Raw genomic sequence first — 70,858 nt, 5'->3', positions numbered from 1 at the left:
TTGGGTGATTATCATCTACACAGAACAATAAGAATAAGAGCACCTTCAGATCTGACACTGCTCATCCCTCCTCCAGCCTCTCCTCACTACAGATAAGAACAAGATCAGCATTAACTCAGAGTAGTAAAATTAGATAAGTATGGTTTAAGTGATTTTCTTATTGTTTTGTGATTTTTATTATTTGATTTTGATTTTGCTTTGGAAAATTAAAATTTCCTGCAATTAAATTCTAAATTGTGGACTTTGGCCTTTTAACCTTTTTTCCAAATTGTAAAGAAAAAAGTCTGAGTGTTATTCTTTAAATTTGATTACAATTTTTTTTCCTTGGAGTCTGCTGTCCAGGCTATTAAAATCATCCCAGAAATAACAGAATCAATAGGAGCGCACTTCCGTCATCAGGTGGGACTGATAGGATTCGACCTGCAGGCTTAGCAGGTTACCTGGACCATACTGAGATAGTAGTGGGCGAGTCCCCTCACCCACATCAGCTCCAGCTGAACCCTACATGATCTACTGGGTAAGACTCACAAGATCAGAGATTAGGACTTTTCAATCAGAGAGCCAAAATCAACTTCCTGCATCAGGGATTCTTTGGGCCTAAAGATCAACAGCTTAAAAGATGACTTTTAGCACTGAAATATTCCCTCCACACATCTGCATCAGAACCACAGCTGTCTTCTGCCTGTATCCAAGATGCAGATCTAATGATACTATCATAAAGTTGTAATTGACAAAGGGTTAGGGTGTCCTGGTGCCAAATGCTCAAATGTGAAGCTGAGACACTCAATGGACAAGTGGAGAAAAGAAGATGCCTTTTATTTGTTAGTCTCACAAACAGAACAAAAACATCAGAAGGAAATCACATAACAGGGGCTGTCAGCTCTGTAAGCTCACAGCAAAGGACTGAGACACAAGTTAGAAAGAGAAAGAGACAAAAAGAGGACAGTAAACTGTTTAAATAAGTCCATGTTTACATTCTACATTAGAAAGCAGCTGAACAATTCAAAGGTTTATTTTAAGTATTAGACTCTAGAATCAGAGCTTTGCTGAAGCCTGTGATTTTCTGTGTGTCAGCTCGTCCTTTAAAAACAGTTTTATGTCTTGCAGGTTTTTGCATGTTTCTATGTTGCATATGTTGCACCACACCAGCTACTTCCTTTGGCTTTTTCCACTGAACTGGTGAGTGACGCTGTCATTTCTCAACACAGGTCTGGTTAAAACTTACGCATACTGTGAGAAATCAGAGCTGCTGAAACCTGCTGAGGAAATCCTTTCTTAATGCTGCTCCACAGTGAGAACAGTCAGACCCCACAGGCCCAGAGGTACAGCTGCAGGTGGTGTCAAGGGAGCTTGTAGTGCCACTATTCATTCACACACTGGTGGAGGCAAGCTACAGTTGTTGTAACAGCTGCCCTGGGGCAGACTGACAGAGGCGAGGCTGCCATATCGCGCCATCGGCCCCTCTGGCCAACACCAGTAGGCGGGAGGTGAAGTGTCTTGCCTAAGGATACAACGACCAGGACAGAGAGCCCAAGGATCGAACCGGCAACCTTCCGGATACTGATGCGCTTCCCAACCCCCTGAGCCACGGTCGCCCGATTAACAGCAAAGACAAAGAGGAAATATGGTAGTGGGCAGGGCAGTGTGATCCCACTGTGTATTTCCTGATCTACATCGTACCGTCACACTCAGAACAGCTGAAGCAACTTTTCCTCCTCTCAGAAAGCTGCAGAACCAGAGTGAGTCCTGATATTTCTCATTCTCACATCTTTCATACTTCTGATAGAACATAAAAGCCATTTTAAACCAGTCCTGACTAAAGGAAAAAAGTAGGTAAGGCTTCTGCTAGTGTTCAGGAAGGTAATCTGAATATATGAATACAAATCTTCTTTTGACTAAGGCTCAGCATTTCCTGGTGCCAAGTGCACTGACAAACTACCTCACACTTAAATATGCTGAAAATGTTTGAGAACACTAATTTTGCTGGTTTCATCTCTCAAGAGAAAAAAAAGCACCTGTATAGTCGACATTTACTGTTTCAAGCAAAAAATGATAAGGAAACCAAATACAAACAAACCAGAGATCAGTCAGGAGGGAAACACAGAGAGAAACGGTCTGTGACCACCTGCTAAATTGTTACACTGCAAATAAGCTCTACTTGAAATAAGCCAGATATTCTTACATCTGACAAAATTGTCTTGTTTTGAGATAAAAATCTGCTAATTGGGGTAAGCAAAGGTTTCTTGGCTAACAACAACACAATTTTGGCGATGAGTGCAGATTCTGCCTACAGTTCACCACTTCAGCTTGTGCTTAATGGATTGTTATAAGATTCATGAGACGGTTGACTCATCTTCACTCATGAATGCTTCCTTCTACAACTACAGAGTGTACATAACATGTAGCACAATATTTAAAATTGGTCCAACATTGGTTTAACACAACAAACCAAGAGACCGTGGAGGTGAATCATTTCAAAGATGAACCTAGGATTTTTACACAGTTTAACTGAGTAAAGTGGATTTATTTTTCAGCACAAGAACCATGGTTGTCCAAAAAAATTTGACTTCATCTTTGAACCAGACCTATGACGATGACGATACATCCATGAACCCTTACTTTATGGTGGTCTACAGTCTGGTGTTCCTCGTAAGTTTCAAATTATCCAATTGTGCTCTGTTAGAAATTGGTTTATGTGCCGGTGTATGCACCAATCCTTTTCTTTTCCTTCCACTCTGTCTATTTTCAGGTGGGTTTACTCCTCAATGGCTTTACATTGAAGGTCTATCTTTGTCGAGATTGGCCTGAGGTATCCAACAGCTTGATGGTCTACTTGAAGAACCTGACAGCTGCTGACTTCCTGCTCTGCCTCTGTCTGCCACTCCGCATTACCTACTATGCCAGCAGCTCTCCCATCATTCGTAGGCTTTACTGCAGCTTTGGAGCTTCTGCCTTCTTCATCAACATGTGTGCCAGTATATTATTCATGGGGTACATCGCTGCCAACAGGTAAGGAACCTTTATTATTTAAGGCTGTAGTTACCGATAATGTAAAAACTAGATTAAGTGGTTAACCACTACCCTGTGCTCCTGACAAAAGCATGAATGTATCCTTTTGACTTAACTGACTTCTTCAGATTAGGCACCTTTAGTGAAGTTGTATTCTGCCTATTTCTCGTCTCTCTCCAGGTATCTAAGGATCATCCATCCTTCAGGAACTCACATGCTGCAGACACTGCAGACTGCACGAATCATCTCTGTCATCACCTGGGTTTTTCTCCTGGCTCCAACAATTGTATATATCATAATTTTTTTCAGTTCCCAGAAACCTCTGACCTTTAATCCTAGCCGCTGCGTTCACCTGTTTAGTCCATCAGTCAGCCTGTTGTTCAGAATTATCAACACCTTCTCTGCCTTCATCTTCCTCTTAGTCTTCATATCCATGGTCTTCTTCTACTACAGCATCTCCCGCAGGTTGCTGGAGGCACAGCAGAGGCAGCTGGCCTCCTCTGGCTCTGAGAAGCTGGTGAAGTCTCGCAGAAACATGTTGGTGCTGGTCAGCATCTTCTGTGTTTGCTTTGTCCCATTTTACCTGGTTCGTCTTCCCTTTACGTTTCTGTGGAGCGATGACTCAGTAGGTCCAGTATTGTTCTACCTGAAGGAGGTGACCACCATGGTGTCAGTTTTCAACGTCTGCCTTGACCCTCTTGTTTACTTTTTCCTCAGTAAGACTTTTGGGGAGAAGGTGAGAAAGGCAACCTGGAGAGCCAAACATCCGACTACAAACGAGGAGAATAAGAGCAGGAGGGACAAGCTGGACATCATTACATGAGAACCAGTGACTTCAACCAGTTAGTTGTGAAAATGTACATTTTAGATTTCAATTTTGTTTTACAAGTTGATAAAACCAGTGTCATGGACCTTTATCCTCGCAAACCACAAGTCAGAAATCAAAACAGAGCTAGAATCAACACAGAAACATTTCCACAGAGACGCATCAGTGTTTATGTTTCTAGTTTTCAGGAATGAGCTCAAAGGCTGATTTAGTATGAACTGAACCATTCTGTGGTCAAATTCAAATGTTGTTCATATGGTTCTGGCTCTTTGGCTCACATGATTTAATGATTTAGTTTTATACAATTTAGTATTGCATTTTACATTGCTTAGTATGTTTGCTAATTTCTAGTTTATGTGCTTTTGTTTATTAGGTTACCTTTGTGCCTTTGTCTTCATCTATGTGTCCTTCGCTCCCTCTCTATCTGTGTGTCTTTTTTGCCCTTCAGCTCTTAGTCGTGTCCCATCTTTCTGTCTCCCTCTTTTGTTACCATGCTTCCCCTCCTTGTGTTTCATTCCTCTTCTCCCCTCTATGTCATGTGAATCCATGTCTGTTTCTTCAACGAACCCAGTGTCAAGCTGTGTGTCTTAGTCTGCGGCTCAGTGTGTTTCCTGTTTTATTTTGCACCCTGTGCTCAGCGGGTTCAGTTTTGCTTCCCTCTGTCTAGTCTACTGCTTGTGTTCCCCATCTGTTTCCATTTCCCTCCCTTCCCCCAATTTCAATGTAAAGAGGAACTTTTATCCTGTTCAGCAATTTGTACAGTTCATAATGAAAATTAAACAAAAGACAATGACTGAATTCCTTTTGCTTATAAATAAATAAAACAAAAAAAAACATTTATAACCCATTTTCCTACTTTAGAGTTTTTCCACAAATATGTCAAAGTTGTGTTATGTAATGTAAAAATAAGTGTGTGCTTCATGTTTTTGGCTTAAATAAAGACAAATGTTTTGAGGTTGGTGTGGTCAAGTCAAGCTGAGTTTTATTGTCAATATATACTCAAGTATGCAGTGGGATAAAATATTGTCCTCCTGGATCAAAAGTGCAAACTGTAAAACTAAAATTGAAAAATTAAAAATTAAATTATACATATATACAACTTTACAGAATACAGAATAGATAAACTAAATACAAGTATAAAGGCATTGTACTTGAATAGAGATAGAGTAAGAATAGAAAAGAGTGAGAATAAATACATTAGTACCCTACATCCTGCACCTTTTTCACTTCTGTTTAGCTGAAGACTTTTCAGGGAGTTTTTTGGACATCCTGATAATAATGGATTACAGTCGTCCAGCCTGGAAGTAATGAATGCATGAACTAGTTTTTCAGCGTCAGCAAGAGACATTCTAATTTTAGAGATGTTGCACAAATAGAACAAAGCAATCTTACATATTTGTTTAATATGTGCGTTGAAGGACATATCCTGGTCAAAAATGACTCCAAGGTTCCTCACAGCGTTACTGGAGGCCAAGGTAATGCCATCCAGAGTAAGAATCTGCTTAGACACCATATTTCTAAGCAGCATAATGAGAGGCTGCGTTCTCTCACACATTATGTTCACTTATTATCAGCACATGTTGTTGTTCTGTGGAAGCTAACATCTTGTAGTTTCTGACACTTTGCATGTTTAGCATGAGGCTAAAATTCCCCCTCAGTGGGTCACTGGTGACCTGCTGGATGTTCAGAGGTTCATTAAATCCAACATGACTAAAAACTCAAATGTCAAAGGAAATAAACAAAATATTTAAAGTCAATCATTCTGATCATAATTGTACTTTGACCTTTAACCTCTCTGCTCTGTGTGGTTTCCTCTTTCAGAGCAGAAAAACATAACAGCTGAGTCTCGACAGAACGTCACTCTGACATATCGAGCTCCACACAACAAGACCAGAGTTGTAGAGTGGAGTAGAGCTGAAATGAAGTCAGAATATGTGCTTTATTATCAGGATAGTCACTTTTATCCAGCCAACCAGCATCCATCTTTTAAGAACCGGGTGGATCTGCAAGACAGACAGATGAAGGATGGAGACGTGTCTTTGACTCTGAAGGATGTGACGGCTAATGATGCTGGAACATACGAGTGTGGTGTCTTCATGGATGGAGCACACTCATTGGAGTTAAGCATCATCTACCTGGTTGTTCCTCCAGGTGAGTGAGTAGAGTTGAGTGTGTGTGTGATCAGAGGTGAAGCTGCTTCCTGGTTGTTGATGTTTGTTTCTAAAGATGTTGTTGATGAGACTTTGTAGAAAGCAGCTGGTCTGAGTGATGTGATCAGAGTGCAGTAGATAATGTCTGACAGCAGTTTGAAGAGGAAATGGATTCTGTTCTGTTCTTCACTCATCACTGTTGTACCTGACAGCTGACACCTCACACCTGTTTCTCACCTGCAGGTCAGACAGAAGGGCAAGAGAAGGATGAAGACAAGATGGAAGAAAGGAAGATGACGGAGTGGGTGGATCTGTTGGAATTATTGTTGGTCTGTCAGTTTCTGCTCTGCTTCTTGTTGCTCTTGTTATTGTTTTTCTGATCTGCAGAAAATATTAACTACAGAATCTGGATTTTATCTAGCATCCTGTTGAACTGCAGCAGGTTGAAATGTCTCAGAGCTTTTTACAGCTTTGAGTCTGCTGCTGCTGTTCAGAGTTCTGGGTATTGTCAGTGTTTTAAAGTCATGCAGAAACAGATGTAATGAGCACAGATAGCAGGCCTACAGTACTGTATGTCTATTTCATTTTTACTCAAAGGTTTTGTCTTGAGATTTGAGTGTCTTACTGATCAACAGATCAAACGGCCACTTTAGACTTCAGTATCACATCCCTGCTGAATGTCAACAGTGAACGTTGCATAATTTGCATCTTTTAATAAATCTAGTTTGTCAGATCTTCCAGCTACATCATGTGTTATGACCCAGGTCATTGTTGCCGTGTGGTGCTGTTACTCGCCACACCATGCGGGGGCATTGCTTGTACTCTGTGATGTCTGTGTTATGTAAGTTTCCAGGTGGAGGCTGACCATTGGTGGAAGAGAGAATGAGGCCAGCTACAAATTGGGATCTGATTGGGCCGGCAGCCCCTCGTCCTACTTCCTGTTTCCAGAGCCATTGCGGGGGGCGTGGTATGAAAAGGGAAAAAAAAAAACCCCAAAACACTTGGACACTGCTAGCACGGTGCACCCACAGAAACGCAAAGCAGGAAATGAAGCATAGCTGAATATGTTTCCAAACCAACTTCCTTCCAAGCCAAAGACTAGAAAATATGGTGAAGCATATCTTCCCTTTGGCTTCACCTGCACAAGTGCCAAGATAGGTTTCCCCTATCACACGCTGGGCTCTCCAAATCACGGACAAACAGTATCCCACATTCTTCATTTTTAGTTCACAAACACTTGTTGTAATGACTAACTACTCCTGACATTTTGGAGATGTTAGCTCTTTATACAGTAAAGTTACAGCGGGATACAAATAATATCAGGCTGATCCTGCCATGATTTGTTCCCCCGGTTCAAATCAAAGACAAACAGTATCCCACAGTTGTTTATGTTTTTGAACCCATTTTACACAGAGAGGCATTTTTTCTTGTAAAACAAAGGAGGGGGGGGCAGAGCAAAGAAAAAGTTTGGGAACCATTAACTGGAGATGTAAGAAGAGGAGTCAAGAGAGGAATCAAGGAAACGAGGATTTAAGCGCTACAGCTACGGCTGTGTTTACAGTGTTCTTCACGTTTGATTTTTAGTGACAGACTTTGAAAGACAGACAGTTTGACACGCTGTTTAAAGAGTCTTCCTCCCTCCTTTCTCCCTCCATGGTTGTATGCTGTACCTGTGTGAAAGGATCACATGTGCAGCCTCCTCTCTCCTCTGTCCTGCACATGTTTTTCTAATACATCCTACAAGATGTACAACAACATGGCCTACTGACCCTGATTTTTGGGTCACAGTGAGAGAAATGAGAGAACACTGATGATCTATTTGTATCCATGTTAGTGTTTAAAGCACAACATTTCCCTCTAGTGGCCATATGTAAACCATGAGGGTGGATGGTGTTAATGTAAAATGTGATATATTTTCTCTTCCTTTTCCTCTTATGAGGTTAGAATGAAGGTGAACATCAAAGTTACAACATTAAATTGTATTTTTGCTTCTTTATCTAAAACTTGAAATCTTTCTCTGTTGTAACTTGGAAATGGAAATTAGCCCTTGGCTATAATCTGGTATGTTTACATTCATGTAATTTTTTTTTTACATTTATGTTCATTAACATGCACTGTCCTAAATAAATAAATAAATAAATAAATAAATAAATAACTTGTGTGTTTAATTGCCTTGGACGCCTGCCACAGAAACAGCGTTCATTTCACTGAAACAAGATTTGTCAAGAGCCACAGACCTGGCAACACCAAATTATGATGAACCATTCTACCTGGATGTTTCTGAAACACACGGAATCGTGAACGGTGTGTTGTTTCAGAAAAAGGGGGCGGCAGAGATGTGCTTGTGTATGTCAGCATAAGACTGAACTCAACAGAAGCAAGGCATCCTAAATGCACACAACACGCAGCTGGGGTAGCTAAAATAATTCAGAAAACAGCACACGTAGTGAGAGAACATCCACTAAAAGTACAGTGTAGTGGCATATGTCAACTCACAAGCATTCACCATGACACCACTAACACAACAGAGATTGAGTAAAGTTCCAAATCTGACATTTACACATGAGGGGATCAATATGGCAGATTTAATGGGGTCAGGGGAACCACATGACAGAAAAAGCAGAAGCTGAAGAAAAAGTGACAGAAGACTTAAAAGCAGAACCTATTCCTGGAGCTGAGGACTGGTTCACAGACGGCTGCTGCCATCATGATGAAGAAGGACTGAAAGCAGGCTATGCTGTGGTTTGCAGAAAGGGAAAGCAATATGAGGTTAAAGAGGCAGGAAGAGTTGAGGGGCAGCAGTCAGCCCAGAGAGCAGAAGCAATAGCCCCGATTAGAGCTTTGAGATTGGCCAAGAATATGAGAGTGAACATTTATACTGACTCAGCTTATGCTTTTGGGGCAGCTCACATGGAGCTTGCTCAATGGAAGAGGGCAGGCTTCAGAACGGCAACAAATACTCCCATTTGCCATAAGAAAGAAATGGAGGAACTGGAAAAGGCTCTGGACGACCCAGACGAGGTAAGTATCATAAAATGCAAAGGACACTCGCAAGAAATCACAATGGTGGCAAAGGGAAATAGGAAAGCGGATGAAGCCGCAAAACAAGCAGCAGGTTACAAAGGACGCAGGCAAATTGGTCAGGTAACTGCTGAAGAGGAACCTTTCTCGTTTGGCTCTTGGCGAAGGCGGTCGCACTTTTCTCCTCTCCTCCTTCCCCTTATCTTCCCTGCTTAGCCTCTTGTGTCCTTGTCTTGTCTCGTGTGTATTACTTTCCCTCGAACAGTCTCTCACTGTCGTTCTCTAAAACCCAAAAGAGAATTATGGATTTGATCAACTGGTCTCTGAATGCTATTGACACCCTTTTCTCAACGAGAAGTCTGGGTTCGGGAGAGCCCGAGTGCCCTGGAGGGACTTTCCCTGCCGGATACACGATGGACGGGTGGCAGAACTGGAAGATCGTGTGCCTGGCGGGACTGTCGATCGAGGACGCTGAACATATCTACCTATTCGGAACCATGATAACAGGGTTCTTGCTGATCAGAGCTGGCTTGGCCCAGGCTTATCGGAGAATTAAGAGCAGAACCGGCTGTTCAAACCCCCCCAAGGCTGCCCGCTGGAATCAAAGCGATGGGACGAGGCACGACCTCTCACAACGAACGCAGCATGGTTAACACCTTGGAGACGCTTACAGCTGCCGTGAAGACTCAAACTAACACCATTGAGCGTATGATGGGATACATCAGAGAGGGGCCTGCTCAAAATGAAACCCTTGAGCGAAAGTTGGATCACATCGCAGAACGGATCACTGCAGTTGTGGGGTCTCAGAATCAAAAGAATGACAACACCACGGAACAGAAGTTTGATACCATCATGGGGAGGCTCGCGGTTCTCCAACGGGAGATTGAGAGACCAGTGTCGGAGTGTTAAAGAACAGCTTTGAAATTCTCCTGAGCTGCTCGCATAAAAGAAGAATCAACAACATCAACATGCGGACACCACGGCGCCAGCTGCACAGGCCCAAGGCTGGAGCCGAACAAAAACTCCCTGATAACGACTGTGTGATGACTATTCTTTCCATCCCATGCAAGACCACCTGGGTTGGCTAGCAGACTGTTTACTTAGCCTGATAGGGCGAAGGACGCTGTCTCAGCTGAACTATGGACACGCACACACATACACTTACACTAATGAGCACTCACTCATCCCCCCTCCCCTTCCAATGCCTTCGATGCTTGTTGCCTTCTGGGAACACGGCGGGTCTGGGCCCGCGCTGGAGAGTCGGCGCAGTGGCAGGATGGCTGCTGTGTTGCCTGGAATTACTCCTTATCCCCTACCCAACCCTGTTGCTGGTCACGTGCTCTATAATGTTGTACTGTGGACATTTATATGCTTTCTGTGCAGAGGAGTTTTTTTGTTTCCTGTTCTCATGCTGTCCTCCTGTAGCCCAGCATGAGTAGGGGTCTCTTTTTTTCCTCTTGTACTTTTCCCATTGTAGTGTACATTTCAGTGGTTTTCTGTAATGCAACCGTTCTCTGACTTGTATCCCCATGTGATGTCTGTGTTGTATGTGTAAGGTCAGGGGGCGGGTTCATTTCACTGCAGGGCAACCTGCATGTGGCGAATAAAATTTGAACTTGAACTTGAACCAAGCACCAATGTGTTGGAAGAAGCCAGACAGGCTCAAGAAGAAGCAGCCCCAGAGGAAAAAGGGGTGTGGCAGAGCCGAGGAGCCCGGAGAGAAGGAGGTCTGTGGGGAGCAGTCCAACTGAAAGGAAAAGACGACACCTGGTTCCACTAGACGCAGTGCGCCACAGCAGACGACAGCCTGGTGGAGGAAAAACCAACCACATGATGAAGGGAAACTGATAAAAATGCTTCTTACAGGCTTAGGTTTGCTATATCAAATAATATTGGTTATGGCTGTGCGTTACCTTGTTTATATGTTGCAGACCGCTGTTAAGGGTTCAAGATTGAGGAGGAGAGTAAAAACAACCATGGTCCAGAAGAGCTTGGTCAAACAACTGATTTAATGACCACACGCAGTGTGGTGAGATGTACACTGCAAAACATCAGCTGTAGATCTCCACCCAAAAAGACACTTCAGATTGCTTTTGATTCATCAGGGTTAACGCCCCCTCATGTGTCATCAGATACAATACATGCATACGTCAAATCAAAACCAGGGCTGGACTGGGACAAAAAATCGGCCCGGGCATTTTGACTAGAGACTGGCCCACCAAAATGTGACGTCATTCAGGGGTAAAACCGCAAAGGATTCTGTGAACTTGTGGCAAGAGGTACTAGCGCACACAGGCTTTCAATTGAACTGAGTTACACAGCGATAAAAAGAAACACAAAAAAAGAGAGGGATATTCCTATGGGTAACTCCAAATAAGAATGTTGATTGTATAAATTATGTCCACTATAATTTGCTGAGACTCTCTAACCTAACCAGAGACGACATGGAGGTGTTTGCGGAACAATTGGGTACGACCTCGCTGATGGGAGTGCAAAATCGAATGGCCCTTGACTAGGGATGGGTATTGATAAAATTTTCACGATTCCAATTCCATTTTCGATTCTGTTTAACGATTTGATTCTTTATCAATTCTCTTATCGATTCTTTTTAAAAAAGGAGAACACTAAGGTCGATTAGCTTAGAACTTTGTTTTATGTCTTCTTTTTGAACAAGATAGAAATTTAGGAGTAACATGGCCTTACAAACCCAACAGTGTGATCTTAAGAGAACCACAGCCTACGGCTCTTCAATGGGGTGTCACAGGGTCCCCTGGGAAAAAAAAAAAGTAAATGTAAAACAATAAAATAAATATTCATCTGTAGCCATAACAAAGTATACGTCAGGGTCCTGGGTCTCCTGACCCAGCGTTTTAGTTCTTTGTGATTTTTGTATTATTGTACTTGGTGTGAGTTTCTATGGTTTCTAGTTTCGATCCCTTGCCCTTCATGTTTCTCTGTGTCCCCTCTGTTCTGTGTAAGTCTGTGTCTGCATGTTTGGGTTCCCCGCTGTGTCTCTCGGTTCTTAGAGTCCTCTGCCTTATGGTTTATGTCGCTGTGTTTCTTAGTTGCTGTCTCCACTGTGTCAAGTTCGCGTCTCTGTGTGATCCTTCCTGTTTTACTTTGAAGGTCCGTGTCTTATGTGAATGTGTCCTGCTTTGCTTGTCTCGTCAGTTCTAATTTCCCCCAGCTGTGCTCTCCTTCTGTGTCTCATTCTCCTCGTTACTTCCCAGTGTATTTAGTCCCTGTGTTTCTTTGAGTCGGTGTTGCGTCGTACCCTCAACAAGCTGTGTGTGTTTTGCCTCCGTGTTACCAGTGTTTTTGTTTCCAGCTCTAGTTTCAGTTCAGTATTTCTGCTTCAGTGTTTTAGTCCACCAGCGTTTTTGTTTGTCTTTTGGTGAGTTTAGTTAGTAAGAGGTTTTACAGCAATAAAGCTGCGCTTTAAGTTGAACTTCTGTGTCTGAGTCCTGCATTTTGGATCCACCACTCCTGCTTGCCCACCTGCCACACAGCCAACCATGACAGTATAACATAAATTATTCTGTAGCAATTACACAAGAATATCCAGTAATGTCCCTGCCCACAATTAAACACATTCACTTACCAAAAATCGGGGCATCTGCTGTGGCAAATGGGTGCAAGCCTTTTACCACAAACTTAGTCACTGCTCGGTGACATTCATCTGTCCTGGCCTGAAAGGAGACGCTACCGGTAGACTGCAGCGAGAACTGCCAGCATCTGAGCCAGCCAGACTCTGTCTGTCTCTCTCATCATGGTCACCTAAATGCACAGTAATGGCAGGTTTTGTAATAAGGCAGATCGCGCTAACATAATATGCACTGTTAGTTGATTATTTACCTGCCGCATTAACGGGAGAGGACGTGCAAACGTTACCGCTGCTGCTGGGTTGAGATTCACGAGTCCGGAGCAGAATTAAAAACACGACATTCATTTAAGGTCATCGTGTGTTTTGTGAGCAAATGCTTTTGCATATTCGTAGTGTTTCCTCCCTTAAATGAAATATCTACTTTGCAAGTATTGCAAGATGCCCTGTTGTCATCTGTTCTCGTAAAGTATAACCAAACTTTTGAGTGTTTGAGCCGCTTACGCGCCATGTTTCCTGCCAGGTAAATGATACTCCGCAACGTGGTGACGTCATTCGGGGCGACTGGAATCGATAAGGGAATCGTTTGCAAAAATGCCAAACAATTCCAAGGAATTGAAACTGTGAGAACCGGTTCTCAACAAGAACCGGGTTTTGATACCCATCCCTACCCTTGACATGTTGTTGGCGGAAAAAGGGGGCATTTGCGCCATGTTTGGTGACTTATGCTGTACCTTCATCCCCAACAACACTGCTCCAGATGGCTCAGTAACTCGAGCTCTGGAAGGGCTGAAAACTCTGTCATAAACCATGCATGAACACTCACGAATTGACAACCCGCTGGAGAGCTGGATGACCTCTGTGTTCGGAGAGTGGAAAGGGTTGGTGATGTGTGTAATGCTGTCTGCTGCATCATTTCTAAGGATATTGGTGACTTGTGGTTGTTGTCTCATTCCTTGTGCTGGAGGATTGTTGGAAAAGGCGATCACGAGGGCAGTGGCCCCAATGGCCATGATGCCATTGATGGAGCTGGAAGTAACTGAGTGGGCCGAGGAGTGACACAACAAACGGTGTGGTGACGTCTCTGAGGGAGACGTCAAGAGAGGGAATGTGGAATTAAAGAAATAATTTTATGGCTACAATATATTCAGCATCATTAATGATATAATCTATAGTATTGATACTGCATTAAGATGTTTATTAAAACCTGCTGACTTTACATTAACCTTTTTATTACAGGTACAGCTAAGACCATTTTATAAGCTCAGTCAATTAGAGATCCGGCTCTTTCGGTTCGGCTCACTAAAAAGAGCCGGCTCTTTTGGCTCCGACCGGCTCTTCGGGTTGTTTTATTGCTTTAATTTATTTATTATTAACAATAATATGAAATTATGCACAAAAGGAATTACTAATGTAAAAAAAAGTGGTTTTATTTATATGTTTATATATAAATATATACGGTGGCCCCTAGAGACAAAACACGTACAAACTACAAAACACATTTCTAGCATGAACTGAACTTCCAAAGCAGAGCTACTAGATCACTTAAATTACACAATTGAAAGCATGTGTGTATTGTTTGTGTATTTATACACAGGCACTCGTATATAGTCAAATAATTTAAAAAAAAGTTCATTTACCTGTTACTACCACACACCAAATCCGGTCGTTGGTACTTGCTGGCTTGTGTAGCCACTAGGTAACAAAAGCTCAACACTGCGCCCAGCATCCTGGAGCACTTCTGTTGTGTTTGTACGTGTTTTGAGTTTTTATGTGCTTCTGAGTTTTTACGTGTTTTGGAGTTTTTACGTGTTTTGGAGTTTTTACGTGCTTTGTCTCTAGGGGCCACCGTAAATATACTTTTATTTATTCACTCCACATAAAATGTAATAAAGAAATCATATAATACAAAAATCAACTATTCACATTTCACCTTTTAACTATTTAAATTTTCAGCTTTTTCTTTTTAAACAAATTTAAAATGAAACAACACAAAACACTGCAAACCACAACACAATTAAATATAAATTAAAATATGAAAACAAAAAGAAGATGCATATTCTCTGTCATATGGACCTGCATGAATAAACTTTCTGAGTCCTTTATCATCTGCAACTGAAATTAGTTGTGGATGATTACTATACCTTTCTAATGTGACGTTGTTGTCCCTGGCTCTCTCTCTCTCTCTCCCTCCCGCTCTGTTCCTGTGCTACTCAGTGTAACTACCGCCCCTCCCCCCTCTGCTCAGCGTAAAGCACAAGGCTCGCGTGCTGAGTGAAGCAGGAAAAAAAGTGCGAGAGAGAGGGTGAGAGAAAGAAAAAAACAAACACGTGACGGCTCGCGATAAGGAGCCGGCTCGCGTCGTTCACTTCAAGGAGTCGACTCTAAGAGCCATTTCGTTCGCGAACGACCATCACTATAGCAGAGCCCGGGAAGGGGGCGGAGCAAGGTGTGTGCGCGTGGTAGATGAGGCGAGCATAGAGAGAGCTGCTTTTAATGAAACGGGAGTAAAGCAGTAAACTTACAGGAACATATACCACTACCAACGTTTGGATCGATATCTGCATACCCTTGTCTCCTGGATCCTAGCTGAGATCAGCGTGAACCACGTGGGTCTCTGCTCCCTGATCTGTTTCCTGTGTTTAGAAGACTTCCAGCTTTGTCACGGAGTTTCTGTCGGTTTGTGGGCTCATCTAAAGGTAAGCACCGAGCTAACTTTAATGCGGGTTCAGTTTATGTTGAGTTTATCTCTGTTGCGAACAATAGACTGTTTGGTATACACTGGAGTTAGGCAGACTGTAGAGTTTGTGATTGCTTGCAACATTATAATCTGGCGGTTGCTAACTGCGGTCAAGTGAGCCTTCACTTACGAAGTCACAGTCAAGCCAGCCTCACCGCAAATGCTGTTGTGCAATTCTTAGGCATATTTACACATAGGTTTGCAAGCAAGAAAGTCTTCTCTATGGTTGTGTCCCAATTCAGGGTCTGCACGCTTGAAGTACGCATTTTAAGTGCGGTTACGTCACCGCCACTTGACGACGGCTGTCCCAATTCAAAGAGTACTTCAAATGCATACTCCAAATGCGCCGTCGATTACCCCAAATATCAAGCGTGGTCCGGTGCACGCTTCGTGGTCCCATATATCCCACAATCCATAGCGCAGCGGTGGGTGTGGAGAATTTTGCCGCAAAATACGGCAGAAGGGAGCAGAAGAGTTTTTTTTTTTTATTCCAAACTTTATTGAAATTATAAAGCGAACAGTCAGTCATTCCAGTTCAGTTTGTACAGTAGACATACAAGGCAAATAAGAGTAACAATATACAGTACAATGAAATAAGAAGGACAAATAAAGGAAAAGAAAAAAAAGGGGGGGGGGATGTGACAGACTTCATAACAACTTTGTACTTGAAAGTTGTGACAGCTCATTCGTTAAACATTTCTGAATGAATTTCAATCAATAATAAATCTTTTTTATTGGAAGTTAATTTAAGAGAGTTTAAGTAATATTCAATTTCAATCAAAAACAAATTAAATGATGGGGTTGAGTTTTGAAATTTACATTTATGTATATGGAATTTCCCTAATAAGATGGAGCGGCCGAAGAGTGAACTGTCAAAAGTACTGAATATGACGTCACTTATTTATGTGCGAATGTTTAATAATTAAAGTCAGTCATATATCCACAAACACAACAAGCTGAAAGTCAGTGATGTATGTGTGTGTGTATTTTATATATATATATATATATATATATATATATATATATATATATATATATATATATATATATATATATATATATATGGCTGTGTCCCAATTCAGGGTCTGCACACTTGAAGTACGCGTACTACGTACGGTGCGTACTATTAGTACGAGAAGTGCGGAAGTAAGAGGCTTATGAAATGGGACGGTCTAGCCTCTGTCACGCTGGTCAGGTTGCCCAGCAACCATGATACTAACCGTGAGACATCAGTTACACAGCGATAAAAAGAAACACAAAAACTGGCAAGAAGCGGTTGTATTATTATCTGCAATAGCCGGTGCAATAGACAGCCACGGGAAGCCGACAGGTAAAGGGATCGTTTTTCCCTTTATTCTAAGCTCAAAGATGAGACTATTCAAAGTATAGTACTGTAAATTGGGTATAGTTTGGTATTTTCTCTGGAGCTGTTTTCTTGGTTATTTATCCCTAATATTGTCTCAGTATGTCTGATACAAAAAAGATAGTGGAAAGTTTCAGGACAGAGTTTTGGAATGATTGTAAAACTGTGTAATCATCAGTGTTGGGTAAGTTACTTTAAATTAGTTAACCCTCCCTCTCCTGTTTCTACTTCAATCATGAAACTGATCAATGATCAGCTGATTGGCTTTTCTCTCTTGTTTGTTTATCGCCCACTTTGCGCCAGAAAGAGGAAACCAGCGGAGGTCGCGCTAAACAACAGCAGCATGTTTAAGCTTGATCAGCTATTGTTAGAATTTATTTAATATTAATTTCTAGTATCAGCTGATGTTTGCTGGAGCCACAGCTGCAAAAAAAGCTGCTGGTCATGATATGGTTTGGTTATCTGGTGAGAGGGAAACATGAAGATGAAACCAGGAGATGTCCTTACTGGATCATCAGAGCTGAACAGGTGATGGAGAAATAGGTTTACCTTTTAGGTGACATGAATGAGTTGAAGGGAAGTTATGAACTGTTTCTGAGAGACAAATAACACCAGGATCCTTTTTTTTAATGTAGCTGACAGCTGGTAACTGTGCAGGGGCGGGTCTAGCAAAGTGTTGCCAGGGGGCCAGGTAGGGCATTAACAGGGAGAGGGGGGCACAAAGAAATACTTTTCTTTCTTTTTCTCATTTAAAATATCTATTTATGCATATATACCATCAGAACAGTGTACATCAGCGTTTCTTTTCATTCAAAGGCTTTATGACGGTCTCTAGTCAAAATGCCCGGGTCTGTCCCAGTGTCCCAGCCCAGCCCTGTATGCAGCTCCTCTGGAGTCTGGTGTTACCTACATCTTCGTATTCGGAAGGCAGAATTTCTGGTTTTATACAATCGAAAGCACCACGACTGCAGTTTTTGTGTTGGATGTAAAAACATGACGCTGTGACGTAGGCTAGAATCATGGCGGCGGTCAACAACGGTCCAGGCGTGGGATTTCTATCATAGAAAAATGCACAGAATTTTTTCCTTTCTATTGGTAGGTGGCACAGTGCACTTGTGGCAAGTAAGCAAGCTAGAAGACTGGTAATCTTGCTGGGTATCCAGTTACAGAAGCAACACATTAACAAGAGAATTCTGAGTAAAACCAAAGTTACTTTCCCTAGTAACTAGTTACTTTGAAAGTAATGAGTAACTTGAAGTAACTGAGTTACTTTTGATAGAAGTAACTGGTAATCTAACTAAGTTACTAATTTAAAGTAACTTACCCAACACTGCACATGAGTGTATACTTACAACCTAAAAAATCTTACCAGGGGCCCGTTCTTCGTACCTCGCTCACTACACCCAAGATCAAATCATCGCGCTAACTTTGAGCTTGCTATTCCGGTTCTCCGAACACACCTGTTGTTGACGATTAGTATAGCTGGATGAAGTAATGTGAGATCGCCGGGTGGCTTAAAAGGGGCTACACATCGAGAGTAGAAACATTGATCGGCAACCCTTTGATTGGTCGGCGAAAATGTCGAAGGAGCGCGCTCAGTATTTTTCGTCAGCAGAGCAAGAACTCTTGATTGAGGGATTTCAGGAGTTTCAGTGTTTAATTAAAACGCAAGGGAAGGCTGAAAAGGCTGCAAAAGCAAGGAGAGAGGGCTGGCAGGAAGTTGCTGACAAATTAAACTTGTAAGTAATTTAATAATAATAATAATGGATTGGATTTATATAGCGCTTTTCAAGGCACCCAAAGCGCTTTACAATGCCACTATTCATTCACTCTCACATTCACACACTGGTGGAGGCAGCTGCAGTAGCCACAGCTGCCCTGGGGCAGACTGACAGAAGCCAGGCTGCCATATTGCGCCATCGGCCCCTCTGGCCAACACCAGTAGGCGGTAGGGTAAATTTATTATATTATATTACGTTATACCCTCTGCAGCACGGTGGCACGGTGGTTAGCACTGTTGCCGCACAGCAAGAAGGTCCTGAGTTCAATTCCAACATCAGGCCGGGGTCTTTCTGTGTGGAGTTTGCATGTTCTCCCCGTGTTTGCGTGGGTTCTCTCCGGGTACTCCAGCTTCCTCCCACCGTCCAAAGACATGCAGCTTGTGGGGATAGGTTAATTGGATAATCCAAATTGTCACTAGGTGTGAATGTGCGAATGAATGTGAGTGCGAATGGTTGTCTGTCCCTGTGTGTTGGCCCTGCGACAGACTGGCGACCTGTCCAGGGTGTACCCCGCCTCTCGCCCTATGACAGCTGGGATAGGCTCCAGCGCCCCCCGCGACCCTGAAAAGGACAAGCGGAAGCGAATGGATGGATGGATGGATGGATATTACGTTATACCCTCTTTCACATTAGAGCCACAACAGGACCAACTAGAACATGGGAACAGGTAAAAGTGAAATATAAGAATATTCTACAGAATGGTAATATTTATCACTTATATTGCTTTTAGCCTCTTGAAAAGAGACCCTGAAATAATTTGTTTGTTTATAACAGCAACCAAGAAAAGGGCAGAGCAAAAACAGACAGGTGGTGGTCCTGCACCCCCTCGTCAACAAGTTGGTTAAGTAAATAATATCCTCACGGGAAAATCGATATCTCTCTATGAGCACACTGTCGCGCTGAGCTAAAGGATCCTGTCTATCCCGCAATATACGCTGAATTCTGGAAACTCTCCTTATCAATCTTGCACCTTCCGCAATGGGTGGCTCGCGTATACGGACAGGACATGGCTGCGACAGACTTCTCAAATCCACCTTCGCTTTTATAGCCGTGGTCTCTCATCTTGATTACACGAAGTGATTTACTATTACTACTCTAAAATATGAATTACATCTGAAATAATCAAATACATGACATAGAATGATTAATAGTACATTTCCCTTTTTTAGGAAATGACCTGTATGTATCTGTATGAAATCAATAAAAGAATCAAATACTGCATTATCTTTAGTTACATTGATAATATTTATGTATGGTAAAACAGTGGAGAAATATCGCTGTTGCTTTTGTATAAATGAAGCGGACATACCTGAGTGGCCGCAATCTAATCTTGTTTACATAAAGTAAGCCTGCTCCCGAGCAGGCTTACTTTATATATATATATATATATATATATATATATATGGGGTGCAACGATATTCGTATCGATATTGAACCGTTCGATACAGTGCTTTCGGTTCGGTACGCATATGTATCGAACAATACAACATTTGTAATTTATTTTATCAACTTTCCTTCTGACGATGCTGTCTGTGTGGAGCGCTCAGTGAATCTGCGTTCGACTACTCCGCCTAGGCTGCACTGTCGAGCGCAGATCCACTGAGCGCTCAACACAGACAGCATAGACAGAAGGAAGAGCGCAGGGCACCTCCCCCACCCTCATTCAGATCTGGCGTTTGGAATTATTTTGGTTTTCATGTGACGTATGACCCTGAAGGTAAGCGAGTCATGGACTAAAGTAAAACAGTATGTTGGATGTGCCACGCAATGCTCAATTACATGGGTGGGAACTAGTGTGTTAGCGCAGTTAGCTCGTTAACGTGTTGGCCGTCTAGCCCCATGCACGGGGCGATCGGCGGTAGCTCGTTAACGGAGATTTGCCGTGTTGTGGCGTTAAGGTCATTTCAACGAGATTAACCTGAAAGCACTAGTGGGAACACAACGAATATGACTGCACATTTACATCATCCTAGTGCAAAGACAAAAACAACAAGCATGCTACTAACTTTAGCCGAGTCATTTAGACAGCTGTTAGCACATGATTCTCCTTATGCTGCTGAGAATATAGCCCAGAAGAAGCGGATAGTATAGCTTTTGTTTTGGAAAGAGACATTTCTCTGTAATAAACTCTCTTTTCCAAAGATGAGTGATTCCTCAATCAGATACAGGGCTTGCAATATCGCTAGCCCGACGTCCTGGAGCTAGCGATTTTTTCAGTCGGGCTACCAAAATCTATCTCTGCCCTGCCCGTCGGGCTATTGTAGGAAGGAAAAATATATGTCAATGCTTTTGCATTCTTTCAGAAATGTAGCTGGGTAATTATGTCATTGGCATCGGTGAGCCACTGTCAATATGTGACATATTGAAATCGCGTTTGAATTTGCGCTTGTTTTTTTGCTTTCACTTTGCAATCGTGCGAACTGTATATAGAGAGCGACAGCACTGATCTGTGAGTGATGATAATTTGTGCACCAATTCCTCTAACATCGTCTTATTAATCGTTAGCTTACTATGCAAACATGACAAGTGAAATCTCCCGCAGCAAGCTTAAACATGTGAGAGGTTGATCGCGCAGAGAATCGCTGAGCTTATGTGAGTGCGTGTGTAAAAGCAGCAGGATTTATATTTGACTACGATGACCTGGTTGACTGAGAACCTTCACAGACAGATATATATTTTAGTTCTGCTGAGCCAAATAAGACAGGTCAGGTTGAAGAAGTGACAGCCAAAGAAAAGCTTACCACAAAACGGAGAAGTTATGACAAATCAGACTATAAGGCAAAAAGAAAGTGCAGCTTTATGGTTTCATGGACAAAAGAATTTCTGTGGCTGCAATATGACGAGCTAAATAACCAGGGCTGCACATAAGTGGTCCGCAGGTGCGCATTCGCTGTCAAAATAAAAAACACGCACAAGGGTTAGGGTTAAATTTAAAAACTGTACTTTTGAGTTAAAATATATATTTATAATTTTAATAAATGACAAATTAAAAAGGCATGAACATTTTTTTGTATCGACAAAATATCGAACCGTGACACCAAAGAACCGAACCGTGAATTTTGTGTATCGTTGCACCCCTTATATATATATATATATATATATATATATACACACATACACACACACACACACACACACACACACACTGGGTGAATGTGCAGTAGTAGCAGCAGCACATTATTGTCACATCACATGTGCAGGTACATTGGTACAGTACATGCGAGTGAAATTCTTGTGTGCGAGCTTCACAAGCAGCAGAGTTGTGCAAAAATACAATAACATATAAAACAAGCAAAATACAAGACTGGCTACATCTGAGACTAATAAATATATGTACAATATATAATAGTATATGCATTACTGGATGTGTATACTAAGTATGTTTTTCTACGTGTGTGTGTGTATACATATTTTACAAATTAAATAGAGTAAGCAATAAAGTTAAATATATAAAATATACAGAGGTTTGTAGTTGGATATTGTGCAAAACAGTGGCATTACTGTACAGTACGGAGTGCATAATGTTGAAGTTCCAGTAGTGAAGCTGAGGTGTCTATGACGTGTTCAGCAGTCTGATGGCCTGGTGGAAGAAGCTGTCTCTCAGTCTGCTGGTACGGGACCGGATGCTGCAGAACCTCCTTCCTGAGGGAAGTAGTCTGAACAGTTTACGGCTGCGGTGCCTGGAGTCCTTGATGATCCTCCCCTCCTTCCTCAGGCACCGCTTCCTGTAGATGTCCTGGAGGGAGGGAAGCTCACCTCCAATTATCCGTTCAGAGCACCGCACTACTCGCTGGAGAGCTTTGCGGTTGTAAGCGGTGCTGTTGCCATACCAGGTGGTGATGCATCCAGTGAGGATGCTCTCAATGGTACAGTGATAGACGGTTCTGAGGATGCGGGGGCTCATGCCAAATCTTTTCAGTCTCCTGAGAAAGAAGAGGCGCTGCTGCGCCTTCTTCACTGTCTTGTTTGTGTGTACTGACCACGTAAGATCCTCAGCCAGATGTACACCAAGGAACCGGAAGCTGCTCACTCTCTCCACAGCAGCGCCGTTGATGGTGATGGGGGTGTGTACTTCTCTGCACCTCCGGAAGTCCACTATCAACTCCTTTGTCTTTGCGACGTTGAGGGTGAGATGGTTGTCTTGACACCAGTGGGTCAGGGCGCTGACCTCCTCCCTGTAGGCCGTCTCATCACCATTGGTGATAAGACCCACCACTGTAGTGTCATTCGCAAACTTCACAATAATGTTCGAGTTGTTAGTGGCTCTGCAGTCGTAGGTGTAGAGTGAGTACAGGAGAGGGCTCAGTACACACCCCTGTGGAGCACCAGTGTTCAGTGTGATGGGGGATGAGGTGATGCTGCCCAGCCTGACCACTTGGCGTCTGTCAGACAGGAAGCTAAGGATCCAGCTGCAGAGGGAGCTGCTCAGTCCTAGATCCTGCAGTTTCCTGTCCAGCTTCGAGGGAACGATGGTATTGAATGCTGAGCTGTAATCTACAAACAGCATTCTCACATACGTGTCGTCAAAGGAGCTTGCAAAGAAAAGCGTCTGGACTTCTTTAAGTTGCTTGAAGACGTTTCACCTCTCATCCGAGAAGCTTCTTCAGTTCTAAGGTCAAATGGTGGAGAGTCCCAGATATAAACCTAGTGGGAGTGACCCCCCACAGAGGGACAAAAGGACCCCCTGATGATCCTCTAATCGCCTGAGCCAAGGTGGGAAACTGGGCGTGGGTCCCAATCAGCCAGAGTTTCGGGTGTGTTCATTGTGAAACCTGGCCCCACCTTATCATGCGAATTCCTGAGGTCAGATGGCCCAGGATGTGAGTTGGCGTTAAGGCGTCTGGGAAGGGATCTCAAAACTGGATTATAGATGGCAGAGAGTTGGTGTCGTAAACCCCCGCCTCTGTTCAAAGATGGTCGCTCACAGTGGACATAGATGGCTTCTTTCACTCCTCTTTCAAACCATCTGTCCTCTGTCCAAAATGTGAACATTGGCATCCTCGAAAGAGTGTCCTTTATCCTTAAGATGCAGATGGACTGCTGAGTCTTGTCCTGTGGAGGTGGCTCTTCTGTGTTGTGCCATGCGCTTGTGAAGTGGCTGTTTGGTCTCTCCAATGTAGAGGTCTGAGCATTCCTCGCTGCACTGTACAGCATACACCACATTGTTAAGTTTGTGTTTTGGCGTTTTGTCTTTCGGGTGAACCAGTTTCTGTCTGAGCGTGTTGCTGGGTCTGAAATACACTGGGATGTCATGCTTGGAGAAAACTCTCCTGAGTTTCTCTGATACACCGGCTACATAGGGGATGACAATGTTGTTGCGTCTGTCCTTCTTATCCTCCCTCGCTGGTGTCTGGTCTTCTTTTCTGTGCCTCTTTGCTGACTTTAAGAACGCCCATTTAGGATAGCCGCACGTTTTGAGTGCTTCCTTTACATGTGTGTGTTCCTTCTTTTTCCCTTCAGGCTTAGAGGGAACACGTTCTGCCCGGTGGTGTTGGGTCCTGATTAGGGCTGGGCGATATGACCCAAAATTCATATCTCGATATTTTTTAGCTGGATGGCGATATAAGATATATATCTCGATTTTTTTTTTTAAAGCCATAAGTTAAGAACAAAAAGAGAGTTCTTAGTCACACTGTGTCCCAGATGTCACTCGGGCACTTTTATTTACATACAGCGTAGATGTACATGAAGAAATTACTCAAAAATAAATTATCAGCATTTATTAAATAATCATGGTCCATAAATAAAAGAAAACAATGTTGTTTTTGTGCATAACAAAAAGCTCACAATTGTGCAGTCAAAATGTAAACTAATAGACGCTGAGCATAATAACAAAGAGACAGATTTCACAGCTGCACCACGTCTCTGAACAGGTGCCATTTGTGGTCCTTATACACACACAGTACGTATCACTCCGCGAGGCTCCTCCTCGGTAGCCGTAATCCTCTGACAATCCATCAAGCGGTGCAGCTCCGTAGCTTAGCAAAGTCATATTAAAACATTTTTTGACAGATTGCTGAGCGCTGTGTACCACATAAATTCGGTTCGCGGTCAGTAAGCACATCCAGAATTCATACATAAGGCGCACTGTCGATTTTTGAGAAAATGAAAGGATTTTAGGCCGTGCAGCCCCTCCTGGCTGCATGTCGTTAGCGCGGTTAGCACGCTAACCCGTTGACGCCATCCAGCCCCACGCACGGTAACTCGCTAACGGAGATTTTCCGCTTTCATCTTGTCATTGCCTGCAGGTGAAACTATGGGGGAGGCGGAGTTGTGTTCAGTGAAGGAGAGGCGAGGCCGAGTAACGTTGCGTAGAGACAAAAGTGGACGAAAGAGAGGCAAACCTGCGGCTCCACAAGTATAATCATAACGTAACATAGACTATATCGATATAAACGATATTGTCACATCTTATATCTCGTATGAAAATATATCGATATTTTTAAAAAACTCGATATATCGCCCAGCCCTAGTCCTGATTACTCCAAGTTTGTGTTCCAAAGGGTGATGGGAGTCAAAGAGGAGGTACTGGTCCGTGTGTGTGGGCTTCCGGTAAACTTCGATGTTGAGTTTGCCGTTCTCTTCAATGTGCACAGCGCAGCCCAGGAAAGGCAGACAGTTGTCCTTTGTGTCTTCCCTGGTGAACTTGATGTTTTTATCCACAGCGTTGATGTGCGCAGTGAAGGATTCCACTTCTTGTGTCTTGATTTTGACCCAGGTGTCGTCCACATATCTGTACCAGTGGCTGGGTACTCTTCCTTTGAAAGAGCCAAGAGCCTTTCTTTCCACTTCCTCCATGTAAAGGTTGGCTACAATAGGTGACACGGGGGAGCCCATGGCACAGCCATGTTTTTGTCTGTAAAAGCCTTCGTTGTACTTGAAATATGTAGTGGTGTGGCAGAGGTCTAACAGTGTGCAGATCTGATCGGGTGTGGAGCTGTCTTCTTGTAGTCGTTTTCTGACAGTCTCCACGGCCTCCGTGGTGGATATGCAAGTGAAGAGAGAGACTACATCAAAGGACACCATGGTTTCATCTGGATCCAGGGTAAGTTTCTGGACCTTGTCGGTGAAGTCGGTGGAGTTCTTGATGTGGTGGGGTGTTCCCCACGAGAGGAGCAAGGATGGTAGCAAGGTGTTTAGCAATGTTATAAGTGGCTGAGTTTATGCTACTGACTAGTAGGCACCATGTTAACTGTGACATGGCATGGATGACACATACCAAGATGGCGCCTGTGTGTTTGGCATGCCGTCTATCGCTCTCTTCTATTTGTTTTATTTTATTGTTTTTAGTCAATTTTGTGCAACATGTCAGCCCTGCATTGTTTTATGATCGCCAGACATTATTGGAAATAGGCTTATCTACCCAAGCTTTAGCTCGGTTTGGAAATGACAACCAAGGCTTTCTGCCTCCCGATTTGGAAGTAACACCACCTCACTGGCGCTCCTTACCATTGCCACTGGATGTGCGGAAGTGACGCAGGAGACGAGGTAACCGTGGAGGTCTCCTTGTCAAACTGAGACTCAGGATCTCTTGTTTTCCTCATGAGCTTCGCTCAATTTGTCGATCCTGCCCGCGACTCTTGGTGCGGTTGCGTGCTTTGGACCCGGTGGACTCCTGCTTGGTTCCTGTTGTGGGATCTCTCGAGAAGGGTTCTGCAAAACCCTCTCCTCTCCGACATCTGCGTTGGCGTGGAGTGGACCAAACAAACCTCCGACCTGTGAATCTGGTTGTTGCTGCCTCGGAAGCTCCCGAGCCAATTCCTCTCAGGTTGGGATTAATTAACGCCAGATCGGTGGCAAATAAGACATTCATTTTGAAGGAATTTTTCGCTTCCCATGCACTGGATTTTCTTTGCTTGACTGAAACTTGGATTCCACCCGGTGAGTTAAGTGCCTTTTCTGAATTACTGCCGGCTGGCTGTGCCTTTTTTAGTGTTCCGAGAGTTTCTGGTCGCGGAGGAGGGCTAGCTGTTGTTTTTAAGGCACATCTTGACTTTAAGCAGCTATCCCCATCAACACGCCACACCAGTTTTGAACTCTGTTTGTGTGAACTGGGCCACTCGTCTTCGCTGTTATGTGCGATTGTTTATCGGCCCCCAAAATATAACAAGGAGTTTTTATCCGAGTTCTCAGAGTTTCTTGCTGACTGTGCATCACGGTATGACCAGATCCTTTTACTTGGTGATTTTAATATACACGTCTGCTGCCCGGGGAAGCCCCTGGCTAAGAACTTTCTGGACTTAGTGAACTCTTTTAACTTTATTCAGTCTGTTAAAGGTGCCACTCAAGAACGTGGTCACACACTGGACTTGGTTTTATCACATGGTTTATCTGTCCAAAACGTACTTGTCGAGGATGCGGTGTTCTCTGACCATATGCCTATTTTATGTGATATTGTTCTTTTTAATCCTGTTCTTAAGCGTGCTGTACCTGCTCGATGTTATCGTGCTTTTGGCTCAGATACTGCCGAGCGGTTTTCCATATTGTTTGACCAATTTATTTCTTATCCTCCTGAGTTGTCCATCTCAGATGGATTAGTTTCTTGTTTGGATTCTGCTTGTAAATCTGTCCTCGACGCTGTCGCTCCTTTTATATTCAGACAATGCAAGCCAAAGGCTAGTCCTTGGCTAACTGATTTTACCAGAGCCGCTAGAAAAGAATGTAGAAGATGTGAAAGACTGTGGAAAAAAGATAGGCTGTGCGTCTCTATGGAAGCTCTTAAGACTAGCTGGAAAGTCTATCAGAGAGCAGTAAAGGCTGCCAAGCACTCCTATTTTTCTCAACTTATTGCTGCCAGCTCGCATAACCCTCGTGTTCTATATAACACTATAAATTCTGTACTTAATCCGGAAGGCTATATTCTTTTGCACTCTTCTGCGGTTATGTGCAATAAGTTTCTTAATTATTTTGTGGAAAAGGTTGCTAGTTTGAGACCTCCGACTCTACCTATTGCTGACCCAGCCATGCATGGTTCTTGCTCAAGTCTGTTCTCTGCTTTTCTACCAATTGTTTTATCTGATTTAGAGAAACTTGTGTTGAATGCTAAACCGTGTGGCTCTCCAAATGACGTTGTTCCTCCCCATTTTCTTAAAAAGGTATTTCCTATCATCGGACCACATATTCTGAACATTATTAATACTAGTCTTTTGTCTGGTCAAGTACCTAGGGAATTTAAGCATGCAGTCATACATCCTTTACTTAAGAAACCAGGCTTAGACAGTTCAGTCATATCAAATTTTAGACCCATCTCTAAGCTTCCCTTTCTTAGTAAGATTCTGGAAAGGATTGTTTATACTCAGTTGATGGACTACTTGAATGACTCTAAATTGTCAGAAATCTTTCAGTCCGGCTTTAAGCCATTCCACAGCACGGAGACAGCCCTCGTAAAAGTTATGAATGACATCCTGATAGCGACAGACCGTGGTAAATATGCAGTGCTGGTCTTGTTGGACATGACAGCTGCATTTGACACTGTGGATCACGATTTGCTGATCTCCCGCTTACAGCACTGTGTGGGAATTACTGGTTCGGCACTTTTGTGGTTAAAGTCCTATCTTTTAAATGGGACATTTTGTGTTAAGTTGGGGTCGGCTTCATCCTCTGTGGCCCCTCTGCTTTGGGGTGTTCCACAGGGATCTATTCTTGGGCCGTTATTGTTTTCATTGTACCTCTTGCCTCTTGGCGCGATTTTCCGAAAGCATAAAGTGCCATTCCATCTATACGCAGATGACTGCCAGCTCTACTTACCTTTTAGTCATTCTGATAGTCTCCCAACTGGACCTCTGCTTGACTGCCTTACTGATGTCAAAGCATGGATGGCAAAAAACTTTTTAAATTTTAATGATCGGAAGACAGAAGCAATTTTATTTGGCCCAAATCGCTCTTCTCATACTCTGGATGTTGATCTTGCAGCTTTGACTTCCCAACTAAAGAGTTCGATCACAAATCTCGGAGTTAAAATTGATTCTGCACTCACCTTTGATGACCATGTAAACGGGGTGGTAAAATCAGCATTTTATCACCTCAGACGTTTATCCAAAGGTTAAGCCCTTTCTTTCCAAGCGTGACTTGGAAAGCGTTATTCATGCCTTTATTACCTCACGTTTAGATTATTGTAATTCTCTTTTAACAGGGGTTGGGCAGGGCACTTTGTCACGCCTGCAATTAGTGCAAAATGCTGCGGCGCGATTTTTAACTGGTAGAAGAAAATTTGATCACATCACTCCGATTTTGGCCTCTTTACACTGGCTTCCAATTGAATTCAGGATCCGTTTTAAAGTCCTTTTATTGGCTTTTAAATCTCTAAATGGTCTGGCACCTGTTTATTTGTCTGATTTGTTGAAGCCCCACGTCCCCACTCGTTCCCTTCGGTCAGCTGAGCAGTTGCTGCTTTCGGTCCCAAAGTCACGGCTGAAACTTAGAGGAGACCGAGCGTTCTCTGTTGCCGCGCCGATGCTTTGGAATAACCTTCCTCTCCATATTAGACAGGCTGCATCAAGTGCCAGTTTTTAAGTCTTTATTAAAAACCTATTTTTATTCCCTGGCTTTTAACTCTGTGGGTAACTGACATTTTTATTTTATTTTATTTTATTTTTTTATTGTTTTTTAACTTTATTGCTATGTCTGGTTTTATTACTATGTGCATATTAGTATTGTACAGCACTTTGGTCTACCAGGTGTGTTTTTAAAGTGCTATATAAATAAATAAATGATGATGATGACTATGGGTCTGAGTGGGACAGCTTCCTTGTGGATCTTAGGAAGTCCATAGATGCAGGGTATGGCATCCCCTGGGTAAAGGCGGTGATATGTAAGGCGGTCAATAATTTTGTCCTTTTCAAAGTCTTTAAGGCAAGCTATAACTTTCTTTTTGTAGCTGCTTGTGGGGTCTCGCTTTAGGGCTTCGTAGGTATTGTTGTCACTGAGGAGAGTAGTGATCTTTGTATGGTAATCTGTAGTGTTTAGGACCACGGTGCATCTTCCCTTATCAGCTGGTAAAACAGTGATGTTGTGGTCTTTGCTCAGGGAAGCGACGGCCTTCTTTTCCTGTATTGTGAGGTTGGATGGAGGGACTTTGGCACTGGAGAGCGTGGCTGAGACTTTCATCCTGATTTGCTCTGCTTCTGTCTGTGATAATTTATTAATCCGTATGGCAGATTCTGTGGCTGTGATGAGGTTCACTATGGGCAACTGTTGTGGAGAAATGGCAAAATTGAGTCCTTTGGCTAATACTCTCTTTTGAGTTTCAGTGAGAATCCTGTCTGAAAAGTTCTTAACCCATTTCTCCTGACTGGCATCAGGTGTGTTTTCTTCTCTGGGTTGTGTAGGTTCAGGATGAGGAGTGTGTGTTTTTGAAAGCAAGGTGTGAAATTTCCTGCGTTGTCTTTCTTTTCCTTTAGAGTGTTGGGCCCGCTGAGGTGGGGCCAGGTTTCACAATGAACACACCCAAAACTCTGGCTGATTGGGACCCACGCCCAGTTTCCCACCTTGGCTCAGGCGATTAGAGGATCATCAGGGGGTCCTTTTGTCCCTCTGTGGGGGGTCACTCCCACTAGGTTTATATCTGGGACTCTCCACCATTTGACCTTAGAACTGAAGAAGCTTCTCGGATGAGAGGTGAAACGTCTTCAAGCAACTTAAAGAAGTCCAGACGCTTTTCTTTGCAAGCTCCTTTGACTACGATGACCTGGATGACTGAGAACCTTCACAGACTCACATACGTGTCTCTCTTCTCCAGGTGTGACAGGGCAGTATGTAGTGTCAGGGCTATGGCATCACCGGTGGACCTGTTGTGGCGGTATGCGAATTGTAGAGGGTCCAGTTACAAGTAACGCGTTACTGCCCATCTCTGCTCGCGAGTAAAGACAACTGCAGTGTTTGTGTTTTCTAACTCAGGTGTCTCAGCTGAAGAACTGTGGTGCTGGTGAGTCCATTTCACCTGCAACAGCATTACAGACCAGCCACACTAATAAAGCAATTTCTTTTTAATTATACACTTTGTCCTTATTATGTCCTGGGTTTTCACTAGTGGTGCAACGGATCAAAAATCTCACTGTTCAGATCCGATCACGGTTTTAAGTCATGGATCGGATCAATTTTCGGATCAGCAAAAAAAGAAAAAAACGACAAATCTGACTCACCATTTACTTATTTAGGTATTTATTTGCCTATTAAAAAGCATTCAACTCAAGACTCATTCCACGCACTTATATAAAAACAAATTAAGGTGCAATATAGGGAAGTACAGGGCTTTATGTCTACTACTCTGCTGTGATATAATGAGCGGTCACGTAGTGTTCCGTTGCCCTGGCGGTCCACCCATTTGTAGTTTGGGCAACAGAAGAAGCCTGGGACAGTTCAGCCTTAATGTTAAACTTGTGCTCTTACATGCTTGGAACAATTTTATCACTGAAGTGGATGCGCAATGGGATATCATAGCGTGGCTCAAGCACGTTCATCTTAGTTTAAACCCCTTGTTTTGCAGAATGGATTACGGCCTCATGTCTGCAGCTAAACACCCCAATATCTTTTGTAATAGCTTTAGCCCGGTCGAATTGGGCCGCAAAGGGCTGAAAAAATACCGCAAACTCCTCTGCTCCTCACTTGGACCACTAGCGCTGGCCATAACTACCACTTGACAGACTGACTACCATACACATACTTTTTTTTCGAATCTTCAGATCACGTGCATGCTGAACCGTGGAGTGAGCTCGGTTCGGGTTATGGATCAACCGTGATCCGTTGCACCACTAGTTTTCACTATTTAATAATAAAAAAAGGAAACATCACAAAAAACACTTAAGGTCATGAAAATTAATTGAGATTTAGCAATTAAATGGCGCATCCACCTTATTTATTGAAAAGTATTGGTATCAATATTTGCAATACTGGCCTGTATTTACTTGGTATCGGGTCTATACCAAAATATGCAGTATCACACACCACTAGATTCGAGTCAACTAGCACCCCCTCTGGCCAAGTGCCATAGCCTATAGCCAGATTAACTTGTGACACACATCTGCACCACGTCTGAATTAATTTTCATGCACAATCAGTGTTGGGGAGTAACGGAATACATGTGCCGCCATTACGTATTTAAAATACAAAATATGAGTAACTGTATTCTGTTACAGTTACCGTTTAAAAAGGTGGTATTCAGAATACAGTTACTTTGTTGAAATAAATGGATTACACTGCGGTACTTTCCTGTTTCATATTGTGGCGGGTCAGGACTGTTTGGGTTTTGTTTGACAGCTGTTCTGTTGTTCCAGGCTGCAGCGTTACGGTTGCCATGGTTACAGGGCGACGCTCTTTCTCTCTGCGACTGTGTGCTTCCTGGGTGAGAGAGCGCCTTTTCGTTGTTGTTGTTGTTGTGCTAAGCTAACAGGCAGAATGCTACAGGTATAGCTCTAAAGAATGTAGCATCATGGGCAGTGTAGTCCGTGTTGCAGGGAGAATGGACTGCCATACACGTTATGGGTCTGTGAGCGCGAGGAGGGAGAAAAAGGGGAGTGGAAAGGTACGAGTTGTCATCGAGCAAAAACGGGAGCTGGAAGCATGTAAATATAATAATAACCACTGCAGCCAAGAAGAGTGCCTGACGAGCCCAGTTGTAAGTAAGCTATTAAGACTCGACTGTACTAGGGCTGGGCGATATATCGAGTTTTTAAAAAATATCGATATATTTTCATACAAGATATAAGATGTGACAATATCGTTTATATCGATGTAGTCTATGTTACGTTATAATTATACTTGTGGAGCCGCAGGTTTGCCTCTCTTTCGTCCACTTTTGTCTCTACGCAACGTTACTCGGCCTCGCCTCTCCTTCACTGAACACAACTCCGCCTCCCCCATAGCTTCACCTGCAGGCAATGACAAGATGAAAGCGGAAAATCTCCGTTAGCGAGTTACCGTGCGTGGGGCTGGACGGCGTCAACGGGTTAGCGAGCTAACCGCGCTAACGACATGCAGCCTTTCATGGCTGCATGTCGTTAGGCCTAAAATCCTTTCATTTTCTCAAAAATCGACAGTGCGCCTTATGAATGAATTCTGGTTGTGCTTACTGACCGTGAACCGATTTTATGTGGTACACAGCGCTCAGCAATCTGTCAAAAAATGTTTTAATATGACTTTGCTAAGCTACGGAGCTGCACCGCTTGATGGATTGTCAGAGGATTACAGCTACCGAGGAGGAGCCTCGCGGAGTGATATGTACTGTGTGTGTGTATAAGGACCACAAATGGCACCTGTTCAGAGACGTGGTGCAGCTTTGAAATCTGTCTCTTTGTTATTATGCTCAGCGTCTATTAGTTTACATTTTGACTGCACAATTGTGAGCTTTTTGTTATGCACAAAAACAACATTGTTTTCTTTTATTTATGGACCATGATTATTTAATAAATGCTGATAATTTATTTTTGAGTAATTTCTTCATGTACATCTACGCTGTATGTAAATAAAAGTGCCCGTGTGACATCTGGGACACAGTGTGACTAAGAACTCTCTTTTTGTTCTTAACTTATGGCTTTAAAAAAAAAAATCGAGATGTATATCTTATATCGCCATCCAGCTAAAAAATATCGAGATATGAATTTTGGGTCATATCGCCCAGCCCTAGACTGTACACCGTGTTCGTGTTTTCCTCCGAAAACAATAAGTTCCGTTGGAGCAGCCTTTCAACGCCTCTCTCTGTCTCTCGCAAGAAAAGTTGACCCACACAACAAAGTAAAGCTATTTTTCGGCTACGAGCCGACAGGGACCTCGCCGTATTAGTCAGAGGTCCCTTTACTACAGTTCGGAGCCGCAGACCTTCAGTAATAGTAATAAATCACACAGCAATAGTACATTCACGTTGTTGTAAAAAGCATGATAATATATTAAGTAATCCAAAGTATTCAGAATACGTTACTGTCATTGAGTAAGGTAACGGAATACGTTACAGAATACATTTTGGAGCATGTATTCTGTATTCTGTAATGGAATACATTTTAAAAGTAACCTTCCCAACACTGTGCACAATACATTTGTAACTTTCTATTGTGTCTGTTTGTGCGTCTTGCAAATAAACCTTTGAACTGAATGAAATTATATCATGTATTCATTTTTTGCCTACATCAGTAAAAAATGCCAAATTATATACACAAAGTTATAGAAATCACCACTCCAAATGTTCATCATGATTTTAATATTTTTGTTTTCTTTAACCCTTTAAAGCCGATCGGAGCGGGCACGCTCCATTTTGTGTAACTATATTTAAATCCCTGTAGAACTGCAACCACGTAAGCTAGCGCAATAATCTTTTTTTCCATATGAAACTGGAGGAGTTGTACTTACATCTTAAGCCATCAGCTTGTCCTAGGTCACGGTTTACTTCCACATATAGCTTTGCAAAAATTGCATAAATACCACTTGCAGCAACAAAAACACAATATTCCAGAAACACACTTTGCCGATCATTAAGAACGCTGATCATTTTATTACGGATGAAAGACTTTATATAGTTTTTCAACTCTCAGTGATGCCACAGTGATCGTGTGATTCATGGACCTGCAGCGGAGTTTGAACCCGGCTAGTGACGTCAGACTTAAAGACCGGATAAAGAGTGATATGAACATATCTATAACTTACCGGAATGAAAATGTCTGGAGCACACCAACAGATATTTGGAGATGGAAGAGAACTGGATATTAGCTCGTCTCACACCTGCTATCCAGACTAGACGCCTTTTGGTAACATCCGATACATGAGCTGCCTTATGTTGCGTCCAAGTGGGGAAAGAATGAAAAGATAAACCTTTTTTAACCTTATTCCCTTTCCGGCTGTGCGATCTAACATTACAACCGACCGCACAGCAACTACGAACCATAGCGGGTGTTATTCGCATGTTTTCAGTCCTCTTTCGCTTGCGCTTTGTTTGGCCCAGAAACATGGCACCTCAACCGAAAATCCTGGCCACGCCCCCTCTCGTGATGCATTTTGAGTGCGATTACGTCACCGCCACGCGACGACGGCTGTCCCAATCCAAAGTGTACTCCAAATGCGTACTCCAAATGCGTACTCCAAATGCGCCGTCGATTTCCCCAAATATCAAGCATGGTCCGGTGCACGCTTCGTGATCCCATATATCCCACAATTATGGGCTCAAATTGTGGTCATACATATTTTGTACTTGTTAATCAGTTTTGTACTTCTAAATCAGGATTTATATGTGTAAAGAATTTGTGTGTTTTTGACCCTATTTTTCTTCCTTTCATCTGATTGGCCAATGTCATGTCAATCACAAATTTTATATATATATATATATATATATACACACTCACTCTTTGTGTCCTAGCTGAGTAACAGGAGGAGAAGAGTCTGGTGGAGCAGCAGAGGACTCAGCTCAGCCACTACAGAGGAAACAATGTCTTCAACACAAAAGGTGAGAAAAATATCAGTTACTCTATTATTGAAATTGTTTGCACAGCTAGTTGGTTTTTAAAAACCTGTTAACAGCATCATTATCTTTTCCATCCTGGGCTCCTCCATACATTCACAATCTACATTCACAAACAAAAAACTCAGAGGTTATAAGATAATACAAAGATCATTTATGAGTAAAAGATTTTCTCAGCTGATCAATATTTCTTCAATATGTATTTTTCATTACAACTCTCATTGTAGCACAGAAGGTGGTGGTAACACACCAACAATGTATTTGTTTACATGTTTGATTCCACCAATGGAGGGAGTTTCAGTTTGTTCCACGACTGCATTTCACTCACTGCCTCTGTTTGTATCTCTGTCACTGCAGGACCAACATGGAGCAAGAAGTCAGCGCTCTCAGGAGGCTGACAAACCTCACAGAAGAAAGGGAGAGAAAACCTACAGCTGTGATGAGTGTGGAAAGTCTTTTACCCAGGCTGGGGGCTTAAAAACACACCAACTAGTCCACAGTGGATTTAAAGCTTACAGCTGTGACTTGTGTGGAAAGTCTTTTACCCAGGCTGGGGGCTTAAAAGCACACCAACTAGTCCACAGTGGATTTAAAGCTTACAGCTGTGACTTGTGTGGAAAGTCTTTTACCCAGGCTGGGGGCTTAAAAGCACACCAACTCATCCACAGTGGAGTTAAACCTTACAGCTGTGACTTGTGTGGAAAGTCTTTTACCCGGGCTGAAAACTTAAAAAGACACCAACTCGTCCACAGTGGATTTAAAGCACACAGCTGTGAGTTGTGTGGTAAAGCTTTTTCTCAAAATGAACATTTACAGAGGCATCTAGTTACCCACTCTGGAATTAAGGCGTACAGCTGCGACGTTTGTGGAAAAAGTTTCAGCGACAAGGAGTACCGAAATATTCACCTACGGATTCACACTGGAAATGATGTTTTCTACTGTGATCAGTGTGGGAAACTGTTTGCAACAGATTCACAGTTACAACGACACATGTTTAGCCACTCTGAGGAGAGACCTTATAAATGTGACCTGTGTGAGAAGACTTTTAAATCTCCACATTACCTGAAAAAACACCAACAGATCCACACCAGAAAGTAACTCTACAAGTGCAGTTACTGTGAGGATGTATTTAGTTTTTTATCTTGTAATTTTAACCTGATTGTTTGGAACAAGTCTGATCAGTAAACTTATGGAGTTATACTGAATGAACTGTTTGGAAAAATGAAGACTCATTTTCACTCAGTAAGCTGAGTGTTGTAATGTAAACAGTAAAATATAATTGGACGTTGGCAGAGATGCTCTTTATTTCAGGCGACGTTCAGGATAAAAATGTTGAAGGAATTCCCCGACTTACAATGTCTTTGTTTAGAAGCGGAGCAAAGCACATGGATCCATTTCTCAACCCTGTCGTCACTGTGGTGGTGGGAAAGAGTTTCTCTGTGATCTTTGTGGAAAAACTTCCAATCATCAACGGGACCTAAAACCACATCAACGTAGTCACACTGGAGACAAAATGAACTACTGCAAAGAATGTGGGAGAGGCTTCCACACACCAAGTACATTAAAAATACATGAACTCTTCCACAGTGGGGTCAAAAAGCACATCTGTGACCAGTGTGGGTCATCCTTCACCACTGGACGTGAGCTCAATGAAAAAGCATAAGGGAATCCACACAGGAGGGACACCATACAAGTGCAGACACTGTGACAAAAGCTTCTCACAATCAGGTCATCGTAACAAACATGAACGTACGCACATGGAAGTGAACTTCAGCTGTGACCAGTGTGACAAGAGCTTCAGGAATCTCAGTTCATACTCCGAACACAAACGATCCCACGCTGTACATAAACTGTTTCACTGTTACCAATGTGCAAAAACCTTCACGTCATTATCAAACATCAGCCTGATCATGCAGGACTGAAATCACTGGATCACAATGAATCTGAAGAGAGAGAAAGATCCTCTTCTGGTTTCAGGGTCAGACTTAAAAACCTTGAGATCAGGCTCCACAGAGTTCAGATGGAATCTCCTGTAAAGAGTGTCAGCTGATGTTACACTTGGATCTGATGAGGTAGCTCTGATTTCTGGACCTGCAGTGAATAATCCTGAATGTTACATTTAGGAAGCTGCATGTATAGATATGCATATCAAGTTTATTATTTTTCCTTTTAGGGATTTTAATTCTCTAAAATGTTATCCCTGTTACATTTTATTCTTTGTTCCCTTAGGACACAGTAGTGTTTAGTAGTTGTATTTGTTACTGTATTATTAAAGTTATAGAAATATCTTTTTTTACCAAACTTTTACCATATCAATGTTGGGTCTGTGTTTCCACATGCCCCGCTAGTTTAGAGACTTATTCCTCATGAAGAACGCAAGACATAACAGATCATCTTCATCCGGTTTTTTAACTCGCTAATGAGGGAAGCTTTGGTCAAGAACCAGCTCTTGAAGCCTAAATCCTTCAAAGAGCAGCTGTCCTTGTAGCCTTTTTATTGGCATGACAGTTACAGTTTACACAATACAACACAACACAAGCACCTCCCACCGTAAAACCACCCCCAATGGTTCTAAGACAAGGCACTATTGACTATGTGCACAAGACAATGCTAACTTCCTGGTTTGAGACCGGATGTGGGGTTGTGCATTTCCGGTAGCTTTACTTTGTGGTCAATCGCTACTGCGAAGATATACTCCAAAATCATGTCCAAAACTCAAAAACGGAAAGATTGCGTTAAGTTAAGGTGGGAACACTCACCGCTGTTGTGTCATAAAAAATCTAATGATCAACTTTGACCTTTAAAGAGTTTAGATCGATCAGTTGTTTACATCACTCAACACAAGCAGAACTGCATCACTGCAGCAGAAGACACATCGTCCACATTCAGAAGCACATCTCTGTATAGTGACTGGTCTTATGATTTAAACAGGCAAATGTTCAGCATTCAAACTAAAGGTGAAGAGTAGTCAAGCCAGATGTTTTCCCCATTATGTCGATATCAGCTAGTCAAGTACACACCTTCACAGCATGTTAACAAACCATGAAAAAAGCCACACAAAAAATGAATGATTGCTGGTAAGAGTTTTTATACATTAGTATTTACGAAGGGTATGTTGTGACTTACCTTCAAAATTACAGCGGTCCCTCGCTATAACGCGGTTCACCTTTCACCTCGCTGTTTCGCGGATTTTTTAGTGCAAGTTTGCATGCTTATTTTTACGTCATATTGTGTCCTGCGTCCTGATCGCTGCAAACGATCTCCTCCGTGACGTTTCTCCTGTACAGTACAGAATCGCTGCATCGATGCTAGCAGTGTGACTCTGAAGTGCAGTGCTGTATGTCCACGATGTCCATGAAATGTTTTGCACCGTCAAAAAATAAATTTGGCTACTTGATTTCACCTATCGCTGGTTATTTTTAGAACATAACACCCGCGATAAACGAGGGACAGCTGAGAAATATAACATTTGAATCCATTTTCTCTTTTGCTCTGAGGCGTGGGGGAAAAATATCGACAAGTCGATGAACATCATTTACAGATATATTGGGTAAATGCCCAAGACATCTATAGAAATGTAAATCGCCATTTGCTTAACTTGTTTTGGACCGTAAACCAGGCGCGAAGAGGACACCGGAAACAAAGCTCCCCACAGGAGTTTCCGCACGGGAAGTAGCATATGCTAACGTGCACATAGTCAATTAGTGTGTATGTGTAAGCACCCATATGCATGTGCAAGAACGTGTGTGTGTGTGCATGTGAGAATGTGTGTCTCTCTTTGTGCGTGATATCCAACTGTTTCTAACAACAGTCTTAGTCATAAAATGGTAATCTCCCTCACACCCAATATATGGTTCAATTCCTGTATTGGTTCACCATGCATAACACAGTGAAGCCATACAAAGGGCAGGAGGCTTACCAAACAACAAACAGAATCTTCACATGGGATATGTCTACAATAAAACCTCCCCCAGCACACAGTGGCTGGAGAGGTGGTCAGAGACAAAGGAATGTCTTGAACCTATAGATTGAACTAAGACTCTCAAATTGAAGAACTACAATAACAACATTCAACAATTAGACTTAACAGTCAATTTCTTCCATTTGAACTTTCTTAGTTTTTCCAAAATTAACTTCTTTTTTTAATGTATTCATTTTAAAGAAGTGTTAAAAGTTAAAAACAGCAGCACACATCAAGACCATTTTCAAGATCACAGGTGACTACTTTTAGTTGTTTCAAATTCTATTAAACCTCTATTTTTGGCTCCTCCTTTCACTTTAGTGTATTTACTGTATCCTTGAAGTCCACATGTTGTTTTTTAATGAATTCATTTTGATCCACATGTTCTGCAGCTGTTTTCCTGTTGATTTGAAGTTTGTATTATGAAATCCTGATAATGTTAAAGCGTTAGTTATATTTGATGAACTCTGTGTAAAGTTTGTCCTATTAAACAGTTTGGTGTGAAAAATAAAAAAATGGTCTCACAACAAGTAGTTTGAGCCATGATTTCAGATTCAAACTAGTTTAATAGTTTTCAGTGGTACATGTGGAGGTTTATCAGAGGAGGCGACTTGGCTGTTCTCCACTCACACAGAACAGGGTTCCTGCAGCTCGTTAAAAACTCAGAAATGATCTTCAAGGACCAAAAGGTCATAAAATGTTTGTTTTTTTTCTCAAAAAGGTGCTGTGGGCATAAAATTTTCAGAGGGTTTGTTTAAGATGCTTTGTAATTAACATCTCACACATTTCAATACAGTGGATGATCCTGCATTGCAGCAGTGGTTTGAAGATGTGTTCTCCCCCCTGCTCGTATGCACGACTCTCACGGAGCACCACTTTGAAACGCAGCCTGTCCGGCTGTTGAGAGGGGCCGGTTGTCTTTAAAGTGCTTCCAGGTAATTACGAAGTGAGCGCAGGGTTTTGTGATGATTGTCACAAAGTGAACAAGGTCTCATGGTTTGATGCTTATCTCATGTCCCCGGTTGACCTGGACTGTATAAGCACTGCTTGGTTTTTTATTATGCTACATTTAACCAACGCCCACTGGCCGATTCCCTTGTGTGCAGAGTCCACAGACAAAAACGTCCTTCTCTACTCTGTATGGTTCGTATCAATTCGTCACACTTCTGTTTGCCTTGGTTGAAGCCCGGCCATTTTCCAGCACCTCATGGAGCGATAGCTGCGTCCTCACACTACATATGCTGTTCCTTACCTGGATGGTGTTGTCATTCATAGTGATACCTCGGTGGATCATGTGCAGTGGTTGGTCACAGTCCCGGAGTCCATGAGGCAGGCAGGGCTGATGGCAAACCTAAAGAAGTGTGTGGTTGGAGGGAGGTACAGTATTTGGGTACTAGTGATGTGTCGGTCGTGAACGAAATGGCTCTTAGAGCCGGATCTTTGACGTGAACGATGCGAGCCGGCTCCTTATTGCGAGCTGTGATTGTTTTTGTTTCTCTCACCCTCTCTCGCACTTCTTTTCCGCTTCACTCCAGATGCGAGCCTTGTGCTTTGCACTGGGAAGAGGGGGGAGGGGCGGTAGTTACACTCGCAGTAGCACAGGAACAGAGTGGGAGGGAAAGAGCCAGGGACAACAACATCACATTAGAAAGGTATAGTAATCATCCACAACTATTTTCAGTTGCGGATGATAAAGGATTCAGAAAGTTTATTCATGCAGGTCCATATGACAGAGAACATGCATGTTCTTTTTGTTTTCATATTTTAATTTATATTTTATTGTGTTGTGGTTTGCAGTGTTTTGTGTTGTTTCACTTTAAATTTGTTTAAAAGGAAAAAGCTGAAAATTTAAATAGTTAAAAGGTGAAATGTGAATAGTTGGTTCTTGTATTATATGATATATTTATTACATTTTATGTGGAGTGAATAAATAAAAGTATATTTACTTTTAAATATAGGCCTTAAGCAGCCTAAGCAGCCTTTGCTTAGGCTGCTGCCCCCGCGACCCGGCCCCGGACAAAGCGGATGAGGATGGATGGATGGATGGATGGTATATTTACGGTGGCCCCTAGAGACAAAGCACGTACAAACTTCAAAACATGTACAAAACACAACAGAAGTGCTCCAGGATGCTGGGCGCAGTGTTGAGCTTTTGTTACCTAGTGGCCACACAAGCCAGCAAGTATCAACGACCGGGTTTGGTGTGTGGTAGTAACAGGTAAATGAACATTTTTTTTTAATTATTTGAATATATATGAGTGCTTGTGTATAAATACATAAACAATACACATATGCTTTCATGCTTTCAATTGTGCTTTAAGTGATCTAGGTAGCTCTGTTTTGGAAGTTCAGTTAATGCTAGAAATGTGTTTTGGAATTTGTACGTGTTTTGTCTCTAGAGTCCACCACATATATTTATATATAAACATATATTTAAAAAAAAAACACTTTTTTTTTTTTTACATTAGTAATTCCTTTTGTGTTGTTAGTAATAAATTAATTAAAGCAACAAAACAACCTGAAGAGCCGGTTCAGAGCCAAAAGAGCTGGTTCTCTAAAAAGAGCCGGAAATCCCATCACTATTGGGAGGTGGGCAGGTGCATCCACATATGGATAAAAAAAAAAAAACAGCCATTGCATCCTTCCCAGACAGGATATTTTTAATTTTAAATATATTGCAGAAATGGAAGAAAGCAGGCTTAAATATTTGCTTAATATTTCCATTGAAAAACAAGTCCTGGTCAAAATGACTCTAAGATTCCTCATAGTGTTACTGGAGGCCAAGGTATCACATCCAGAAGACGATGAAATCCTTATTTGTTGATAAAATTGTCACAGAGCTTCCCCCATCCATTACTAAAGATTCACATCAAACTTATCCCATTCTTGGTTGCTTTAATGAACATTTTTTGTTGTCACAGTTTGATACTGATGATTTCTTGTGAACACTCCTTGAGTATGAACCCAGTGACAGTACCTGGGCCGGTTGTAGACAGGCATATATGAGGGGGCAGACAGAAATGTAAAGGGGGCACCTGTTGGCAATGGAAGCAAGAACGGTGTGGGGGTTGGGTGGGGTGCTCTGGATTAGGGGCAGTGTTGTGGAGTAATGGAATACATGTACCGGCGTTACGTATTTAAAACACAAAATATGAGTAACTGTATTCCGTTCAGTCTGCTATTACACTCTTAAATCCTAGTACTTATTCCTGCATCTCGTAACTGATTTAATTTCTTTGCTTTTTCTTAGTTTAAGCTTATCGTTCTAATCATTTTTGCTGCTTCAGCAGTTTTAAGTTTTGTTTTGAGTTTTAGGGATTTATTTTTAGGTCTTTTTAATTTTGATTATCTCCTTGTGTTCTTTTCTTCATATTTGCTGTTTTGATTTGTTTAATTCATGTCTTTAAATGTGCATTTTTTTTTTTTATTGTATTTGCACCTGGATTAAGATGTGCTCACTAAATAAAGGTTTTCTTTCTTGACTTATTCCTGTTTCTTTCATGCTGTGTTCCACAGTCAGATGCAGGTGGCAGAAACAGAACTATCAGGTACTCCTGAGAGAACAGGGCGGAGTCTGGAGAGGTGAAGGTGACCACTATCAGAGTGGTCACTCAAGCTTTCACTGAAGCTTCAACGTGCCGGCTTACATCACCTTTTATATTGAGTCTGACTCAGTAAACATCTTAAAATTTTACACACAGACTCAGGTTTCATTTTCAAATCTATTGCATCATAACTGATGGAGGAATAAATACTCTTTTTTTTCACTTCAGTTTCCATCATGACTTTTAATTTCAAGGCTGCAAAGAAAATAACACTTAGGTCTGTGTTTTGATGTTTATATTGCTCAGTCAGTATTCATGGAGATGCTGACTAAATGCAGAAATATCAGCATGGAGCAATAATCAATGTTATGAGCATCATTCCAATATCCTATCAGCACCACGGACAGCAGCCACGATCACAGGTCCTCTCCTCACTAAAGATAAGAACAAGATCAACATTAACTCAGAGTAATGAAATTGGATAAGTATAGTTTAAGTGATTTTATTATTGTTTTGTGATTTTTATTATTTGATTTTACTTTTGCTTTGGAAAATCAATTTAACAAAATTTCCTGCAATTAACTTTGGCCTTGTAACCTTGTTTTTGAAACAGTAAAGAAAAAAGCATGTGAGAGGTTGATCGCGCAGAGAATCGCTGAGCTTATGTGAGTGCGTGTGTAAAAGCAGCAGGATTTATATTTGACTACGATGACCTGGATGACTGAGAACCTTCACAGACAGATATATATTTTAGTTCTGCTGAGCCAAATAAGACAGGTCAGGGTGAAGAAGTGACAGCCAAAGAAAAGCTTACCACAAAACGGAGAAGTTATGACAAATCAGACTATAAGGCAAAAAGAAAGTGCAGCTTTATGGTTTCATGGACAAAATAATTTCTGTGGCTGCAATATGACGAGCTAAATAACCAGGGCTGCACATAAGTGGTCCGCAGGTACGCATTCGCTGTCAAAATAAAAAACACGCACAAGGGTTAGGGTTAAATTTAAAAACTGTACTTTTGAGTTAAAATATATATTTATAATTTTAATAAATTACAAATTAAAAAGGCATGAACATTTTTTTGTATCGAAAAAATATCGAACCATGACACCAAAGTATCGAACCGAACCGTGAATTTTGTGTATCGTTGCACCCCTAGTATATATATATGTATATATATATGTACTGTATGTATACAACACCCAGCACGCCCCTGCGGGCGGTTTATCCTTCAAGCTCGGGTCCTCTACCAGAGGCTTGGGAGCTTGAGGGTCCTGCGCAGTATCTTAGCTGTTCCCAGGACTGCGCTCTTCTGGACAGAGATCTCCGATGTTGTTCCCGGGATCTGCTGGAGCCACTCGCCTAGCTTGGGAGTCACCGCACCTAGTGCTCTTATTGGTGACTAATCCAAGCTTTAGATCACTTCCACTTTGCCACTCTGTTAAGCTCATTGCAACATCACCAGTCTAGTGCAACTATCATTCTGCCTGTAGCAGCAATATCGCCCAGCATGTGCACAGTGTGACACACCCTGGTTGAGACGAGTGTATGATAGTCTTGGTCTTTCGAATCATACATCAGTGCAGTGACTCAAAGCATCACAGGTTATACAAAAGATGATGTTGTAACAGCTTGTAAAGATGAATTTCCCCAAAAAGAGTGTCTGTGACTTCTTTGCCTCCTGTTTTTACTTCTACTCCTGTACAAGGGCTCATGCTGAGGTGGCAACACTTATCGTGCTGAAGACAACTTTAGACTTTGAGGATTGGAGCTGAAGAGGTGTTTGGTAGGTGTAGTGTTAGGAAGAGGAATGTGGAAGGACATTTTTGGATTTTGCCAGAAGAAGAGGAGGGAACATAGGGTGACCACCTGAAAGAGACAGGAGACTGTAAAGTGGTGTCAGTGGCCCTTTTGAGTTCATCTGTTACCTGTTAAACAAAACGAATATACTAACATATGCCAGTGAATACCATTATCCCTAATGCATCTGCATACATTTTTTTGCAGATCCATGGCACTAGTGCAATTTAAATTGGCTGAAGTTGCTGTCTCATGTTAGCTGTAGTGATGAAGGACATTAAAAAATCCATCAGTGGTAATAAAGTGAGTCAGCGCTAAAATAAGAAGTGTAGCAATAGCTGATCAGAAAATGACTCATCTCTAGTGGAAATATATTCTGACAGTTTAACAGTGAAGACAAAGAGGAAATAAGTCAGTGTGCAGTGTGATGTCACTGTATATTTCCTGATCTACAGTCATACCATCACTCTGAGAACGGACGAAGCAGCTTTAGAACTTTTTCACAGAAAGCTGCAGAACCAGAGGTGAGTCCTGATAGTTTCTCATTCTCACATCTTTAATACTTCTACTGCTAGGAAAAAAAATAGATGTTTTTTAACCCATCCTCACTTAAAGGACAAAAATAATCAGCCTGCTTCTGCCAGTGTTCAGGAAACTAATGTGAATATATGATTACCAATGTTCTTTTCACTAAGGCTGAGGTGTCCTGGTGCCAAGTGCACTGATGAACAACCTTACCTTAAATATGTTGATAACGTTTGAGAACATTCATTATGATCCATGGCACTAATTTTACTGGTTTCATCTCTCAGTGGAACTTAACTTGAATGGTCTGCACCTACTGTCTCAAGCAAACCAGCATATAGAGAGAATATAGAAAGAAACAGTCTGTTACCACCTGTTATATTCCTACAGTGCAAAAACAGCTCTCTTGGCGATCGTGGCTCAAGAGTTGGGAGTTCGCCTTGTAATCAGAAGGTTGCCGGTTCGAGCCCCGGCTTGGACAGTCTCGGTCGTTGTGTCCTTGGGCAAGACACTTCACCCGTTGCCTACTGGTGGTGGTCAGAGGGCCCGGTGGCGCCAGTGTCCGGCAGCCTCGCCTCTGTCAGTGCGCCCCAGGGTGGCTGTGGCTACAATGTAGCTTGCCATCACCAGTGTGTGAATGGGTGGATGCCTGAATGTATAAAGCACTTTGGGGTCTTTAGGGACTAGTAAAGCGCTATACAAATACAGGTGATTTACCATTTAAAATAAAGCAAATAGTCTTAAATCTTACAAAATCATCTTGTTTTGAGAAAATACAATCTGCCAATGGGGGTAAGCAAAAGTTGCTTGGCTAACAACAAGACAATTTTGTCTGATTTAAGAATATTTGGTTTATTTCAAGCAGAGCTGTTTTTGAAGTGTAGTGTGTAACCTGTAAATAAAGTTCAATGTGAGCTGCAATATCTTATTAAGAAAATTTTTTATATATATTCCTAGAATGAGCTTAATTTTCTTGTGCAAAAACCTTCTTGTTAAGAACCTGTTTTCTTTTTAGACAAAAAATTAAAGAAATGTCCATAAACAAGGTTTTTTTTAACTGTCTTGAAAATATAAATATATATATATATATATATATATATATATATATATATATATATATATATATATATATATATATATATTTTGCAGTTTATTCCTGTTGTTGTCTCTGATTCATTATTCGTACTTGGAGGGAATGACATCCCTGAAGTTTTGTTAGGAAATAACTAATACAACTATGCTTTCTTATCAAGACTGGGACATGCTGGTATGAAACGGAGCCAATACGCAGGGGTCAGTTAACATAAGGAATCAATAATGCAAAATAAACAGACCTGCCCCGATATGAAGAGCTTTTAAAGCCAAAGTCATTTTATTTATATAGCGCATTTTGTTACATGTAAACTTAATGTGCTTGTCAAAAGAAACAAAAACATACGAAACAATATGACTTCACATTTCTTTAAGGCAATGAAAACAGCAAAGTAAAACATATAAATATATATATCTATATATAAACTTTATACAATAAGTGGATAAATTTGTGTTTGGTTGACTATTTCTTTGTTGTAACAGTGCTTCTTGGCAATGAATCCAACATTTATTTAACGCAACAAACCAAGAGACTGTGGAGGTGAATCATTTCAAAAATGAACTGGATTTATTTTCAGTGCCAGATCCATGGTTGCCCCCAAAAACATGACATCATCTTTGAACCAGACCTATGACGATGACGATACATCCATGAACCCTTACTTTATGGTGGTCTACAGTCTGGTGTTCCTCGTAAGTTTCAAATTATCCAATTGTGCTCTGTTAGAAATTGGTTTATGTGCCGGTGTATGCACCAATCCTTTTCTTTTCCTTCCACTCTGTTTATTTTCAGGTGGGTTTACTCCTCAATGGCTTTACATTGAAGGTCTATCTTTGTCGAGATTGGCCTGAGGTATCCAACAGCTTGATGGTCTACTTGAAGAACCTGACAGCTGCTGACTTCCTGCTCTGCCTCTGTCTGCCACTCCGCATTACCTACTATGCCAGCAGCTCTCCCATCATTCGTAGGCTTTACTGCAGCTTTGGAGCTTCTGCCTTCTTCATCAACATGTGTGCCAGTATATTATTCATGGGGTACATCGCTGCCAACAGGTAAGGAACCTTTATTATTTAAGGCTGTAGTTACCGATAATGTAAAAACTAGATTAAGTGGTTAACCACTACCCTGTGCTCCTGACAAAAGCATGAATGTATCCTTTTGACTTAACTGACTTCTTCAGATTAGGCACCTTTAGTGAAGTTGTATTCTGCCTATTTCTCGTCTCTCTCCAGGTATCTAAGGATCATCCATCCATCAGGAACTCACATGCTGCAGACACTGCAGACTGCACGAATCATCTCTGTCATCACCTGGGTTTTTCTCCTGGCTCCAACAATTGTATATATCATAATTTTTTTCAGTTCCCAGAAACCTCTGACCTTTAATCCTAGCCGCTGCGTTCACCTGTTTAGTCCATCAGTCAGCCTGTTGTTCAGAATTATCAACACCTTCTCTGCCTTCATCTTCCTCTTAGTCTTCATATCCATGGTCTTCTTCTACTACAGCATCTCCCGCAGGTTGCTGGAGGCACAGCAGAAGCAGCTGGCCTCCTCTGGCTCTGAGAAGCTGGTGAAGTCTCGCAGAAACATGTTGGTGCTGGTCAGCATCTTCTGTGTTTGCTTTGTCCCATTTTACCTGGTTCGTCTTCCCTTTACGTTTCTGTGGAGCGATGACTCAGTAGGTCCAGTATTGTTCTACCTGAAGGAGGTGACCACCATGGTGTCAGTTTTCAACATCTGCCTCGACCCTCTTGTTTACTTTTTCCTCAGTAAGACTTTTTGGGACAAGGTGAGAAAGGCATCCTGGAGAGCCAAATATCCGACTAGAAACGAGGAGAATGAGAGCAGGAGGGACAAGCTGGACATCATTACATGAGAACCAGTGACTTCAACCAGTTAGTTGTGAAAATGTACATTTTAGATTTCAATTTTGTTTTACAAGTTGATAAAACCAGTGTCATGGACCTTTATCCTCGCAAACCACAAGTCAGAAATCAAAACAGAGCTAAAATCAACACAGAAACATTTCCACAGAGACGCATCAGTGTTTATGTTTCTAGTTTTCAGGAATGAGCTCAAAGGCTGATTTAGTATGAACTGAACCATTCTGTGGTCAAATTCAAATGTTGTTCATATGGTTCTGGCTCTTTGGCTCACATGACCAATGGATGCCCTTTTTAACTGTATTTTAGATATACGATCTTGGATGGCAGAAAACTTTTTACAGCTTAACCAGGACAAGACTGAAGTTTTAATCGTCGGTCCCGAGGCTCAGAGAGAGAAACTCTTGTCTAAATTAGAGGCATTTTCACTATGTCCTTCGCTACAAGTGAAAAACCTGGGTGTTATTTTTGACTCTGAGCTTGGTTTTATCCCACATGTTAAAAACATGTAACCAAAATTGGATTTTATCATCTAAAAAATATAGCCAGAGTCCGCCCAATTCTCTCTCGGGCCAACACGGAGATGCTGATGCATGCTTTTATTACCAGTCGCATTGATTACTGTAATGCCCTGCTCTCTGGTCTTCCTAAGAAGAATATTTCAACTTTACAACTTTTGCAAAACTCAGCAGCTCGTGTGCTGACGAAGACCAGAGGGCGGGCCCACATTACACCGGTTTTAGAATCGCTGCACTGGCTCCCCGTGTGTTTCAGGATCGATTTTAAAGTTCTTTTATTGGTTTTTAAATGTCTTAATGGTCTTGGGCCTTCTTATCTCTCAGATCTGCTTTTACCATACGAACCCTCGCGGACCCTGAGGTCCTCTGGTACTGGCCTTTTGATTGTCCCTAAAGTCAGGACACATACTCACGGAGAGGCAGCTTTTCAGTGGTATGGTCCTCATCTGTGGAACAGCCTGCCGGAGGAGCTCAGGGCCGCAGAGAACGTACATGTTTTTAAGAACAGGCTCAAGACCCACCTTTTTAATTTAGCTTTTACTTAGCGTTTATTTATTTTATGCTTATTTATTCTATCCTGTTATTCTATTATTAATTTAGGCTTTACCTAATATTTATTGATTTTATTCTTATTCATTTTTTAACCTTCTTACTCTATTTATATTTATATTGTATCCCGTTCTTATTTATTTTATCATTTTACCCTGTATATATCCTATTGTGTCATATCTCCAGTGTTTCCTCGGAGGGCGCTCTCTGCACCGGGGCTGTGATCGACCATGGCTGCTGGGTCTCTGGGGGTCCTCTCAGCCTGGCTGGGGGGCTCCTTGGCCTCCCTCCTGCTGTGTGCCCAGCCTGGAGGCTGCGGTCTGTTACCGGCTCCCGGTGCAGACGGCTCCCTGTTATAGTGTTTCCTCACTTGGCTCATGCGAACCCAGCCCAATTTTTACTCTTTAAGTGTGTGCGTGTGTGTATGTGTGTGGGGGGGTGGGGGATATGTGTGTATTCACATCATTTATGTTAATGAGAGTGAGTGAGTTGGAGGGTGGGGTGGGCTGCTTTTAACTATGTAAAGCACTTTGTGCTACATTTTTTGTATGAAAAGTGCTTTATAAATAAACACTGATTGATTGATGATTTAATGATTTAATATTTTTAGATTTAGATACAATTTAGTATTGCATTTTACATTGCTTAGTATGTTTGCGAATTTCTAGTTTATGTGCTTTTGTTTATTAGGTTACCTTTGTGCCTTTGTCTTCATCTATGTGTCCTTCGCTCCCTCTCTATCTGTGTGTCTTCTTTGCCCTTCAGCTCTTAGTCGTGTCCTGTCTTTCTGTCTCCCTCTTTTGTTACCATGCTTCCCCTCCTTGTGTTTCATTCCTCTTCTCCCCTCTATGTCATGTGAATCCATGTCTGTTTCTTCAACGAACCCAGTGTCAAGCTGTGTGTCTTAGTCTGCGGCTCAGTGTGTTTCCTGTTTTATTTTGCACCCTGTGCTCAGCGGGTTCAGTTTTGCTTCCCTCTGTCTAGTCTACTGCTTGTGTTCCCCATCTGTTTCCATTTCCCTCCCTTCCCCCAATTTCAATGTAAAGAGGAACTTTTATCCTGTTCAGCAGTAATTTGTACAGTTCATAATGAAAATTAAACAAAAGACAATGACCGAATTCCTTTTGCTTATAAATAAATAAAACAAAAAAAACATTTATAACCCATTTTCCTACTTTAGAGTTTTTCCACAAATATGTAAAAGGTGTGTTATGTAATGTAAAAATAAGTGTGTGCTTCATTTTTTTTTTTGGCTTAACCCTCTGGGGTCCAGGGTATAATTGGCCGTTTTTGACTACTTTTGATTTTACGTCTATATTTCACTTTTAAAATATCTTTTTCTTGCCTTGTTTGGTATCATTATTTTCAGCACAACCTCAAATATCTGAAATGAGAGTTATTTTTTCATTTTGGTTTACTATATTTGCACAGGTGATCTAAATTCAGACAAAAAATTTAATATCCGAGTAGAAAAAGTTATATTTTTTACTGTAAAACCCACAAACATGTTTAACGAATCATTTTCATAACTTGAAATGCAAATAGAAATTGTACATTTCTAAAAATTATGCACAAGTTTTGCAAACAACAAAGTTATATGGTACTATTTACCTAAAAATGCAGCCAAGGCCTCGGGGGTTTTTTATGTAACCATTTAAATCTATTTACAGAACAATCAGGTGTGCTGCATCAAATAAGAAGGCACACAAATTATCTGTGCCAGTCCAAAACATGTAGTTTGTGTTCAGTATAAGACAGAGGAGAACACCACAGGCCTAAACCCTGCAGGTCTGACAACAGGAGGTGCATCAGTCCAGTTTTCCATGTGGGAACAGCGTTTACACTGGAATCTGCCTTTGACGGCTTTTTTAGAGCAAATGTGAAATTCAGCCGTCTAACTGACACACAATACAAAACAATAACTACACAACATACTAACTACAGCCTCCAAACACGCTAAACGTCACTAATGTCTCACATATGAAAACTCGCTCTCTCTCTCTGTCTTTCTCTCGCCCGCTTTCCGTTGCGGGTGTCACTCCTAAAAACTTCCCTGTAATGATATCCACCATTACAGATATCTCCACCATTTGACCTTAGAACTGAAGAAGCTTCTCGGATGAGAGGTGAAACGTCTTCAAGTAACTTAAAGAAGTCCAGACGCTTTTCTTTGCAAGCTCCTTTGACTACGATGACCTGGATGACTGAGAACCTTCACAGACATATTCCCTGGAATACACTCTCACAGTCTGTTTTTAAAACCTAAAGAGAATTATGGATTTGATCAACTGGTCTCTGAATGCTATTGACACCCTTTTCTCAATGAGAAGTCTGGGCTTGGGAGAGCCCGAGTGCCCTGGAGGGACTTTCCCTGCCGGATACACGATGGACGGGTGGCAGAAACAGAGGATCGTGTGCCTTGCGGGACTGTCGATCGAGGACGCTGAAGATATCTACCTATTCAGAACCATGATAACAGGGTTCTTGCTGATCTGAGCTGGCTTGGCCCAGGCTTATCGGAGAATTAAGACAGCGGAACCGGCTGTTCAAACCCCCCCACCCCCCAAGGCTGCCTGCAAATCTCTTTTTTCTTTTACTACATCTTATTAATATTTTGCTCTTACTATTTTTTCTATTTATTTTTTATTATTTTTATTTTATTTTCAAATGAAAACCTGAAACCTAGTAAAGTAACTGAGTCAAAGTTCAAAGAATAAGTGTAGCAAACACATATCTATCTCGGAAATAACTTGTGACAGTTTAACATTGACGAGAAACAGGAAATACGTCAATGGGGAGAGCAACAGTGTGGTCATTGTTTATTTCCTGATCTACAGTGATACCATCACACCACGAGAACGACTAAAGCAACTTTTCCTTCTCACAAAAAGCTACAAAATCAGAGGTGAGTCTTGTTCATTTTTCATCCTCAAATCTTTTGTAATTCTCGTGATACAACAGACACTGAATAAAACCACTTTTAACCAGTCTTGACTGAAAGGACAAAATATTAAGGTGGATTCTGTGAGTGAACATTAAGTTAATCTGAATACATGCTGACAGATGTCTTACTGGCTGAGGCCCATGGTGTCCTGGCATCAGGTGAACTGATGAAAAACCTTGTGCTCAAACATGATGATATATTAGAAAATATACTGTGATTAGCACATCATTATATTCAGAAAATATTATCAGGAAGGCGTCAAATACCTTTTTCTAAGCATTATATTCAGCAGCAAGACTGTACGGTGCATTACATAGAAAACATCATTAGACAACTTTTGTTGTGAAATTAATTTAATTGAACTCAACAAAACACTCAGTAGGTTATTCAAAATTGCATCTACATAGCTTTTCAAAGCATACAACCTGTTTATCAGAACTAATCAGCAAGCTATGTGTGACTTTTCTGTGCGCCAATGTCAGTGATAGCAAACAGGAAATGCATCAGAGTTCATAGTAGCGCTGCAGTCACAGTGTGTTTTCTGATTTAAATTGATACCATAAAACCACAAAGACATAACGACTGAAGACACTTTTCATGCTCTCAGAAAAGTACAGAGAGATACTTCAAATACAGGTGAGTCCAGCTGGTTTCTCAGATTTACAGAAAAACACGCAAACTGACTGTGTGTGTTGTAACACATCCCGCATGATGTCACTCAGCAATCAAATCATTTTATTCAGAGCAACTGTGAGAGGAGACAAGATGTAGAAGTCCAAATTATTAATTCAGAAAAATATGGAGAAATAAAAAGTTAAAGATTGTTTGCAATGTAGAATATAGTGAAGGAGGACCGCATGCAGGGGTTAACACTGCACAAAAAGAAGGTTCTGGGTTCAAATCCAGTCTCATGTATTCATCAGGGGTAGGCAACCTTTCTGATGACGAGTGCCATTTAAAATTTCCTCAGAAGTCAATGTGCCATATGACTGCATTAGCAATAAATTTTCTTTGTCCTGGTCATTGTGTTCTTAGGCAAGACACTTTACCCTACCGCCTGCTGGTGCTGGCCAGAGGGGCCGATGGCGCGATATGGCAGCCTCGCTTCTGTCAGTCTGTGGCTACAACTGCAGCTTGCCTCCACCAGTGTGTGAATGTGAGAGTGAATGAATAGTGTATTTGTAAAGCGCTTTGAGTGCCTTGAAAAGCGCTATATAAATGCAATCCATTATTATTATTATTATTAAATTTAATAACGCTCTATGTTAACAGTTACACACTATATAGAACCACTTCATAGAATTATATTTGTTCGCAGATGTTGGCAGCTATCTGCGAATAGTTATCAGCTATTTTGAAACAAAAAAAAAGACACTTTTTATCCATAACAAGAACTCCATAAGTGCAAATGGATTGTACAACAGAAAATACAAATGCTATTTATGGTCTCCTCACAACAATGATAAGAAAAATAAACTAGGCCAATATGGCATGTCTGTTAATACAGAGACACACATGCTAATATGATCTCTGGTCTCCCACTCAGAGACCCAGGTCTCCGAGTGTCCAGCATTCAGACGGCTACCTGAGGACACTCATGTGAGAGAAAATCTGCTCACACAGATATTTAGAGCCAAATCCTGTCAATAAGCCCTCTGCAATGTTCTGAAGACAGTTAAACTTGTCAGGTAGTGATGTCCAGCAGGTGAAAATGCAGCTCCATGAACACACACAGCTGTGGATTCCAGCTGCTTCGACGTTACATTAACTGGTATTAACTCAGCCAGTTAATGTGAGACAAATCCAGCTGCTTATTAAAGATCTCTGGTTTGATCAGAAAATAAAACATTGGTCCATACACCTGAAAGTCCCAAAAATACATTGTGTCTCGAGTCTACGGATGTATCCGTGTATCTCCATGGTGCTGATGCTGTGCTGAGCGGAAAGCTCCTGAAGCTTTTGAAGTGTCGGAATGTGGAAAGCTAATAACGTCCCTCTTACCAGTAGGCTAAGTTATTTTTAGCCAATTATAAGTTGAATCTGGTAGTTGGGGTTGTTAACTAAGATACTGTCATTAAGAAGCGGCACAACTAATGTGTCTATGCGAGCTAATTTGCAATGTGCACCGCTGGCGCGGCCATTTACTTTTTAATGCACCCTCTCAGATTAATTCACTGCGTGTTGTGCCCAGGGCTGGACTGGGACACAAAATCGGCCCGGGCAATCGGACCGGCCCACCAGGTATTACAGCCATAGAGCCTTTGAATGAAAACAGATGCTGTTGTGACAGTGATGTACAGTCTTGTTGTTATATGTATGTTTTCTATACATTTTTTGTCAGATAAAACCTTTGGTTGTAATATTCAGATAATTATTTAATAAAAGCAAGATATTTTAAATGAGAATAAGAAAGTATTTCTTTGTGCCCCCCTCTCCCTGTTAATGCCCCACCTTCCCCCCTTGGCTAAACTTTGCTAGACACGCCCCTGCACAGTTACCAGCTGTCAGCTACATAGAAAAGGATCCTGGTGTTATTTGTCTCTCAGAAAAAGTTCATAACTTCCCTTCAACTCATTCATGTCACCTAAAAGGTAAACCTGTTTCTCCATCACCTGTTCAGCTCTGATGATTCAGTAAGGACGTCTCCTGGTTTCATCTTCATGTTTCCTTCTCACCAGATAACCAAACCGATATCATGACCAGCAGCTTTTACAGCTGTGGCTCCAGCAAACATCAACTGATACTAGAAAGTAATATTAAATAAATTCTTACAATGATCCTGATGATCCTCTAATCGCCTGAGCCAAGGTGTGGGTCCCGATCAGCCAGAGTTTCGGGTGAGTTCATTGTGAAACCTGGCCCCACCTTATCATGTAAATTCCTGAGGTCAGATGGCCCAGGATGTGAGTGGGCTCTCTGTCCAAAATGTGAACATTGGCATCCTCGAAAGAGTGTCCTTTATCCTTAAGATGCAGATGGACTGCTGAGTCTTGTCCTGTGGAGGTGGCTCTTCTGTGTTGTGCCATGCGCTTGTGAAGTGGCTGTTTGGTCTCTCCAATGTAGAGGTCTGGGCATTCCTCGCTGCACTGTACAGCATACACCACATTGTTAAGTCTGTGTTTTGGCGTTTTGTCTTTCGGGTGAACCAGTTTCTGTCTGAGCGTTTTGCTGGGTCTGAAATGCACCGGGATGTCATGCTTGGAGAAAACTCTCCTGAGTTTTTCTGATACACCGGCTACATAGGGGATGACAATGTTGTTGCGTCTGTCCTTCTTATCCTCCCTCGCTGTTGTCTGGTCTTCTTTTCTGTGCCTCTTTGCTGACTTTAAGAACGCCCATTTAGGATAGCCGCACGTTTTGAGTGCTTCCTTTACATGTGTGTGTTCCTTCTGTTTTCCTTCAGGCTTAGAGGGAACATCCCTCTAAGCCTGAAGGAAAAAAGAAGGAACATGTAGGTGGAAAAATGCACCACTTAGACCAATCAAAAAATGATATGGCAACATGACATTTGGTTGTTTAGGAAAAGGGGGACATTTTAGGAGTGATGGAGAAAGAGAGTGAGAGAGAGAAAGAGCGAGTTTTGAGATATGAGAGATTTGTGACATTTAGCGTGTTTGGGGTGTGTAGTTAATGTGTTGTCTTGTTTAGTTAGTGTGTAGTGTTGTGGGTAGTTTTGTGTTGTGTGTCAGAACAATGAGGCAACTGCTGTCTCCAGGTAGAAACAGGAGTGATACACCTGCTGCTGTCAGACCTGCAGGTATCAGGCTGTGATGTTCTCCTTTACGTTCTCCTAAAATAGTTTGAAATGGTTATTTAAAAAGGGGTAAAAGGTAAATGGATGCAAATAACTTTGTTGTTTGCAAAACTTGTGCATAGGATTTTAAAATCGACAATTTATTTTTGCATTTAAAGTTTTGAAATATGATTTATTAAACATGTTTGTGGTTGTTACAGTAAAATTGTAACTTTTTTTGTTTTTTGTTTTTTGTCTGATTTTAGATCAATTGTGTTAATACAGTATGTCAAAATGAAAACATAACTGTAAATTCAGACACGTGAGGTTGTGCTGAAATGAATGATACCAAACAAGGCAAAGTAAATAGTTTTTAAAGGTGAAATATGGAGGGAAAATCAAAAGTAGTTAAAAAATGGCCAATTATACCCTGGGCCCGAGAGGGTTAAACATTTTTTTTAAAGTAATGCAATAGTTACTTTCCATCCATCCATCCATCCATCCATCGTCATCCGCTTTGTCCGGGGCCGGGTCGCGGGGGCAGCAGCCTAAGCAAAGAGGCCCAGACCTCCCTCTCCCCAGCCACCTCCTCCAGCTTATCCGGGGGAACACCAAGGCGTTCCCAGGCCAGCCGAGATATATAATCTCTCCAGCGTGTCCTGGGTCTGCCCCAGGGCCTCCTCCCAGTGGGACATGCCTGGAACACCTCACCCAGGAGGCGCCCAGGGGGCATCCTTGTCAGATGCCCGAACCACCTCAGCTGGCTCCTTTCGATGTGGAGCAGCAGCTGCTCTACTCTGAGCCCCTCCCGGATGGCCGAACTTCTCACCCTATCTCTAAGGGAGAGGCCAGCCACCCTTCGGAGGAAGCTCATTTCTGCCGCTTGTATCCGCGATCTCGTTCTTTCGGTCAGTCTTGGCAGCCGGGGGTCAGTCCGCCAGGGCCTCCGCTCCTGGCCGCCACCCGGCACACAATGCACCCGACCCCTATGGCGCCTCCTGCGGGTGGTGGGCCTGCGGGAGGATGGGCCCATGTCTCCTCTTCGGGCTGTGCCCGGCCGGATCCCATGGACTAAGGCCCGGCCACCAGACGCTCGCCCTCGGGCACCCTCCCCGGGCCTGGCTCCAGGGCGAGGCCCCGGTAACCCTATCCCGGGCAGGGTAAACTGTTCCCTCGGTGTCCTTTTCATAAGGGTCTTATGAATCGCTCTTTGTCTGGTCCCTCACCCAGGGTCAGTTACTTTCCAAGTAATTACTTTTAGAATCTTGTAACTCAGTTATAATGAATTACTTTTTAAAAGTAACTTGCCCAACACTGATCATGAGTGACTCCAAGGTTTCTTACTGGGGGTCAAAATTACTGTCTCAAAGACACATGTAGTTGATCTCAACACAATGTTTAAAATTGGTTTGACTTTGATTTATCTCGAACTAAGGGACCATGAAGGTTGATCCTTTCAAAGATTAAACTAGCATTTATAAACAGTTTGTTGCAAAGAGGTAGATCTCTGAAGTAGGTTTATTTTTCAGATCTGGAAGCATGGTTGACCCAAAATATGAGACTTCACCTTCCAACCAGACCTGTGATGCTGTCGACACATCTGCCAGCACTTTCTTTATGGTGGTCTACAGTCTGCTGTTTGTGGTAAGTGTCAAATCTTCAGACTGTGCTCTGTTATACACTGGTTGAAGTTTTCATAAACTGTTCATGTTGAGTCTGAAGGTGCATGTACCAAAGTCTTCTTTCCATCATCTCTGTGTCATGTTCAGGTGGGTCTACCTCTCAATGGCTTCGTCATAAAGTTCTACTGTTGTCAAGCTCAGCAGCAGGCATCGAGCAGCTTGAAGGTCTTCCTGAAAAACCTGACAGCTGCCGACTTTCTGCTCTGTCTCTCTCTGCCACTGCGCATCGGCCACTATAATAGCGGATCTATAATAATTTGGCAGCTCTACTGCAGCTTTGGAGCCTCTGCCTTCTACCTCAACATGTGTGCCAGCATCATATTCATGGGGTACATCGCTGCCAACAGGTAAGAAACTTTTACTGATTTCAGACTGCAGTTCATGATGGTGTTGTTGACTGCAAACCATGCACTCCTGATGAAAGCATGAATGATTTCTGAAGGTGTGACAGCACTGTGACTGATCAGTGAAGTTGTCTACTCCCCTCCTTCCTCTTCTTTCTCAGGTATCTGAAGATTGTTCATCCTTCACGAACTCGTGTCCTGCAGACAGTACGGACTGCCCGCATCATCTCGATGATCACCTGGACTTTTCTTGTGACTACAGGAATTATTTTCATTATCCTGTTTTTCATCACTCATAAATCTCTGCCTTCTAGTATCAGCCGCTGTGTTCTCATCTTTAGTCCACTGGTCACTGTGTCCTTCAAAATCATTCAGGCTTTGTGTGTCGTTACTTTCCTCGTGGTCTTCATATCCTTGGTCTTCTTCTACTACAGCACCTCCCGCAAGGTGTTGCAGGCACAGCAGAGGCAGCTGGCCTCCTCTGGCTCCGAGAAGCTCTTGAAGTCTCGCAGGAACATGTTGGTGCTGGTCAGCATCTTCTGTGTTTGTTTTGTCCCGTTTTACCTGGTTCGACTACCCTCAGTTTTTCTGTGGAGCAGCTGCTCTGTAGGTCCAGTGTTGTACTACCTGCAGGAGGTGACCACCATGGTTGCAACTTTCAATGTCTGTCTGGATCCTCTTGTTTACTTTTTCCTCTGTAAGACTTTTCATGCTCAGGTGAGAATGGCATTCAGGGGGACCAACATCCAACAAGCAAATGAGGAGAGTGAGTAGCAGCTGGACATTAAGGAGGATAGATAAGATGGCGGTGAACATCATATGATTAAAGATCAACTTGACTGGATAGCCCTAGTATGAAGATTTGACATCCAGTGAGGGTCCTGATTTGTCTTCTGTGAGATGAGCAGTTTAGAAGATTATCTCTAAGAGGTTCTAAGTCCAACCTGTGAATTGATTTGGGATTTTTTGTCTTTTTCATCTGCTCATTGTTGCTGTGTTAGATGGTTAATTTTAAGAATAATTCCTTTATGAAGTGAGAAACACAGAGTAAAAAGTTCCAGGCATCTCCAAAAACAGAGCACTTTTGCAAATGTAAGATAAGATAAGATAAGAGATAAGGTAAGAGATAAGATAAGATAAGATAAGATAAGATGCACAGTGAAGTGAAGAGGCACTACAGCTTAGTTGTTCCCCCCTCCTTTATCCACCTGTTTCCCCTCCCTCTCCCCTCCAGAGAGGAGTTAAACAGTTTGATGGCGTGTGGGACAAAGGAGTTTTTAAGTCTGTTAGTTCTTGTCTTAGGGAGAAGCAACCTTTCACTGAACAGACTCTTCTGGTTGTTTATGGCCGTGTGCAGAGGATGCCCAGCATTGTTCATAATATGTGATGTCTTGATAAATCGAGCAGATAATTGAAGTTTACACAGCACCATTTTCGCATGAAAACATCTTAAAAGTTTATTTTGTGACCCAGAAAGAGTAATATTTCAAACTCCGCCACTGCCTTGTTTGGGTTTTGGACGAAATGCATTCTGGGATATTCCATTTCGTCATTTCGAGCTGATTGGAGACCAAAACAGCCAATCAGATTTTTTCGCATTCAATTCTGTGATTGGCTGGTTTTGTGGCACAAATATAACGGTGTACAGAAAGAGTTGAGCTCTTTGGGGGGAAACTCCCACAGGGTGTTAATCTGGGACTCGCCACCATTTGACACTTAGAACTGAAGAAGCTTCTCGGATGAGAGGTGAAACGTCTTAAAGCAACTTAAAGAAGTCCAGACACTTTTCTTTCCAAGCTCCTTGATCTACGATGACCTGGATGACTGAGAACCTTCACAGACTCATGCTGTGTCGATTTCTTCTGTTGTGCTCCCTAAAATCGCCATCCGTAGTTTCCCAGTGTTTTGTTATTAGTTTCCAGTTTCTAGATTTTGGTTCAGTTTTGTAACTGCTTTTTGTGTAATCTGTGCAATAAAACAGCCTCCTTCAGTTCATCCACGTGTTTTGAGTTGTGCATTTAGGTCTTTCCTCCTGCCTGCCTGTTTCATGAAATAAAATAAACACCTCCGTCAAAAAGAGGCTCAAAGAGAAAATAAGTGAGCGTCTCTATTTGTGTCTCAAAGTGATAACAGTATCTTATCTTCAGTGAGTGTTTTGCAGTTTCTACTTTGTGGTTTCTAGCCACAGCTCATCTTTCTACATAAATACTGAGGGGGAAGTACTGAAATAGCAATCAGGTGATGACGAAGACTTAAAGGGGACTGCTGTATCTTCTTTCCAACCTTCTATTTTAGACTCAGATGTGTAGGTTAAATATTTGTTTTGACAATAGAAATGACAGCCATTTGCTGTTTAGTTAGCTCAATAAAATCAGTGGACAGCACCGAGAGATACAACTGAAAAGAAACAACAAGTTATGCAACATGCCTTAATTCGTATGTTACAGCACACAGTGAAAGTGTGTAGTGATTAGAGACTGTGTAGTGACTTTGAGGAAACAGATCATACAAAACAAACTTCATTGGTGATAAGATCTTTACCACTAATAGTAACTGTTAATGGAAGCTGTATTTATTTTAACAGTGTGTAAAGTGCAGAAGAAAATCCATCCATCCATCTTCATCCGCTTTATCCGAGGCCGGGTCGCGGGGGCAGCAGCCTAAGCAAAGAGGCCCAGACCTCCCTCTCCCCAGCCACCTCCTCCAGCTTATCTGGGGGAACACCAAGGCGTTCCCAGGCCAGCCGAGAGACATAATCTCTCCAGCGTGTCCTGGGTTAGAAATCCTGTCCATAAAAATTATGAACAGAACCGGAGACAAAGGGCAGCCCTGGCGGAGCCCATCACCCACCGGGAACGAGTCCGACTTTGCGAACCAAGCTCTTACAACGGTTGTATAGGGATTTAATGGCCTGTAGCAATGGGCCAGACACCCCATACTCCCGCAACACCTCCCACAGGATACCCCGAGGGACACGGTCGAATGCCTTCTCCAAGTCCACAAAACACATGTAGACTGGTTGGGCAAACTCCCATGCACCCTCAAGTATTCTCGAGAGGATTAAGAGCTGGTCCAGTGTTCCGCGACCAGGACGAAAACCGCATTGTTCCTCCTGTATCCGAGGTTCGACTAGCGGACGAACTCTCCTTTCCAGCACCCTGGCATAGACTTTCCCAGGGAGGCTGAGGAGTGTGATCCCCCTGTAGTTGGAACACACCCTCCGGTCCCCTTTCTTAAAGATGGGGACCACCACCCCGGTCTGCCAGTCCACAGTTACTGCCCCTGATCTCCACGCAACATTGCAGAGGCGTGTCAACCAGGACAGCCCTACAACGTCCAGAGCCTTCAGGAACTCGGGGCGGACCTCATCAACACCAGGGGCTCTGCCACCAAGGAGTTGTTTAACTGCCTCAGTGACCTCGCCCCCGGAAATTGGCGGGTCATTCCCCTCATCCCCAGACTCTGCTTCCTCCTCGGAAGACATGTCAGTGGGATTAAGGAGGTCCTCGAAGTATTCCTTCCACCACTTGACAATTTTCTCAGTCGACGTCAGCAGCGCTCCGCCAGCACTATACACAGTGCAGGTAGAGCACCGCTTTCCCTTCCTGAGACGCCTGACGGTTTGCCAGAATCTCTTCGAGGCAGTCCGAAAGTCTTTTTCCATGGCCTCTCAGAACTCCTCCCACACCCGAGTTTTTGCTTCAGCCACTGCCCGAGCCGCATTCCGCTTGGCCTGTTAATACCTGCCGGCTGCCTCCGGAGTCCCACAGGCTAACCAAGCCCAATAGGACTCCTTCTTCAGCCTGGTGGCTCCCTTCACCTCTGGTGTCCACCATTTGGTTTGGGGATTATCACCTTGGCAGGCACCAACCACCTTGCGGCCGCAGCTCAATGCAGCAGCTTCGGCAATGGAGCCGCTGAACATTGTCCATTCGGACTCAATGTCCCCAGTCTCCCTCGGAATGCTGTTGAAGCTCTGCCGGAGGTGTGCGTTGAAGATCTCGCGAACTGGGGCCTCTGCTAGACATTTCCAGCACACCCTCACTACGTGTTTAGGTGCACCGGGTCCGTCCAGCGTCCTCCCCCGCCACCTGATCCAACTCACCACCAGGTGGTGATCAGTTGACAGCTCAGCCCCTCTCTTTACCCGAGTGTCCAGAACATACGGTCGCAGGTCTGGTGATACGATTACAAAATCGATCATTGACCTACGGCCTAGAGCGTCCTGGTGCCACGTGCACTTATGGACACTCTTATGTTCGAACAGGGTGTTCGTTATGGCCAAACTGTGATTAGCACAGAAGTCCAATAACAAAGCACCGCTCGGGTTCAGATCAGGGAGGCCGTTCCTCCGAATCACGCCCCTCCAGGTCTCACTGTCGTTACCCACGTGAGCATTGAGTTCCCCCCCCCCGGAACTCTAAGAAGGCTAGGTACTCCAAACTGCCACTCGGCGCATAAGCGCAGATATGACAGTCAGGACCCGTTCCCCGACCCTAAGGCGCAGGGAACAAACCCTCTCATCCACCGGGAAAAACCCCAACGTACCGGCAACAAGCCGAGGGGATATTAGAATACCCACCCCAGCTTCCCCTGCCGCTCTTGCCCCTTCTCCCAGGCGAAAGCGACGTCCACGCGGCCGTCAGTTACCGGCAGATTCTGTGAGTCAGGAACGCAGTGTTTTTTCTGCTCCATCTGAGTGTGCATTCATGAACACTCTGTCAGTTATTCCTGAGTCTAGTAATTCAATGCCAGTTAACTCTGGGTTATTCAAATGTGAAAAGAGTAATTCAGAAACGGTTAATTCTTTGTCAGATACTCCAAGGTCCGTTAACACCTGCTCTGAGGATTTAAAGGACTGCTTTCATTCTGCCTCTCCCGAGTCCTGTGTTATACTACCCAGGGCTTTTAATCTGAAAGCTGAAAATAAGGAACACTATCTACTGGAAGCTCAGTTAGCCGCCCGGCCAGAAGGTCAGTTAGCCGCCCGGCCAGAAGCTCAGTTAGCTGCCTGGCCAGAAGCCCAGTTAGCCGCCTGGCCAGAAGCTCAGTTAGTCGCCCAGCCAGAAGCTCAGTTAGCCGCCCGGCCAGAAGCTCAGTTAGCCGCCCGGCCAGAAGCTCAGTTAGCCGCCCGGCCAGAAGCTCAGTCTCCCACTCCACCACCATTGTCATCACAACCATTATGTCAGTCACCCTCAGTTCAGCCTCCTGTTCAGCAGCTGGAGGGCCCGAGGAGCCCGTCCAGTCGCCAGCCGCATCCTTATCATCTTCGCCTGGTCCAGCCCCCGCAGCTTCATCATCTTCGCCTGGTCCAACTTCAGCTCCACCCACGCCGTTGCCTGGTCCAGCTTCAGCTCCACCCATGCCGTCGCCTCGTCCAGCTTCAGGTCCCCCCACGCCGTCACCTGGTCCGGCTTCAGCTCCACCCACGCCGTCGCCGGGTCCGGCTTCAGCATCCTCTTCGGCATCCTCATCAGCGTCGCCTGGTCCGGCTTCAGCATCCTCTTTGGCATCCTCATCAACGTGGCCTGGTCCAGCCTCTGCAGCTTCATCCTCGCCTGGCCCAGCCTCTGCTTCAGCTTCATCCTCATCTGCCTCGCCTGGTCCGGCCTCCGCAGCTTCATCCTCGCCTGGCCCAGCCTCTGCTTCAGCTTCATCCTCGTCTGCCTCGCCTGGTCCGGCCTCCGTGTCTTCATCCTCGTCTGGTCCAGCCCCCGCATCAGCTCCAGCATCGCCTGCAGTGGCCTCCTCTTCAGCCCAGCCTGGCCCAGCCTCTGCTTCAGCTTCATCCTCATCTGGCTCGCCTGGTCCGGCCTCCGTGTCTTCATCCTCGTCTGGTCCAGCCCCCGCATCAGCTCCAGCATCGCCTGCAGTGGCCTCCTCTTCAGCGTCACCAGTTTCGTTTGGCCCAGCCTCCGCCTCGGCTTCTGCCTCGGCTGGTCCAGCCTCCGCCTCGGCTTCTGCCTCGTCTGGTCCAGCCTCCGCCTCGCCTGGTGCCGCAGGGATCACGCCACCTTCAGCTCCCAAACTACCGCCTCAACATCATCAAACATTTGTCAGGCCGCTTGTTGGGCATCATCACCACCGTGGCCGCCCTCCGGACTTCTGTTGCCACCCCCGCCTTCTGCGTGGACTACACGCCGCCACTGCCTTTCGCGTGGCTGGCCTCCAGACCTGCATTCGCGCCGCCGTTGCCGTCCGCACAGTCGGCCCCCGGACCTGCATTCGCGCCGCCATTGCCGTCCGCATGGTCGGCCCCCGGAACAGTTTCCGCGCCGCCGTTGCCATCCGCACGGTCGCCCTCCGGAACTGTTTCCATGCCACTGCCTACTGCATGGCCGGCCTCCGGACCTGCCCCACTGCCGCTGCCATTCGCATGGTCGGCCTCCGGAACTGAACTGTTTTGGCTTCCTGCGCTGTCGGCCCCCTGAACTTGGCCATCTGGGCCTTTTTTGGACTCTGTCCCTCCGTCCTGGGCCCCCTCCGCCCGCCCTGGTCGGGTAGTTTTCTGTTTTGGTTTTGGTCCATTTTTGTGGTTCTGCTGGGCTGTCTGGAGCCAGCCCTTGAGGGGGGGTACTGTGGAGACACGGGGACCTGAGCTACTAATGGTGGTGAAGTAGATAACTGCACGGAAGACTGAACTGAGGGCGTCTGCACTGGCACAGGGGACTGAACTGATGTCTGTTGTAACGGTGGTGGTGAGAGTGGAGTAGGCGGTGGAGTTGATGACTTCACAGGAGACTGAACCAGAGGTGAGTGCACAGGAGACTGAGCTAGAGGTGAGTGCACAGGAGACTGAGCTAGAGGTAGTAGTGATAGTTGGGGGGAAAGTGGAGCTGGTGATTGAGTGGATGACTGTGCTAAGGGAGGCTGCACTGGGGACAATGGAGACTGCACTGGGGACACTGGAGACTGCACTGGGGAAAGCTGAGATGCAGGAGACTGCAGTGATGGTTGTGGTGGAGGTGTAATGGGTGGAGGAGCAGCTGAATTGGCTGCGGGTCGGATGGCTAATGGCTCAGTGTCTTAATGGCAGGGCTATAGGTTGAATGACTCGCTGAGTAGCAGCCTGAATGGCTGAGTGTAGTGATGGTTGTGGCGGAAGAGAAACAGGTGGTAGTGTGGAAGATGGAGCTAAGGGTGACTGAGTGGCAGACCGAACTGATAACTGAAGCGATGGTAGAGGTGAAAATGGAGCTTGTGGTGGAGTTAATGGCTGTGCTAGCGTATCAGATCGCTCTCCCCGGGTAAGTCTGCTGGGTCCATATTGTGGTCGCGTCGTACTGTCATGAATCGCTGTGCGGCAGGCAGGAGTTGGACCCAAAATGCAGGACTCACAGACTCGGGGGGGGGGGGGGGGGGGGAACTCAAAACACAGTTTTATTTGCTGGCAAGGAAAAGACATACAAACTAAACTAATCTAAACTGGGAACAACAAACTAAAACTCACAAGGAGACACAGGGAGATCCACACAGCACGAGAGACGACGCGACACTGACTCAGAGAAACACAGGGTTTAAATACACTGGGAAGTAACAAGGGGAATGAGACAAAGAAGGAGGGCACAGCTGGGAGAAATCAGAACTGACGAGACAAGCAAAGCAGGACGCATTCACATAAGACACGGACCATCAAAGTAAAACAGGAAGTTTCACACAGAGACGCGAACTCGACACAGTGGAGACAGCAACTAAGAAACACAGAGACATAAACCATAAGGCAGAGGACTCTAAGAACCGAGAGACACAGAAGCGAACTCAAACATGCAGACACAGACTACACAGAACAGAGGGGACACAGAGAAACATGAAGGGCAAGGGATCGAAACTAGAAACCATAGAATAACTCACACAAGTACAATAATACAAACATCACAAAGAACTAAAAACGCTGGATCAGGAGACCCAGTGTCACAGGCTGGGTCTCCGACCCAGCACTTTGAGCTTTCTTTGTATTGTTCTCATTTTTTGAGATGTTGTTAGTTTTGTGTTATTTCCTATTTGCCTTTAGTTTAGGCAGTTATTGTTCCGGGGTTTTCTATGTTTTGGGGTTTTCTATTTATTTCATCACGTATTAGGTCTGTTAAGTTGTGTTGTCATTTCCTGTTTTATTCTGACAATGTCATGTGTTCTTTGTTCATTGTATTTAGCTTTCCTCTCCTGGTCCTGTCATTAGGTTTATGTCTGTCAGCTGTTTTCCCCTGTGTCGCCACTTCCCCTGATCACCTCATGTCTGTATTTAAGCCTTTTGTTTTCTTCATGCCATTGTCAGTTCGTCTGTTTATTCCCACCATGGTCATAGTCATAGCCTGTTTATTTTCCACCTCGGTCATAGTTATAGTTTTTGGTCTTAGTACCTTTAGTGTTTTGTTTCTTAGTGTTTTGTCAGTTCAGTGTTTTGTTTCTTAGTGTTTTGCCTGTTTGCTTTGGTCTCTTGGTTTATTTCCTGCCGTCATCGCAATAAAGGTTCACTTTTCTGTTAATCATTACTATCCCTCGTCATCATCTGCTTTTGGGTCCTGCTTCCGCACACATCGGCGCACCCCGCCGTGACAGAACGAACTGACCAGTCATGGACCCAGCAGACTCTGCTCTCACCGAGTGTCTGGAGGAGATGGCTCAGATCCAAGCGATCCTCAACCGCGTCCTCACAGCGCCCGATTTGAAGAGCAAGCTGGTAATGATTAACACTGCTGAAGCTATTATGGAGAGGGATCCCCGCCTTCTCCAGCTCCCGGACTCACCTGCCATCGTTGATGCCTTTACGAGGATAAAGGAGATGCTGCAGGCCCAGGGACTGTCGAGTCAGGAAATGGCTTCCAGCACCCACCAGTCACAACAACCCCACAATCAGTCATCTCCATTGCTGCCTCCGGAACCTGAGTGTGTTCGTGTCGGTTCGCTGAGATTCGCCGCAGCGTCACCACCTCTCAGCTCACCAGTTTCCACGCCCTCATCACAGTCTCGCCATACTCCTGTCACAGTTCAGCGCAAGGAAGCGCCGCACACCATAGACTTGGACGACGACGAGCGCCAGTCTATATTCTGCGCTCTCTTGGAGGAGGAGCTCCGGTGGAAGCCGTGGCTCATTCCGGAGCACGAGCACTCTTTCCGGGGAACTCGACTGGCTCTCGGGGGACCTCGGAGTTACCAAGGACTTCCACCCATCGCTCCGCCGTCTTCCACTCCTAAGAAAAAGCGGCGTGCGCGCCACCGACGCTCCGTATCACAAACGCAAGTGAGTGATTACATTTTGGCTCCTCATGTTTTCTCTCAGGAAGTTGTTGAAATTGACACTACTTTTCCGGTTAATGAGCCCGGCTATACAGAGACTGTTTGCCCTGGAAAAGCTAGCCATCAGGCTCAGCTAAGCTGCTGTGGTACTGCTATCCAGGCCGGTTTGGAGCCGGAGACGGAGGTACAGCTGGTGCAGCCAATTTCAGTGTCAGCCGGAGGGCCCGGGGAGCCCGTCCGGCCTCATGTTTCGTCTGCTGGAGGTTCAGGAGAACCCAGCCAGCTTCATGCTTCATCTGCTGGAGGTTCAGGAGAATCCAGCCAGCCTCATGTTTCGTCTGCTGGAGGTTCAGGAGAACCCAGCCAGCCTCATGTTTCGTTTGCCGGAGGTTCAGGAGAACCCAGCCAGCCTCATGTTTCGTCTGCTGGAGGTTCAGGAGAACCCAGCCAGCCTCATGTTTCGTTTGCCGGAGGTTCAGGAGAACCCAGCCAGCTTCATGCTTCGTCTGCTGAAGGTTCAGGAGAACCACACCAGCCTCATGCCTTGTCAGCTGGAGGGCCCGAGGAGCCCATCCAGCCTCATGCCTCGTCAGCTGGAGGGCCCGGGGAGCCCATCCAGCCTCATGCCTCGTCAGCTGGAGGGCCCGAGGAGCCCATCCAGCCTCATGCCTCGTCAGCTGGAGGGCCCGGGGAGCCCATCCAGCCTCATGCCTCGTCAGCTGGAGGGCCCGGGGAGCCCATCCAGCCTCATGCCTCGTCAGCTGGAGGGCCCGGGGAGCCCATCCAGCCTCATGCCTCGTCAGCTGGAGGGCCCAAGGAGCCCATCCAGCCTCAAGCCTCGTCAGCTGGAGGGCCCAAGGAGCCCATCCAGCCTCAAGCCACGTCTGCTGGGGGGCCCAAGGAGCCCATCCAGCCTCATGCCTCGTCAGCTGGAGGGCCCGGGGAGCCCATCCAGCCTCATGCCTCGTCAGCTGGAGGGCCCAAGGAGCCCATCCAGCCTCAAGCCACGTCTGCTGGGGGGCCCGAGGAGCCCGTCCAGCCTCACGCCACGTCAGCTGGCGGGCCCGAGGAGCCCGTTCAGCCTCATGCTTCGTCAGCTGGAGGGCCTGAGGAGCCCGTCCAGCCACCTTCTGCTTCACCACCTGTGGCTGCCTCACTGTCACCTGGTTCTGCCTCTGCTACGCCCGGTCCAGCTCCGGTCTGTGCTTCGCCCGGTCCAGCTCCAGCCTGTGCTTCGTCAGCCGCAGCTCCAGCCTGTGCTTCGTCAGCCGCAGCCTCAGAGCCTTCATCCTCGCCCGGTCCGGCCTCTGCATCAGCTGCTCCTGCTCCACCTGCTCCGGCTTCAGCCTCAGAGTCTTCGTCCTCGTCTGGTCCGGCCTCGTCAGAGTCTTCAGCTCCGGCCTCGTCAGAATCTTCAGCTCCGGCCTCGTCAGAGTCTTCAGCTCCGGCCTCGTCAGAGTCTTCAGCTCCGGCCTCGTCAGAGTCTTCAGCTCCGCCTGGTCCGGCCTGTGCTTCTGCTACGCCTGGTCCGGCCTGTGCCTCTGCTTCGGCCTCGTCAGAGTCTTCTGCTACGCCTGGTCCGGCCTGTGCCTCTGCTTCGGCCTCGTCAGAGACTTCTGCTACGCCTGGTCCGGCCTGTGCCTCTGCTTCTGCTACGCCTGGTCCTGTGCCCTCCAAGCCTCGGCCGGTACGCCTGACACTTGGGCGCCGCCGCCGCCTTCCGCACGGCCGGCCCCCTGAACGGTTCCCGCCCCGTCGCCTTCCGCACGGCCGGCCCCCTGAACTGTTTCCACGTCACCGCCGTCGAGGTCGGCCCCCTGAACCGTTTCCGTGTCGCCGCCGTTGCCGTCCGCACGGACGGCCCCCTGATCGCATGAACTATGACTTTCTGGACCGTCACCCTCCGGGTCGGCCCCCTGAGGAGTCATGAACTGTTCCCTGCGCTCCTGTGATTTTGATGGACTTTTTGTTTTTTTGGCCTTGTTTCTGGCCCTCCGACCTGGACCCCCGCCGCCCGCCCTTGGTGGGTTGTTTTTGGTTTTGTTTTTCGAGGTTTTGGGGCGTCTGGAATCCGCCCTTAAGGGGGGGGCTCTGTCACAGGCTGGGTCTCCGACCCAGCACTTTGAGCTTTCTTTGTATTGTTCTCATTTTTTGAGATGTTGTTAGTTTTGTGTTATTTCCTATTTGCCTTTAGTTTAGGCAGTTATTGTTCCGGGGTTTTCTATGTTTTGGGGTTTTCTATTTATTTCATCACGTATTAGGTCTGTTAAGTTGTGTTGTCATTTCCTGTTTTATTCTGACAATGTCATGTGTTCTTTGTTCATTGTATTTAGCTTTCCTCTCCTGGTCCTGTCATTAGGTTTATGTCTGTCAGCTGTTTTCCCCTGTGTCGCCACTTCCCCTGATCACCTCATGTCTGTATTTAAGCCTTTTGTTTTCTTCATGCCATTGTCAGTTCGTCTGTTTATTCCCACCATGGTCATAGTCATAGCCTGTTTATTTTCCACCTCGGTCATAGTTATAGTTTTTGGTCTTAGTACCTTTAGTGTTTTGTTTCTTAGTGTTTTGTCAGTTCAGTGTTTTGTTTCTTAGTGTTTTGCCTGTTTGCTTTGGTCTCTTGGTTTATTTCCTGCCGTCATCGCAATAAAGGTTCACTTTTCTGTTAATCATTACTATCCCTCGTCATCATCTGCTTTTGGGTCCTGCTTCCGCACACATCGGCGCACCCCGCCGTGACAGAACGAACTGACCAGTCATGGACCCAGCAGACTCTGCTCTCACCGAGTGTCTGGAGGAGATGGCTCAGATCCAAGCGATCCTCAACCGCGTCCTCACAGCGCCCGATTTGAAGAGCAAGCTGGTAATGATTAACACTGCTGAAGCTATTATGGAGAGGGATCCCCGCCTTCTCCAGCTCCCGGACTCACCTGCCATCGTTGATGCCTTTACGAGGATAAAGGAGATGCTGCAGGCCCAGGGACTGTCGAGTCAGGAAATGGCTTCCAGCACCCACCAGTCACAACAACCCCACAATCAGTCATCTCCATTGCTGCCTCCGGAACCTGAGTGTGTTCGTGTCGGTTCGCTGAGATTCGCCGCAGCGTCACCACCTCTCAGCTCACCAGTTTCCACGCCCTCATCACAGTCTCGCCATACTCCTGTCACAGTTCAGCGCGAGGAAGCGCCGCACACCATAGACTTGGACGACGACGAGCGCCAGTCTATATTCTGCGCTCTCTTGGAGGAGGAGCTCCGGTGGAAGCCGTGGCTCATTCCGGAGCACGAGCACTCTTTCCGGGGAACTCGACTGGCTCTCGGGGGACCTCGGAGTTACCAAGGACTTCCACCCATCGCTCCGCCGTCTTCCACTCCTAAGAAAAAGCGGCGTGCGCGCCACCGACGCTCCGTATCACAAACGCAAGTGAGTGATTACATTTTGGCTCCTCATGTTTTCTCTCAGGAAGTTGTTGAAATTGACACTACTTTTCCGGTTAATGAGCCCGGCTATACAGAGACTGTTTGCCCTGGAAAAGCTAGCCATCAGGCTCAGCTAAGCTGCTGTGGTACTGCTATCCAGGCCGGTTTGGAGCCGGAGACGGAGGTACAGCTGGTGCAGCCAATTTCAGTGTCAGCCGGAGGGCCCGGGGAGCCCGTCCGGCCTCATGTTTCGTCTGCTGGAGGTTCAGGAGAACCCAGCCAGCTTCATGCTTCATCTGCTGGAGGTTCAGGAGAATCCAGCCAGCCTCATGTTTCGTCTGCTGGAGGTTCAGGAGAACCCAGCCAGCCTCATGTTTCGTTTGCCGGAGGTTCAGGAGAACCCAGCCAGCCTCATGTTTCGTCTGCTGGAGGTTCAGGAGAACCCAGCCAGCCTCATGTTTCGTTTGCCGGAGGTTCAGGAGAACCCAGCCAGCTTCATGCTTCGTCTGCTGAAGGTTCAGGAGAACCACACCAGCCTCATGCCTTGTCAGCTGGAGGGCCCGAGGAGCCCATCCAGCCTCATGCCTCGTCAGCTGGAGGGCCCGGGGAGCCCATCCAGCCTCATGCCTCGTCAGCTGGAGGGCCCGAGGAGCCCATCCAGCCTCATGCCTCGTCAGCTGGAGGGCCCGGGGAGCCCATCCA

At 44.2% G+C, this 70,858-nt stretch overlaps 3 protein-coding genes across 6 annotated transcripts; all 3 read left to right on the top strand.

The window, feature by feature from the left end:
* The first annotated feature begins 1,268 nt into the window (after positions 1 to 1,268).
* On the top strand, positions 1,269 to 4,579 carry LOC146673133 (P2Y purinoceptor 14-like). Of its 2 annotated transcripts, XM_085401832.1 has the most exons (5): positions 1,269 to 1,739; positions 2,535 to 2,649; positions 2,750 to 3,009; positions 3,190 to 3,634; positions 3,727 to 3,848. In XM_085401832.1, exons 2-5 carry the CDS (start codon positions 2,545 to 2,547, stop codon positions 3,727 to 3,729), a joined length of 813 nt encoding a protein of 270 aa, XP_085257958.1. In that variant the 5' UTR covers positions 1,269 to 1,739; positions 2,535 to 2,544; the 3' UTR covers positions 3,730 to 3,848. The 2 variants fall into 2 exon arrangements, with proteins under 2 accessions (XP_085257958.1, XP_085257957.1); XM_085401831.1 differs by having other exon boundaries at positions 3,190 to 4,579.
* Positions 4,580 to 15,166: 10,587 nt separating this feature from the next.
* LOC146673132 (P2Y purinoceptor 14-like) lies at positions 15,167 to 56,974 on the top strand. Of its 3 annotated transcripts, XM_085401826.1 has the most exons (5): positions 15,167 to 15,306; positions 44,691 to 44,759; positions 46,431 to 46,545; positions 46,646 to 46,905; positions 47,086 to 56,974. In XM_085401826.1, exons 3-5 carry the CDS (start codon positions 46,441 to 46,443, stop codon positions 47,726 to 47,728), a joined length of 1,008 nt encoding a protein of 335 aa, XP_085257952.1. In that variant the 5' UTR covers positions 15,167 to 15,306; positions 44,691 to 44,759; positions 46,431 to 46,440; the 3' UTR covers positions 47,729 to 56,974. The 3 variants fall into 3 exon arrangements, with proteins under 3 accessions (XP_085257952.1, XP_085257953.1, XP_085257951.1); XM_085401827.1 differs by lacking the exon at positions 44,691 to 44,759 and having other exon boundaries at positions 15,171 to 15,306; XM_085401825.1 differs by having other exon boundaries at positions 15,171 to 15,306; positions 44,144 to 46,545.
* Positions 15,171 to 58,639, top strand: LOC146673131 (P2Y purinoceptor 14-like). The gene is made up of 4 exons (XM_085401841.1): positions 15,171 to 15,306; positions 57,009 to 57,123; positions 57,249 to 57,508; positions 57,667 to 58,639. The coding sequence occupies exons 2-4, from the start codon at positions 57,019 to 57,021 to the stop codon at positions 58,277 to 58,279; spliced, it is 978 nt and encodes a 325-aa protein (XP_085257967.1). The 5' UTR covers positions 15,171 to 15,306; positions 57,009 to 57,018; the 3' UTR covers positions 58,280 to 58,639.
* Positions 58,640 to 70,858: the final 12,219 nt, after the last annotated feature.

The sequence above is a fragment of the Rhamphochromis longiceps genome, linkage group LG3, assembly GCF_057381845.1.
Source record: "Rhamphochromis longiceps isolate RC_006_pf linkage group LG3, R_longiceps_female_GT1.1, whole genome shotgun sequence".
Lineage (NCBI taxonomy): Eukaryota > Metazoa > Chordata > Actinopteri > Cichliformes > Cichlidae > Rhamphochromis > Rhamphochromis longiceps.
Note: the sequence above shows the minus strand (reverse complement) of the source record. Positions and strands in the feature narration are given on the sequence as shown.

What these genes read in the sequence shown, in the direction of transcription:
- LOC146673133 (XM_085401831.1), top strand. Translation starts at nt 2,545, where the DNA reads ATGGTTGTCCAAAAAAATTTGACTTCATCTTTGAACCAGACCTATGAC. An exon ending in TCTACAGTCTGGTGTTCCTC is followed by an intron (nt 2,650 to 2,749) that starts GTAAGTTTCAAA and finishes GTCTATTTTCAG; the next exon opens with GTGGGTTTACTCCTCAATGG. An exon ending in GGGTACATCGCTGCCAACAG is followed by an intron (nt 3,010 to 3,189) that starts GTAAGGAACCTT and finishes GTCTCTCTCCAG; the next exon opens with GTATCTAAGGATCATCCATC.
- LOC146673132 (XM_085401826.1), top strand. Translation starts at nt 46,441, where the DNA reads ATGGTTGCCCCCAAAAACATGACATCATCTTTGAACCAGACCTATGAC. An exon ending in TCTACAGTCTGGTGTTCCTC is followed by an intron (nt 46,546 to 46,645) that starts GTAAGTTTCAAA and finishes GTTTATTTTCAG; the next exon opens with GTGGGTTTACTCCTCAATGG. An exon ending in GGGTACATCGCTGCCAACAG is followed by an intron (nt 46,906 to 47,085) that starts GTAAGGAACCTT and finishes GTCTCTCTCCAG; the next exon opens with GTATCTAAGGATCATCCATC.
- LOC146673131 (XM_085401841.1), top strand. Translation starts at nt 57,019, where the DNA reads ATGGTTGACCCAAAATATGAGACTTCACCTTCCAACCAGACCTGTGAT. An exon ending in TCTACAGTCTGCTGTTTGTG is followed by an intron (nt 57,124 to 57,248) that starts GTAAGTGTCAAA and finishes TGTCATGTTCAG; the next exon opens with GTGGGTCTACCTCTCAATGG. An exon ending in GGGTACATCGCTGCCAACAG is followed by an intron (nt 57,509 to 57,666) that starts GTAAGAAACTTT and finishes CTTCTTTCTCAG; the next exon opens with GTATCTGAAGATTGTTCATC.